Source organism: Papaver somniferum, chromosome 2 (genome assembly GCF_003573695.1).
Source record: "Papaver somniferum cultivar HN1 chromosome 2, ASM357369v1, whole genome shotgun sequence".
Taxonomy (NCBI): Eukaryota; Viridiplantae; Streptophyta; class Magnoliopsida; order Ranunculales; family Papaveraceae; genus Papaver; species Papaver somniferum.
This window is the reverse complement of record NC_039359.1, coordinates 72826882-72898970: the sequence shown is the minus strand read 5'-3', so window position 1 is coordinate 72898970 and position 72089 is coordinate 72826882. Positions and strand designations below refer to the sequence as shown.

The following is a 72089-nucleotide window of genomic DNA, read 5'->3' as shown; positions in this document are numbered from 1 at the left end:
CGGACTGAGTTCGCGGACTTGGCGACAAGGCATTCTTACGGTTTCTCTTGATCAACAAAGTTCGCAAACTTTGGTTCAAGGGATATGACTCATGCATATATGTGTTTCCACAACAATACTTATGTCTATCATTGGTTATGTAATCTAAACTCTCATTCTAACCATTGAAACATTCTTAGAGGACGTTATACAGTTGTTATACCATTTATCGTCAAAGTAATTTTCAAAATGATTGAAATATATCATGACTTTCGTCACTAGGTAAAGATAAAGGTGGTCGAAGTGAAACGCTTACCAACACATATTTCGAGATATAGATAAGCGAGGTATACTCGGCTCGAAATACCAAATGTGTATAATCTAAGTCTATATATAACATACGACTTTTTGTCTCAAGAAGTAGGAGATAGAGTAGATAGACTTTTGAGTGACAGATAAGTTCAAGTCTTCACATACCTTTTTGTCGAGAAGTTCCACCGGTTCCTTGAGTAGTTATTCTTCTTGTATGATGAATCGCCATGATGTCCTTGAGATCAACTACACTTTATATCCTAGTCCGAGACTTAGCTATAGTAGACTAGAAATCAAGACTTATAGTTTTGATCACTAACATTGACAAACATGCTTGAGATAACAATGCATGCGAGTTCGACCGAGCAATGCTCTAACAGCATCATTGTCTTATATTGTATCTAAATTGAGTTATCTGCATCTGTAAGTAGTTCTGTTGATAGATCAGGTTGTAAATGTGCTAGGTATCTGATGTTTTTAGCTTTCATAAAATGCAGTAAAACCATATGTATATCTCCATTAGTTGGTCATAGTCATCTTTTTGCTGCCTGCAACTTAGCCTTAGGTCGTGCTACAACAGTTAACTCTCAGTGCTTGGTGTATTTATCAGATTAATCTGTATCTAATGCCCTTCTGCTGTTTGTAATTCTTTTAGCCTGTGGGTTTTGTTCTGTAGATTCCCTTATCTCCTTATTGTTTCAATAAGTGTGAATACTCTAATATAACTTAGCTCTTGTAGTAAGTTAAACATTTGGGTCTGCAAGCGTAGTTATAGTTCAAAATCACTTGTCCATCCTTGTATTTTGTACTTGTTCCATTGCAACTGTGCAGTTTCTGATAAGCTTAATCTGCCCTGGTTAACAAATTCAGAAGAATAGTTCAAATCACTATTATGTTGTAGATTCTCCACAGCCAGTTTTAATCAATAGTGATACTTTCCTGTCTTTGCTTCTAGCTGCACAATTCTGAGAACTGAAATTCTTTTATGAGCCATCAGGTACCTGAAACTTCTGTTGTGTAAGCCAAAGAAATGAGAAGAAAGAGTACCAAAACAATTTGTGGAAGTGTCTAAACCTGCTTTTATACCGGCGGTATCGTTCTCGAACCCTGTTATACCTGATATTTGTGTGAATGATCCATAATTGTTTGATAAACTAGCTATCTTGATGAGTATTTTGTATCCCCTGCAACATACAACACCGTTGTGCATGAATCTGTGGTACTTGAGTAGTATGTTTACCCACTGATTCTGTTGAGTCATGTGTGTTATCTAATTTCTGAAACACACTGATTCTATATACACAACCCCGACAAGTTGTTATCTTCTGATTTGTATATTTGTTGCTTGTCTGATTAGTACAACATATCAATTCTATGTGCATCTTTCCTAGTACTATCTTGTGGGTTTTGTTTCCCTGAATTGTGAATTTGTTGTAATTCTGGATTTTATAACATGTTTATTGATATCTTGTCTAGGCTATGATTGTTACCTTTAGCAATCAAACAAATAGACTCGTTAGAATTAGCCAAGAGGAGATTGCTGATATCCCTAGTTCTGAGGTAGACAATCCTGACCAATCTGAGACAATAGGTGAAGAGTTAAACCAGGACCGTAGTATGAAGGAGTACATGTACCCAACTAGGACAAGCCAACACTCTTGCATCATTCTACCAGCTGATGCTGGCCAGTTTGAACTAAAAACAAGCACAATTCATATGTTTCCTATGTTTAAATGGGTTGATGCTGAAAACCCTTTCCACCATGTAAGAGATTTTGAAGATATCTGTGGGACTTTGCTTTTTAACCAAATGTCGGAAGAGTCCATCAAACTGAGACTGTTTCCTTTCTCTTTGAAAGAAAAATCCAAATCTCGGATGCATGCCCTACAACCACAGTCTATTAGAACATGGGATGATCTTACAAAAGAATTTTCAAAAAAAAATTCCCTAACCATAAGACTGCAACAATTCGTCAAAGTCTGAATGGTTTTGTGCAATTAGAAGGTGAGATCTTGGCCAAATATATGGAGAGATTCAGTGAATTATTACTCCAATGTCCTCACCATGGTTTTGAAAAATAGAGACTTGTGCAAATTTTGTATGAAGGCCTAGATGTCAGTACCCGACCCACAGTTGAGTCAATGTGCAATGGTGCATTTATTGACAATAGTGTCAATGAGGCTTGAACTTTCTTAATCGAAGTCGCTGAAAAGACTCAGCAGTGGGAGTTCATCCGTGAACCTAAAAAGACTACCCCTGTAGCTTATGTCCATTAAATTGAGTCCGACTTTGAAGAAAAGGCAAATGTTGCATCCCTAACTAGGAGAGTATAAGCGCTAGAGCTACAGAAGAATGTGAAAACTACTGCCCCTACTCTCCGTGACCAAATTGAAATGGCCACTTGTGCCGCATGCCACAGTTCAGACCACCTAGTGGATAGTTGTCCAGACCTACACGCATTTCAATAATCTAAGGTTGAACATTCTAATGCTTTGTATCATAAGCAAGAGAAAAACCCTTATTCTTAGACTTACAACCTAGGGTGGAGGAATCACCCTAATTTTCCATGTGTTAGAGCATTTCTCGGTTGAACCCACCAAGCGTTGGTATGTCAAGTTTGGTTGTCATTTTTTAGTGAATCAAAACTCATGTTAAGAGTCACTTGATTATGTACTAGAGTCAACTTCGTATAGGTTAGCTTGAAAGTATTAGGATATGAGACATTACAAGTATTGTGAAGACTTGAAGATGTGAAGAAGCAAGGATCTACAACGACAACAATCATCCCTCCACTTGAGGTTAGTGATATTTGACTTGAACTGTTTCGTTACCTAACTATCTTTCAAGTCGTGCATATTGAAAACATAGCATATTTGAACTCTAGATAGACATAGTATTAAGGAATACAATACGAGGTTTATTGCTTAACCATAAACTTTGTAGATAAGACATCTCCATAATCATTAGAATGCTATTGTGATTATGTATGGATATGAGGTGAGGATTTCATCCTAGGGAACAATGTTTTACATGTGTTCTAAGGAAGTAAGTTCATAAACTTTTTTGTGAACCGAAAAGGAAATTGCCAGGTGTTATTGGTTTTGTTATTCATTGCATATCTTATGAACAACCAATATGTGTGATTGAGTATAACTGCTAACAACTTGTTTGTGTTCTTGGTAGAACTATTCACAAAGGCCTGACTTATGTATTGGTATGACTTTTATTAGTGAAACCGATCTTAAGTAATCACCTGAGATGGTATGATCGGGTTTGTGTTATGTATGACCAAATTTAGGAAAGGGGAACCGATCCTACTAAGAGGTGCAGTACATTACAAAGGGGAACCGATCCTTGTATGAGGTGCAACAAGGTTTATAGAAGAAAGGGGAACCGATCCTATGGACATCTGCAACACGTTTTTAGGCAAAGGGGAACCGATCCTATGGACATGTTCAACACATATAAGTTAGATACCATATATATGTGGGGAACCGATCCTAGTACCTAGTCAACCGAATTTTTGGAAAGCTAGTGTGATTACGCACAATACTCACATGGAGGTAGAACCGAAACTTTTTTTGGTAGAACTGTTAAACCCATGATTGTGATTGAATGTTTGTTTGATCAATCACATAGTTCTTGGAAGTCAGATGAACCAATTCTAAACTTGTTTGGAAGTGTGTGATAGACACATTTTTCTGTCCGATTTATCTCGATTCTATATATTGTTAGGGCTCATTTTTGTACTTATTATGGTGTTTTATTTATTTGTAGGTATTTTTGGCTAATAAACATTTTTGGAAAAAATTGGCTCGAAAAGTTGTCGGAAAGCACCCAGAGGACATTTGTTATTCGGACTCTCACTTTGGATAAGGGGTAACCTAATTACTAAGGGGCATCCCATTTCCAGGCAGTTGCTAATCGCACCCCTACTATGGATAAGGGCAAACATCTTCAACATTCAAAAACCAGGATTTTGGCGGGGAAAAAGTGCAGTTAAAGAACAGTTTTGGCAATCGTGATTTGGAGGAGTTTGAGGTCGATTAAACCTCTGATTTTCATAGGATAGACTCCTTATGGGTCTAGGAATCTGATATGGGTGTTTAAATCGAATAGACTGGGCTCAATCAACGGATTTTTCTCACAATAGAAAATATGGAAAGTCACGTGTGTGACCTGTATTAGGGAATTTTAAAGAGATTAAAACGTTGTAAACCTTCCCAAAGATTTGTATCTATCTAAGGAAGAGTTTAGAATAGAAAGGAAAGCTCAGAAACACGTAGAAATCCTAAAACAAGAAATTACCGCAACTTCGCCGTGAAGAGAAGGAAAGAGATTTTGGAAGATTTGAGAGAGATTTAATCGGTATTTTTGATATAAATAGATGTCTTGGGTCATATAGAAGAGGTTTCGAGAGTTTGGGAACCTAAGGAGAGCCAGAGAAGAAGAAATCAGAGCTTTACCAAACTCTGTTTCTGCTGTTGTTGCTGCTGCTGAAGAAGAAGAACGCGAAGAACATTGACGCTCGGTAAACAGTCGCAGAACAGTGTCGTTGTTTAACAGTTGAAGAACATTAAGCTGTTCAGGGCAATCTTATTTTAGGGTCTTAAAATCAGCGACAAAGCAACAGTTTTTCTGTAACAGTTCCATTGTAACAGCTGTTTTGCAACACCAATACACTGTTGCAAACAGTCTGTGTTATTACTTTTCACTATTTTAATCATCTTTTGAGCAACAAACACACATTTTGAGATCATGATTAATATGAGGAGCTAAACCCCATTGCTAAGGCGATAGAGGAAGCTATTTTTCCAACAAAAAGTGGTATATTCTATTTTATCTTTTTATTTGCAATAATTATATGATTATTTGCCTTGAACTATTATTGAATGTGATTTTATTTGAGTGATTCTGATCTATTTTGATGGAGTATGCTTAGTTTTAAGGATTTTGATGCTTCATACTTGGTATTTACAATTATTACTTTTGAAAATCTACTTGTTGCAACATTTTAGAATCAAATTAAACAAGAAAATTGCATAAATATAAGTATTGGTTTAATCACTTTGAACTTGGAAAATAGTGGAATCTTAGCCTCAGTGTTTCTTTTAGTATTGATATCATCTTTGATTGAGTTTGCTATAATTTTTAGTGAGTTTTTTATTTTAATATTAGAATTTAAGTCTAATTAATATCCTTCACAAGTCTGAGAATCGAACCACTTTTACCACTATCTACAAATCACATCAGTGTGGAAAATCGGTTTCAAGGTTGTAAGTGTGAAAGAGAACTTACAAAGTAAGGATGTCGACATACTTTGAACACGTGCTGTGAATGTTTATTTCTTTAATTGTTCAAAGTTATTCCTTAATAACTAAAGGAAGAAAATCCCAGGATCGAAACATAAATAAGTTAAGAATATTTTAATTAAGGTTATTAATTTCATTTTGTAGAGAAATACAAGAATTAGTAATGTGCATTTACTAATTAGATTTTCCGATAAATTTCGATCATTATTTTTGGACAGGGCATTTCCAGGAATTATGGAAACCGAATTTGTGTTTTAATGAATATCTTGAGAATATTTTCGGTTTTGGAAATTCCTTGGTGTCCAAACTTCCTTGTCTATAAATACTTGAAGTTTGCTTTTCTAGCAAACTAATCCTTCATAACAACATACTTCCTCTTTTGTTGTTGTTACTGGTGTAGCTACCTATTCAGAGAGGAGAGTAACCTAATTAGGCGAAATCTATTACGTCCTCTCAGTTTAAAGTCTTCTTTGGGATTGAGAAGCTCTAGCGTGTACCGTTGGCGGGAAATTAGATAATTGCGGTATATCTTTTGTTTTCGATTGATTTGATTGACTAACGGTGGTTGAAATCTGATTGCACCTAGTTTGTTTATGCATGAGGATCTTCTCTTCTGATATAAGATTCACTCAAACTAGTTCAGAGTTTCGATAAGGATCTTTAGACTGTTGTTAGTTCTAAAGACAGTCTTGTGATAATCCATTGTTAACAGATCTCTGTGTGTGATTGATCACAAGAGATTCAAGTGATTGTGTGCAGGTTTTTATTGAAGATTTAGGAAGATTTGAAGACAAAGAAGATATTGAAGATCTGACTTGGGTTTATAATCTTTGGTGTGCACAATACTTGTTTTGGTAAAACAGGATCCAATTAATAATCGGTTTATCCTTGTGGTAGATTGGATTGATTAATTGAGTAGATCGACATCAACACAATTCTTTTGATTAAGAGTGTTGTTGGCTTAATCTTAGACGATTACTTCGGTAATTGAACATAAGATAGATCTAAGGACCCGACGAAGGAGTTTATATTAAGATAAACGGAAGATCCTTTGTCCGACTCATATCACTTGGTTGAATAGAGTTGATACCAAACAGATTTATTGTTCCTTTACTGTTTGGAATACGAACCAAAGTAATTGTTCCAAGTACGTGACTTATTTATAATTTGGAGGCGTGGGAATACAGACGGAACTAGGTGAACTATAGGTTTAGTTGCTTGGTCTCAACTATACGAAGTTCGGTGTAATTTTGTGTAGCGGCTTAATCCTGAGAATATTCAATTCTGGACAAGGTCCCTCGGTTTTTCTGCATTTGCGGTTTCCTCATTACCAAAATATTCCTGTGTCATTTACTTTATATTTCCGCATTATAATTGTTTTATTATAATTAAACTAAATCACACAAACGTTAATTCCTATTTACTTGATAAGCAATCCTATTGTGTTTGGTTAAGTATGAACCTTTCTATCAAGTAAACATACTTCGTTGTTGCATTGTCTCGATCTCGTATCCATAGACGATCACACGAAGTGTGAACCTATTAGTTGTATTGTCTCGACTCATTCCATAGACAATCACTTTCGGAGAAAGGACTTATAGGTAGGAAAAGTTTTAGCTTGTGGTATATTTGGGTACCCTCGCCTTTTCACCACGTTCTAAAGGGCCCGTACAAGGGGGTACAACGAGTAATATCCTACATGCATTTCAAGAATCTAGGGTTAATATTCATATCCTAGAAACCCCCAAGTACAATCACACACACAGTACCCTGTTGAGAAAAGGCCAAACTTTGATGATGGTGTAAACCAAATGAATCAAAATATTTTGCAATATTAGAAGTTAAATGGAAAGAGATTTGCAAGTCTAGAACTCAAATTAGGTCAGATATGTGATGCACTAAATGAGAGAAAAAAGGGTAAACTCCCTAGTCAACCTCAACAAATTCAGAAAAGTGCATTTCAGGCAAGTACGTCTACTTGCAATGAGTCCTCACATAACCAAGTGAATGTTGTCACCACTCTCGTAGTGGTAAAGTTGTTGATAATAATGTAAGTGCATCATAGTCTAATGAGTTTAAATCATACTCGCAATTGCACAAAACACCACAGAAAACACCTAGTGTAGAAAATGAATCTGAACAAGAAAGTGACTCTAAGAATTCTACTAATGTTAATGATTCCTTAACATATTCTGTGCATGTTGCTTCATTTCCACAAAGGCTGGTACAACAAAAAGGGGGTAACCAGTACAACGAGATATTGGAAATGTTTAAACTTGTCAACATAAACATTCCATTTCTCGAAGCAATCAGTCAGACACCCACCTATGCTAAGTTTTTGAAAGATCTGTGCACACAAAAGAGAAAGCTCCATGTGCACAAACGTGGTTTTCTCACTGAGCAGGTAAGTTCCATAATTCAAAAAAAGATCCCAACTAAGTTTAGAGACCCAAGTTTTCCAACCATCTCATGCACCATAGGCGACCATGTGGTCGAAAAGGCTTTACTAGACTTAGGAGGAAGTGTAAATCCATTGCCATACTCTGTGTTTGTGTAGTTAGGTCTTGGGGAGATGAAACCCACTCTTGTTACGCTACAATTAGAGGACAGATCTATCAAAATCCCTCGTGGTATTGTTGAAGATATGTTAATCAAGGTTGATAAATTTTTCTTTCCTGTGGACTTCATTGTATTGGATACTCAGCATGTGCAAAACCCATATAATCACGTTCCTGTCATTTTAGGACATTCTTTCTTGGCAACGTCCAATGCTATCATGAACTGTCGACATGGAGTGTTGAAATTATCTTTTGGTAACATGACTGTCGAACTGAATGTTTTTAACATTAGTCAACAACCCATAGATTGTGATGATGGTGAATTGCATGAGATTAACATGATTGAGAGTCTGATTCAAGACTCATTGCCTGACATCTTATCGGTGGACCCTTTGCAAGCATTTTTAGACAATTTTGACTTGGATCTTTTTGATTTTGAGTACATTAGTGAAGTCCACTCTTTGCTTGAATCTGTACCACCCATGGATATTGTTAAATAGCAGAATGCAGTGGAACCACTTCCACATACTGATGCCGAGTCTGACCCATCTCTTGTCGAAGCCCGATACTTTGAAATATGCATTCTTAGGTTCTTCTGATACTTTGCCTGTTATTATTGCATCATGTTTAAACACAAAACAGGAGAGTGAACTTTTAGAAGTACTTAAAGAGCATAAAGAGGCCTTAGGTTGGACCATCTCATACCTTAAAGGTATAAGTCCTACAATTTTCATGCATCATATAAATCTTGAAGAAAACACTAAACCATCTAGGGAAATGCAAAGGAGACTTAAACCCAACATGAGAGATGTTGTTAAGGGTGAAATTTTGATTCAACACGGTAATATCTTTAAACTAAGGATTTATAGTATGTTTCGCAATTTTCGAAACCTTCCAAAACACCGTTAATTGTCTAACAATCTCCACCTTGTCGATGTTTCAACAAATCTCCACCTCGGTAAAGATTCCACTGATCTAAGACGACCTTCAAACCATGACAATCACCTCAGCATTTAAAAGGACCTCAACGACGAGAAAACTGGATCAAGTACCAACTTAACCCTCCAGATGACCGAAGTCAACAAATCTCGTCCAAACTTCTGCACAAGCTTCTTCTTAGCAGAACAAAACTCCTTCATCTCGAAACTCCAAACTCAATTGCTTCTTAAAGCAATAAAACTGAACTTTCTCTTTGCCATGAGCATATCCCCGAAAACGAATAACGAGACAATAAGTTACCAAACATGTCAAGCTTCACAAAATCACTACATTAGTGAACAAACAAAACAGAGGATCCAAAAGCTGATATACCAAACTTCCGAACTAAACCAGCAACCTCAAACCAAACGGGTTGTGACAAATTAATGTCCTCCACCAAATCTCCAAGCAAGAATGCAATTTCGACTTCGTCGACTAAGTCAAACCTACACACTAAAACTAACAGGACTCGGATAGAAATGTGATTAATTACAGAGGAAAACTTCATAACAATCATACTCTGTCTTGTGCATATCCTTTAGTCAAACTTACCCCAAAAATGTGCACCAGTATGGAACTATTCCAAACAATATCTAGTAATCATCCTTCAAAAAAATGTAAAGACCCAAAATACAGCCAACCGTCTTCTTAACCTTAGGCAACTCCAACAGCTCCCAAGCAACTATCCAAAACGTTGTTGTGCTCACCCATTGTCTTCTTACTCTTAAAGAACCATAATAATTTCTTAAGTAACTATCCAAGACAATAGTGCTAACTTCTCACTCTAAGCTGAGAACCAAAGGATGATAAAACTAAATTGTTGCTGAATAGATTTCTCAAAAGAAATCTTTGATCCTATCTTCTAACGCCTCTGTAATTATTGAAACCGAAATCTCAATATTTGTAGTAGATGAGAAAAGGAACACACTGCTCCACCCAAACCAAAAACTCTCAAATCATCATCACTGCTATAACATAAATCTCTCCAGCGAGAGTTCAAAACTGAGCAAGAATTACAAACACAACTTCTGGAATACCAAAGAAAAAACACATTCTTCAACTCTAACACCAAAACTATTTCCTATTACAAGAAATAAACTTGGAAACCAAATCTTGATTACTTTCCATAAGTACTTCGCCAAATAACAATAGATGATAAAAGGTTCACGAGATAGCACACCGAAACTTCAGCTCCAAACTTGTCCAAGAAACTTGAACAACATGCACTGTGCTTTCTCCAAGTAGTATGAGATAAAATCGCTTTCTACACAAAATAGTAGAATTGTACCTAAACTTATAAAAGTTCCCAAACGATCACTTGTTCCTCCCAAACGGGTCTTCACCTCCAAATTGGAACGTATCAACACTAAAAGACCAACTTGTTTCACAAAACGGTCTTGCACTTCAAACTATTTCGATGATTCTAGAATGTACACTACTAAAATCCTCCGCCTAGAAATCACCGAAAACAAGGTCACAATCTACTTAGCATCTCTCTCAGAAACAGTAGGAAAGATGCCCTAAACACCCAAATGGATGTCACTAAACGTATCATGTATACGTAAGATACCCAAACTTATAGCCACGTTACTCTCTAAAGGTACACGCCCTTTGAAGCTACAACGTTCACAGAAACACAACTAAATAACCCTTTATTCAATCATATGCCTAAGATGCATATTCCATAACTTGTGTTAACAAAATTGTTTCTCATTAAATATCAAGAAACTATAGCTCCACCACAATTGAAATCCTCGTATACGAAGTCCAAAACATACCACGTCTCATCCAACGATCATCACACTTCAACTTAGCACTTCTTGGGAGGTAACCCAATCTCATGCAACACGGTAATATCTTTACTTAACACTTTTGCTTCGAGTGGTAACAATTTCTCCTTCAGGCTTTTAATTTTATCTTTAGAACATTGAGGACAATGTTAGATTTAAGTTTGGGGGTGGGGAAGAACTTTTTAGTTGCATTTTTGAAACTTCTAGCGTCACATAGTATCCGGTTAGCTAAGTTTACATAAGGTTTCTCACTGAAAAGATGGAAATTGGAATTGCTAGGGATAACATTCTTCTGAGACATTAAGAAAAAGACATTGAGATATTTGACATTTAGGAGAGAACTTGTTTCTTTTAGATGGTAACCGTGATGGAAATGCAAGTAGGACAGAAGGAAATGCCAGAAAAACAAAGCAACCCCACAATGTAGTCTTAGTTACTGGATTACGACTCTCTCTCAGTAGAAACTTATCATCATCAACAAGCGGAGCGATATAAAAATCTATGAAGAAAGTTGAAGACATTTAAGGTTTAGAAGCAACAATAGAAAAGAATAGCTCAAAAAATCAAAGTTGAAGATTGAGTTACAAGAGCAAAGAAAATCAAACGATATACTTTGTTGAAGTTCATGATACCACGACATTACAATTTCTGAAGATCCAAGTTCTAAAGTCCTTCTCTAATGGCGATGTAAATTGTTGTCTTTGTTTCAAGAAAAAAGTATATTTAAATTTTGTTTAATAAGGCCATAGGGAAGTAGAAATCTATAAGGAAGTTTCAAGAAAGAAATCGAAGAGAAGAATTAATTGTCAGGGTTCTATGAGGTTCGATAGTTTATCATCAACAGTTGAAGCCGGAGAAGACGTTGTTTCTACTGAGCACTATGAGAGAGTCGAAGAGAGATGCATATTGGTTGCTTTGTTCTTCCGCTTTCCATCTGGCACAAAATATTTCTAGCACTGGTTCAACTCATCACACGTAATTAGTCCAGCCGTGTAGCAGATGTCCCTCTCATTTTTATCTCTCTCCTAATCTTATCTAGCTGTAAAGCGGACGCATCTTACAATGTTTATCTAGCTGTGTAGCGGATATCTCTTTATCTAGCAGTGTTGCGAATGTGTCTCCCCTATTCTTTGTTCATCTTTAGAGATGGCACCTTTAATTTCTCTGCCATTCTAGTTACTTGGAGACAGGTTGAGAATATGTATGTCCTCATAGCTCTTTGGATACTTGTGACCAATTAGAAGTCTTGGTTTTGTGGGTACACCTCTGGTAAACCCTCCCGAGACTATATCTCGGTCACTAGGGCCACCTAGTGAGTTAGGCTTTAATTTTTATTAGTTTTGCTCGAGGACTAGCAAATAATAGGTTTGAGGGTATTTGATAGACACATTTTTGTGTCTGAATTGTCCTCAATGTCTCTATTGCTAGTGCTTGATTTTGTACTTATTATGGTCTTTTTATGTTTGTGTAGGTATTTTTGGAGAAATACACTTGTGTGGAAAAAGTTGCTCGAAAAGTGGTTTTTGCACCCCCGGAGGACACTCGCTAAACAGACCCCTACTTTGGATAAGGGGCATCTTAATTACTAAGGGGCACCCACTTTCTATTCACACCCAAGAATTGTTGAGTGTACCCCGGGTTGCTAAAGGGATGCTGGATTTGGATAAGGGGAAGTCATCTTCTTTATTTGAATTTTGGCGGGAAATTGTGTTCAATGGCAGAATTTAGGGTTTGCGATTTGGACGTGTTTTAGGCGGATTCAATCGCTGAAACTTCTTGGGACGACTGTATTGGACTGAACAGAGATGGTATGTTCTCCGGAATCGAAAAAGCTGGGCTAGATAATCCTCTTGAGGCTAAACAGGGGAGGATAGTTGTTCTCGGGTTTTTGAAGATGTTCTGTGGATAATCAATCACCGAAATTGATTGGGATGGACTTATTCAACTTAAAAAGGACTGGTATGATGGGTTAACTCGTCTGAATTGGGATGGATAATCAGATTTAAGGAAAACAGGGTTCACGGGTTTTTGGCCGTTCACCTGCTTATTCCCTGGAAGAGATTTGCTAGAGATTTTGTTTGATTTATTCGCTTATATTATTTGGTAATGACCTGTTTCAGTCAAACAGGGGTGGTACTTGTGTTAGTTTAAGGGGAGATTTCGTGAAACAAGGCAAGCAAGCTATTCTCCGGATATTCCATGCTGTATCCGGCAAGTTTGCGTGAGGCTGCAACGTGCTATTCATCTTCAGGGAGGTGTTTTTACAGATTTGGAGTGATTTTACACATTCAGGCGCGTGAGAAATGGAAGAACAGGAATTATTCCCTTAACAGGCCGTGAAGAATAGTATGAGTTATGACGAGATTATTTGGAGTTATGAGGAATTATTGTTGATCCAAAGGTGTATAAATAGGCTTATGGAGTCACAGAATGGGGGATGGAGAGTTTTGGGAGCAGTTTAGAGCTTCAACAGAGCTGAAAATCAAGTTGCAGGAAAACTGTTTTCTGCTGGTGCACTGAAGAACACGAAGAACTTTAGACGCACAGAGATAGTCGTTTATCAACAGTGACAACGACAGAGGGGTGATGATCGTATGTTACAACATCAGTGACAGTTCACATATATCGTTCTCTGTAACAGCTGGTTTGTAACACTTATAACTGTTACAAACCCGGTTTTTAATTATTTTCTCCCATATTATCATCCTTGTAATCACCTTTTGAGCAATGAATTATCTTTTTGAGTGTGTTTGCATCATGAAAAGCTAAACCCATCACTGGGACGATGGAGGAAGCTGTTTTTCACCCATCTGGTAATTAAATTAATTATAATTTATAACTATGTGCATAAAATTTAATTGTTTTATTATTTCAATTAATTATTTGTTATTTTGTCTGATGTCGCATGCTTAGTTTTGATTACTTTTGATGCGTCATGCTCACAACTTACAATTAATGTTTTATGAAATCTACTTTGGCAAAGAATAGAGTTAATATTTCTTTTATTTTGAGCTATAATTTCCTAGGATTAATTTCTGAACCACTTGAATATGAAAAACAGTGAAATCCGGAGTCCTAGTAAATTCTTCATCCTGTGACATATTTTGTATATCTTTTCTTATTTTTAGTATTTAAGCCTAGAATCAATCTCAACAAAGTCCGAGTGAACGACAACCTTCTTACCACTATATAAAATTCGATCAATATGGAAACTAATTGGGGGATATATCTACATGACAAAATAGGGATCCTAATATCAAATCTGGGTCACCCCTTATGTAATTACTTTTTTAATTCCTAATCTAGCCCTCACTAATCACGTTTAGTGGTTAATAATAATTAGTAAAATCTTAAGTATTTGGGGGATAGATTAGTGTGTATTTTATTTGAATTTGTGTGAGTGAGGTGAGAGTAGAAGGAGAGAAAAATATTTTTGAGTAGAAATTTTTTTGTGAAAATAAAAGATGATTGTGAGGAGAGAATTGCAGCTGCTGAATCTTTAGCTCAACTACAACAACAATCATATATTCAATCTTCGGTTAATGATAACAACTCACAATTGGAATTATATGATGAACCAACACCCTTGGATCATGATTTTCGTGACGATGAATTTTCTTATGAAGAACCAACCCAACAAAGTAAACATGTTCAACATACAAGCAACTCCAACACACAGGTAATGCTGCTAAGAGGTCGAAAATTTGATTATTTTTTTTGAAACCGCCATTTTTTTCTATGAAAAAGCTTGGTGTCGGCATACTCGTAGTATGAGTACCACGCCGGAACCCCCTTTTGAAACAACTTCCGGCGTGGTCTTCAACCAAAAAAACCATGCCGGCACTCAGTTAACTTTTTACCTACCACCAAATATTCCATGGAATATCCAAACCGACATGGTTCCCTCCTAACTTTCCATGCCGGTACCACAAAAAAAACATCCAGAAGTTAAAGAATTTTGAACTTAAATACCGGCGTCTTATACAAATTATTGAGTATGCCGGAAACTAATACCAGCGTGGTATATTAATTACGGACAACGTCGGCGTACCATGCTTGGGTGATTGCTAAATCTTCCTCGGAGTCGAACTATGCCATTTTTTGTATGTGGGATTAGGTACTATACTTAGCTATTTGTAGATGATTATTCTAGGGTTTAGGGTTTCTAAGTTAAGAGGCACAAGGAGATATATAAGAACACACGAGTTTTGGGATTTTGGGTCCAAGTATTAGCTCTCCTTATATAGAGAAAAACCTCAACGACTAGTTTTTTTGAAATCACCCAAACTCCGGCATAGAAGTAAATGTGACATAGGATGCCGGACCCCAGTACCGGTATAGTTTAACGTTAGATGTTAATGTCGTAACTAGTGAATTTCTTCACAGTGAAATATGCAACTATTACCGGCATGGTTGAGCAACATGATTTAGTGCCGGTAAAATATACCGGCATTGAATATATTATTGTGACCATGCCGGTATTTGTGAATTTAAAAAAACAAAATGGCTAGTTTTTTGAAAAATAAGACCGTTGGAGATTCATTTCTATATAGTACCCTCCATTCCTTTCGAAAAATCAACACAAAGCACCCACCAAATAACAAAAATCCTTCTCTCAAGAAATAGATCAATCAAGCACGGTTGAAGTTCACAAGCGGTGGGAGATTCATCATCAATCTCTATTTGCAAAGTAAGTAGATTGAACATTGCTAACAATATATGGACAGTTAAAATCTTCACTACAATGACGTATAACTAATATAATCTTCTCTTACAGAATCATCATTGCAGGTGTCAAATTTGCAAGTAACCTTCTCATCTAGCCATGGACTTTCCTTTTATCTATTCAAAGTGTAGAAGCTATGATGGGACACGCCGGTTTTGGATTGCAAAAACTAATGATGCTACAAATGGAATAATGTTTCTAAGGTGTTTGAATTACCCAAAGTGCGATGTGTTTCAATGGTTTGAAAAATCTGTTCAACTAGCAGAATCAAGAGAAAACCACAAGGGCCAATGCAAGCCTATCGATGGGTGTGATGGGTGTTATATGAAGGGAAAAGAATATGTTGAAAGAGAAGAAAAACCAATGAAGATGGTCCTTGACACCCTCCTTCCGGAGGATGTCTTCGAAGAGATTCGCGAAAGGCTCAAAGGTTCCGCAATTGTTGAAAACGGATGGCTTACTAAATAGGAGATCATCTTAAACCAAAAGTGCTCCATTACCATGTTTTAGCATGTTTTAATTTAAAGTTTGAAATCTAATGTAATAGATTATCTAGGAATGAAATAAATAGAGCATTCGTAACCTATTTATAAACAATTCTGGCATAGTATATTTATCAAAATACAACGCCAGAATTATGCAAAACTATGCGAGAGTAAGAAAATCAGAATTTCGGTGTAGATTCAATAATTTTTTAATACCGGAACTACCCATAATCTACACAGAAACTTGGTCATTTTCATCCATTGTGCCCGGCATGGTTTTGGAGTAAATTGTTCCGTGCCGGTATAAATGGCGGCATAGAATTTAAATTGATTTTTATTCCAGAACCAATACCGGTGCTGTGGAACTTAAAAATTTGAATGCCGACGCTTCTCGTGTAAAGAAAACTTATAGAGACAACCTTTTACTAGAAATCTAAACATGTTCAACATAAACCAAACAATTGAATCGGGCTTAAATGTTCTTCATCAAAGTATCATAAACCAAAAATAAACTAAACAAATAAAGAGTTCAACCAAAAACACAACTATAGAGTTCAACAATGTAAGAAATTGTTTAAAACATAACAACCACCATCCAAATAACGAAACACAACTATAGAGTTCATCACTTGGTGTCTTTTGCTTCTTGGAAACGGGCACCTTCCTTCTTTCCCCAAAGAAAGTTATTTCACTTGGGTATTCAATTTTATCAAGCTTTTCCACGACTTCCTTCATTTCTTCAAGGGATAGCACCTCTCCTTCCTCGTACTTGCAACCTAACATCTTCTTCAACTTCCCAAGCCGAAGCCGCTAGTTTCATACATACAACACATAATTAGTATATATATATGCTAATATAAAATTATGTGTAATTAAACGTTTAAGCAATCAACAATACTTACTAGCAATCCAATGGTCTTATTAAGTTGGGTCATCGTAGGTGGTGCCTCTATAGGAGTTGGAACGGGAGGTTTTTTTTGGGGTGGAACTTCGACGTCTTCCAGGCGCACGAAAAAAGGATGTGATCATTCCAAGTAATTACCAGTGTAGGCGGTATCGTCTTCATCACCGTTGATCGCAAGCTCCCAATTACTAGTATCTACTAGACGACACGGTTCTCTATCCCTCCAATGTGTTGGTTCTGGAATTGGATCATAATCTACCCTCAACCTTGTGGAACTTGTCATGGACACAGAAAGGTCAAGCTGATACCTTTCAGTAGAGGTTGTCATGAAGGAGGGTAATTGCTTGTATCCAAGTTTTCGCATCACACTTCGAGGATCAGACATAACGTATCCCTTTGGGTGGAACAAAGGCCCATTGTAAAATGCAACGTTATAAAACCTCAAATATTATCGGTTTTCTCTGGCCTCCTTGTAAGGGTCGAACACAACATCTTTGGTAGTCATCGCGTACAGAGCTAATCTCATTTTTATCAGTCGATGATCGTTACCGGGCTTCGGATGGATTTTGAACTCGTATCTCTTGGCTCTAGGCTCCTCGGGGTGATCAACGGGATTAAACTTCAAGAAGGGGTTGTCCTTGAAAAATGTTGGTAAATGTTCATAAGCCCACACCTATACAAATGTGAAATGATACATATAAAAATCAGTAAATTCTGTTTCTAAGTTCATGAAAAGGGTAAATGTGAACAATATAAATAAGAACATAAGTTTAAAAACAAAATTACCTGTAGTAGAGTGAAATTCCCAACAAATTGGTTTGTAACCGCCTTAGAGGCCCTTCTCATCTCCGTCATCAAATATTCCATTACCACGGTGCCCCAAGAATAGCTAAAGACCTCTTCCAACGGATCCAAGTATTGAAGGTAGTTTCACTAACCTTGTTGCCACTAGTTTCAGGGAATACCCTAGTCCCCAAGATGAATAACAGGTACGTAGCAGCTGTATAACGAATCTGTGCGGGGTCCCATACATCCTTCAAACTTCTTTCATTTGATTTTTGAAACTTCTCCTTAAGCAGGGTCAGCTTGATGGTCTTTGTCCTACTAATATTAGATACATAGAAGCTTTCCACATAATTATTGTAGTCCCAACCAAGTAACTTTTTAGTAAGATCGTGCAACTTCGTCCATTCTAGCTCAAAAGAATGATTATATCCTTCTGCAATTGATTTTCCGGTAACACTCAAGCCTAGAATGTTCTGGGCATCATCGGGGATCAAGGTCATCTCACCAAACGGGAAGTGCATGGTATCTGATTCACCATGATACCTTTCTACGAAGCAATTAACTGTCACAATATCTGGCTTCACATAATTTTCAACCAAAGAATATAGACCAGAATCCTTAACTATTGCTTGAACCTCTTCATGCTCCTTAGACAAATCCCAATGAGTTGCGGATTGGTTTCGGCAAACACGCACAGCCTTCGTATGATCCTACAATTAGGAGATAATACGATTAAGAGATTTTGTATAAATACAAAACAATACATCTGCGTACGAGCCCACGAGTCCTTGTCGCCAAATAGATACCCCGGATCATGAGAAGATGCACTCCGAATTTTACCACGATCAAGGTCGGGTATCATGTCATCAACATGAGGAATGTGCGAACCTTTAACTTTAACTTTTCCTTTTCCTTTCCCCTTGCCTTGTGTGGGTTGTTGACTTGGACCACCTTCTTCCACTACTCCTTGGCTTTGGTTTTATAATTGAGTTGGATCAATCTCATTATCTTCCTCCTCACTTTCCTCTTCATCTTTCTCATCTTGCTCATCTTCCTGCTTAACATTTCCGGTGGATTCACGGATTATGATTTTACTACGATCACGCCACTCTTCCAAATTGCCCCTCTTGTATCAGCACCCAAATGCTTTTTGTTTTTCCCTCGAGGAGGCAGAGACTGCGGAGTATCAAGACCATCTTTCCTTCTTTTCTTAGTGACAAAATCTTTAGCTTTTCCTTTGTTAGCCTCCTTTTTTTATATCTATTTCAAAAGAAGCACGAAATAAATATAAGACAACTAACTTTCATTTCTAATACCGGCATAGATACACCACATTACGGCATAAAATCATCACTACCGGCATCCTGGAAAAAATATCAAACATGCCAGGAGCTAATACCGGCATTGTAAATTCAAACGATTACATGCCGGGAGTATCTACCGGCATTGACAAATAAATTTTTAGGATGCCGGTACACTATAAGAAATTCCTGGATAAGAAAACACCAGTACCGGTAGTTACGTGAAATAAAAAGAAATGCCGGAACACAATACTGACATTGAAAAAAAAATTGTCGAGGATGCCAGTAGTAGTTCTAAAGTTTTTGGATACCAAAACTCAAGTACCGGCATGGAATCTAACCTAAAATGTACGTCGGTACAAATAACAAAATCCTTGGGTTTTCTGTTTATTAGAATCTTACTACCGGCGTACTCGTAAAAGTTCAAATCAATGCCGGTACTAGGTTCAGAAGTGGTGTTCATCCTAAATACAATGCCGAAACTAAGTTCCGGTGCGGTCTTCAACCTAAATTAAATGTCGGAACTGACTACCGGTGTGGTCTTCATCCTAGATTGAATGTCGATACTGATTTCCGGTATGGTATTCATACGAAATTGAGTGTCGGAACTATTGAAACTCAATTGTTTCAGTTAGGGTTTCGCGATTTTGACCTAAACCCATAGCTACAAATCGATTGAAACATTAATTAAACAGTTTTTAATGACTTACCTTCTCACAGAAGCCATATTTCTGAGCAATCAAAGCAAGCCTTTTCTCTAATTTCTGTCGAGAAATCGATTTTGATTTCGATTGGGCATCTGATTTCTTTCGTGGAGGCATTATTATGGGTTCGTTTTAATCGACGAAGAAATTTTTGAATTAATGATTAATCAACGATGAAGAACGATGGTGTGAACGATGAAGAAGATGAAGAATTTTTTTTTTTGAAACCTAACCTAACTGAGAATGTCGGAACTGATAGTGTAGAAATGGGGGATATTTGATTTGGTTTTGGATTTTAGGTTTTAGTTGAAAGGGTATAACAACCTTTTCATAATGTTTTTTAATTAATATAAGGGTGTTTTAGTATTTTCGGCCCCAAAACACCCCTTAGCAGACACCTTTGGTTGAGAGAAGTAATTCATATCCCCCAATTAGTTTTGATATCCCCCAATCGCGCGTTCAATATTAAAAGTTGTTTGGTTTTTCATTTTAACTTTTGACGTTTCACTTTAACTTATACTTTTTGGGCTATGGTTAATAAATGTGTGGGCTATATTTAAGAGAAGCCTTATTTACTCCATGCTTATGGGTATGCAATAAATATGAAGACACACACATTAATTTCAAAGAAGAGACAACATGCATGTGCAACGAATTTTAGAAGAATGTTCCAAAAAAAAAGAAAAATACCTCCTTTAATGATTGTGTAGAGAACAAAATTTCCTACCTTGATTGATTAAACAAAGCCTCAATTAGTTACAGCAAGGTGCTGATAACGTGATAAAGTAAAATGGTAAGACAAAAGAGGGAATATAGTATTAAAGAGAAGAGAAGAAGGAAATCAGTACTTCTTATTACTTGTCTACTTCCTCTTTTATATACATAAAGAGTACATGCACTAATGGGAGTTATGTGGTACACTTGTTGGTTAACAAAGACTAAACCTTGCATGTGTAAGTAGAAAGAGTGAAGTTTCCTACAACATATATTATATATTGTAATACCAACAACAAGCTGGCTTTGTTCATTGTTCCTCATGAAGTCTTTGTTCATTGTTCCTCATGAAGATAATGTACTGGGAACAGCAAAATATTCAAACGAATTGATGGAGAACAACAAAAAAAACTTTGCATTTTGTAAGTTTAAAATTGATAGAAAATGTGAAAAATTGACTCGCCCAGTCCAAATTACATTGGCGGAATTGTGGATTGGATTTGTCCAAAAAAAATAGACGTAATTTCAATTTCGAGGTGGTTTTTCATGTATATATCCTTGTTTATGTATAAAATAATAGGCAGGTTTGTGTGTAAATTTACACACAAACCTGCCTATTATTTTGTAACGGTGGTAGTATGATATAAAGGTATCATCAAAATAATTTAACAAGTCTAGTTACGGGAAGTAGGTTTACGAAGAAAAAAACTTATAAGACCCCGTTTTTTTTTCCTAATCCAGGATATTTAAATATTCTGCAAATATTATTATCTATATTATAAGGGACAATAGTGTTTTCCTATATAGACGGTGATCTACAGTTTGAACATATAAAGAACGGCCACGATTAAACTACCAGTATGTATCTACAGTTTGGACATATAAAGGACGGCCACGATTAAGCTACCAGTTTGTGTCTACAGTTTGGACATATAATAAACGTCTAAGATGGAACCACATATTGTAACGCTCTAATAACACCGGCTTAAACTCTTTCCACGTCTATTATTGTTACCATTGTCCACATTCAACTCCATGCGTTTCGAGTTTTCTCCCCATCAATGTGAAGCATTAAAATTCAGAAACCAATGTAAAACTAAATCTTCGAATCGAAAAACAAAGACGAGAATGATTCAGTCTATTATTTTGGGTTTTTTCGTTCTCCATGGTATATGCATTCTCTTCTTCTAAATTAGGTTCTTTCTACTTGGTCTATTTCATCTACTTCTTCTTGATTAGAGTTTGTTTTAACAATCTTTTTTGGTTATGTTGTTCAGTTAGGTTGATGGATTTGGTGGAAATTATGCTTAGAACGATGCCCCAGTAACATGTTGTTTAAGGTTTGGATTTCTCTTATTTTGGTGATTCAGGGTTAGGGTTCCTATTTCGCCTAGAAGATCATTGGATTCATACAGGTAGGGTATTCAGAAATTTAGCAATAACCAAATCGTCTCTTTGATAATTAGTTGGGATTTTTAAAAATCTGTCTTTTTGTGTTTCTTAATATTTCTAATTATTCTTAAAATTTCGCAGGTCGCAAGAGTTTGACTGCCATAACAGTTAATTTTATATATTTATTCCAGTAATTTGTTATTTGCATTTTTTTTTTAAATTTTCAATGGTATCTCGAACTCCAATTAGATTTTCTGCATTAGGATCTTGACCAATTGAATGGTTGCTTTTTATACTTTTCTGTTATTTGGGTACCAATTCTGATGTTGTTCTTTGATTTTTACAGCAAAAGCTACCAGATAAGCTGGACTTGGAATCATCATTTATCTTATGATAATACTTCGTTATTCGAGGGAAAATGCCACTGTTGCTTTGAGGCTTGGTCTGAAATAGCGTCCAGAAAGAAAAGCCAAGTAGCATGGAATGAGTTTTTTCATTGAATCTTTGATTATTGAGTTTTTTTTTTTTTTCGTTGCCAAGTATCTTCATCATTCTCAGTTCCTCATATTTTTTTTTAACTCTCCCGATCATAGATTCATAATGGTAACTTTTTCAGCCTATAACCCAAGTCCTTAATTTTGAGATTGTTGAGAAAGCATTAAAAATGGTTATTCATAGTTAATACAATATTCAGGAACACGAATCCTTCTAAAGGTGGCAAGGATCATCATTGTTATCGTAAAAAAGGCATGGGAATACAGATCGTAATAATGAAATATTTAGGAAGAGATTAGTCATTCGTTTTCAGAAGTATTAGGAGACAATGGTTATGTGATTTTACCAGGAAATATTAGAATAAAAAAAGTGAGTATTTTGAACTCATTGTCAAACTTGCAGATATATTGGCTTACCATAGAAAGAGAGTGGATCACATGAAAATGATGCACATGCACTCTGAAGTTTTCCAGTGCCAGAATTTTTTATTGATTCATAATGGTAACTTTTCATCCTATAACCCAAGTATCTTCATCATTGTTAGATTGTAATTTTGAGATCTCTGAAGACAATTTTGATTAGAACTCATAGGATGATTTGCATGAATTAGGTTATAATCCAAGAACAATAGGTAATATCTTTCAGGCTAAGGATGCGTGTGACGAGATGTTTTTTTCGACTATATGGGATTTTTAGGTTTGGCAAATGTTGTGTATGGATCAGCTTAAAAAAATCCGCTAGCATTTATTCCGACTAAAACTCACTTAGAGAAAATAAGCACAATAATGTTATATTCTTATTAATTTGAATTCCTTTTGCCAAGGAGGTATGTTTTTCAAGGGACAAATATTTGAACTGCAGCAGTACCTAAATGTCATAGTTACAGGAGACATGCACCACAATAACCTGTATAGGAAATTACTTTTAAGTTGCTTATTGACTAAAGTCAGAGGCTCAATTGGTGGAAATGACGCTTTTAGAAATGGGTTTCCAAGAGTGCCACCCCTAACCCCAACCTACCAAAAATGTCACTATATAACATTTATGTCCCTAATAGTATATGACCCTTAGTTGTTTGACATTATTTCCAACTTTCAAAAGTTAAAATAATTATTTTTTATGTGGTTTTTAGTGCCAGGGTACTATACAAAGGGTCCGGACTCTTTACCGAACCCTAGGCGTATATTAAAAAAATATTAGAAATCGTTTTTTTAATGTACTTAAGTATGAAGGGTCCCTTCAAGAAGGTCGGGACTCTGTACAGGACCATCTGGACCTTAGTTTGAGGACCTTTTAACTTGACCACCTAAGCGCCATGTAGGTGCCATGTAGATGACAAGTAGAACGAACAAGGTGAGGACCTTTTGCACCAGGGTCAGGACCTTTAAATAAGAAGTCGGGACCCTTAGCTAAGGACCTTTCTCAAGTCGACCACGTAGGTGCAATGTAGGTGACAACGGGGATGAACGAAGTGATAACATTTTTACTAGGGTCAAGACTCTCTATGTCGGGACCCTACCGTTTGACGGGACCCTAACGCTTCACCTTCCTTACACCCCCGTTACACCCCTCTTTTCCTTACATAACCCACCTTCATTCTTTTTTTGAGCGATTCATCTTCTTCTTCTTCCTTCTTTCATCTTTTTTTTCCTTTTTCATGACAGCTGCTACACCAGGAAAGCTAATCATCCAACTGAGATAGAGAAGGAAGGATTTATAGGTGAGCTTAACTTTTAGCTCTTTCAAATTCGATATTAAATTTGGGTTAATTTCAAACTCAAAGTTAGGGCTCTTGAATATGTATTGGGGATTCGAATCCAATACAGTGAAATAAGGTATTGCGGTTCTTGAATATGTACAGTGAAATAAGGTATGGGTTATCTTTAATTTTGTGGTTTGGTTACTTAATTTATGTAGGGTTCATGATACATGATGATCTTATAACTGATAGTATGTTATGTTTTGTGAAATGCAGTTGCTAATTTGTCGTCGCCATAATGATAAGCAAAGTTGTTCTCATCCACAGCGATGGAGAATGGGTGCACAAAGAAGGTAATGATAACTACAAAGGTATGACACATCTTGCAGGGGTACCTGATAAGTACACTTTTGAGGATGTAAAGAAGGCAGCAATGGATGTTCTAGGTTTCTTGCACCAACCTTGTTTTGATGTGTATAGCCTCATAGATGTCCCGGAAACCGCATTTAAGCAAAGGATTAAGATTGTTAGCGAAGAAATTTTGATTTTTTATGTTGGCCAGACATGTGGAGTCCCAAGCTTTTACACAATCAAATATGGAGAAGAAGTAAAAGTAGATATTTCTCCCGTAACTCCAAAACAACTACTGGAGATGACAGCGGATCCAAGATGCTTCCCCACACTCCCTTGACCCCTCTTAACAATCTGACGTCGAGTTACAGTGAGGATTATCAGTCCAAGAATGAAACCGCCAAGGGAGATGGTGGTGTTAAAGGCACTTTAATTTGTCCCTCTTAGTATTGTATTTTTGTACCATGTTTGTCCTGACCAAATTGTCACACTAATGTTGAATGTTTTGTTTTATCAGCGCGTATTAGTGGTCCAAAGGCTAGGAGATGTCTTGAACCAGTAATGACTTTATCATCCAAGAAACTCCGCTGTCTTCATGATGCGCCATCAAATCCAGCGCCAATACTAGATATTCATGAACTCCCAAAGGAAATGAAGTATAATGATCTACGTGTGGGTAACACTTTCAAAAGAAAGGAGGTGCTGAAACTTATTTTTGCAATAGCCAAAGTAGAAAGAAATTTTGAGTACAAAGCTTCTAAATCCGACAGCCAAAGGTTTATTGCCAAATGCAAAAACAAGACATGCCAGTGGCGTCTTCGAGCAGTTCCCTTAGATTCTTGTGGGTGGTGGAAACTCACAGTTGCGAACGATGTGCATACTTGTGAAAGCAACAAAAGGACTGACCCTGAATTGAGAACCAAAGCGGCCGCTGCTGGAATTGCAGAGCTTTTCAAGCACAAATTCAAAGAACTAGATGCGGCCTATACACTAAAACAACTGATTAAGGACTTAAAAAGGGAACATGGAGTGGTTATCAATTACCGGCAGGCATACAGCGCTTGCAAGCGCGGTATGGAGCTGATCAAAGGTAGCCCCGATGAATAGTACCAACACCTCGTTGGTTATAGTCACATGCTTGGTTTTCGTAACAAGGGTACTGTTACCGAGATTGTAACTGATTCGGATGATTCTTTTCTATATTATTTCTTTGCTTTTGGAGTATGTATTGAAGGATTCAAAAACTGTTTCAGACCCGCTTTTGCGGTTGATGGTACACATCTTACAGGGCCACGCCAAGGTGTTTTACTGTCAGTCGTTGGAATGGATCCCGACGAGTCGATCTATCCTATGGATTTTGTTGTTGTTGATTCAGAGAATAATGAATCATGGGAATGGTTTATGAGAAAGTTAGCCGAAGTACTTGGCGATAAGTATGCTATGAATGAAGATGTTGTTGTGGCAACAGACAGGCATCAATCGATCGGTAGAGCCATAAGGTTGGCATTTCCTTGTGCTAATCAAGTATACTGCATCCACCACCTTTCAGGTATTTAACAAGACTTTATATACTATAAATTCACCAGTTTTTTGTTTAAATAGATTTGGTGTTAGTTATCTGAATGGATATAACGTTAACTTTGATTTGTATTTAGTGTTGCTTATCAGACTGTAACTCTTTATATGTACGTATCTAGACAGAGTTATGAAGTTAGTTAGTTCCTTGTATCATTAGATACGTAGTTCAGATCAATAAAAATAGCATCTGGTCCCTTGTATCATTAGATACGTAGTTCAGATCAATGAAAATAGCATCATATTGCATATAATGTACTAGAGTAGTACCATATAGGATATATGCACACAATAGTGGTCACATATATATGTACAGTCCAAACAAGTTTTGTTGTCCAACCTTCTGTATGATACATTTCAGACATATATATATATATATATATATATATATATATATATATATATATATGCATGCTTCATGTTGTACTTATAGGTCAGTCCTGTAATGTTTGACCTTGCAGAAAACATCAAACAAACTTACCACAGCGCCGCGGCTTCGGTGGCATTTACAAGAGCTGCAAAAGCATTTAGCAATGATGAGTATGAACTTGCTATGAGAGACCTAGGTTTAGCCAGCCCCGCTGCTTTAAAATCTGTAGTGGATCTTGGACCGGAAATGTGGGCCAGGGTAAAGGCTAGAACAGGTCGTTTTACTCTCATGACCACAAACGCCTGTGAAACTTTCAATTCAAGAATAGCTGATGTTAAAGGTCTTCCAATCTGCTATTTAGTCTATTACATTCGAAGGCTCCTTATGGAATGGTTCTGCCAACGTAGACAACTAGCTCTTGATTGGCAAGATCCTTTGAGTAAACATGCACGGGATATAATCAAAGAACGGTGGGCTGTGGCAAAAAGTTTTGTGGCTTGCCATGTCGATGGGGACGAATATGAAGTGGACGAGGGTGACTATGAAGAGAAGCACACCGTGTATCTTGACCGAAGGTCTTACACGTGCAAAGTGTTTGACTATCAGCATCTTCCGTGTCCCCACGTACTTGCAGTGTGTGAGACATATAAAATAAAAGAAGAAGGCCTTTGTGGGAATTATTATAAAACATTTGTTTGGAGATATATGTATGAACCTAAAATCTATGGTGTGCTGAGCCCAGAAACTTGGGATGTCCCAACGGAGGTGGCAGAGCGGGTGGTGCTTCCTCCAAAAATTACACCGGAAGTTGGTCGTCGGAGCATCAAGAGGAAAAGGGCTGCCATTGAAAAACCTAGAAAGAAAAGAGGTTGTTCAAGGTGTCACCATACGGGGCATTATGCTAACATCAAACTTTGTCTCAAGGCTTAGAAATGTAGTGATTTTGGTTGCTAACATTGCGTACCTTGTTATGTTTGTTTGAAATAGTTTAGGCGGCATCATTAGTTTAGTGGTTTTAGTCATGTTTTCGTCCTCAGGATAAAAAAACACTTCTATCATACCTAATGGAAAAACACTTTCAATATAAAATAATAAACTAGTCAGACATTTGCTTAGACCATTCTTCATCACTTCCCTTTTCAAGTTTTGCGTTCTTGTGCCTTCGGATATCGTCCCTCATTGCACCATTCATCAGCTCAACAAGGGAGAGTGCTTCAAACAAACTCTGTCCAAAATTCTCTTCCTTGATCCATACGCCGCTTCCATGGAAAGGAATGACACATGATACCGGGGTTGAGATCCCTAAGCTCTTGCATTCTTCGTGTAACCGGCGATCCTCTTTTACTAACTCAAACCACTCGTTTACAAAATTGGCTGCCATTTTTTGTTATGTAGAAATTAGTTACTACACGCTTAGCAAATGGTTTTTTACGGCCAACAAACTCAACACCATCCGCCTTAACACCATTCCTCCCATATATGGTAGTATATTGATTTCTTGTTCGGTCAGTTGGGTTAAGTAAAGTTACGTCGGACTGTTGAGATGATCCTGCCATTTTTTCGGATGGTTTGAGATATTTATTAACCAAAAGTACCTAATAACAGTGATTTTCTTTACCCTAAGCACAAACGAAGATGAAAATGTTGTCTATTTATACTTATGTTGGCAAACATATATAGAATTTAATGCCAACTAAATATAGTTGGCGCCTCCCATGTTCACCTCTCATCTCATGTTTAACCGAAAACAAAAAAGAATTCATTTTCCTGCTTTTGACTAATTGTAATTAGTCAAAAAGTCTTCTTTTCCTATTCTTGGGAATTACCCTCTGCATAGGAGTTTTCATATTTTCCAATTAATAGTAATTTTCTTGCCGCTGCTTTCGACTAATTGTAATTAGTCAAAAAGTATTCTTTTCCTAATATTCTTGGGAATTACCCTTTGCAAAGGAATCCCTTATTACTGGCATGTTTCCATGTTTACACACATTGACCACATTCCCTTCAAATCCTCTCATCTGTACCTGGAAAGTGAAAACCAATTTCTTTATAAGGGGACAAACCAAGCCTCTCTCACTATTAAAAATTGTGCAGAAAAATGATCCAATAAGGGACAAATTATTGCCTCTCTGACTAAAATAGAGTGCAGAAAAAGATCCAATAAGGGAAAAATTGTTGCCTCTTTTGGGAAGTAAATACTTATTCAAAATTCAAAGCAAATGGGTGAGTAGTTTATCAAAACAAAGAAAAAGAAAATTATAAACAAATTCAAAATCAAAGCAAATGAGTGGGGTAAGAAGATGCTTAACCCAGTCTACAATTCCATATATATATATAGAAACCAATGAACCTACCAAAATCAGCTAATGAGGATTCTTCAAGTATGTCTTTAACAAATATGGATACTTCTGCCAATGGAGTTTCGGAAAAATGTTTTTCTAAAATGGACAAATGAAAAGAAAAAAGACCTACATTTTTGGAATGTATAAAATGGTTATATAACTCTAACTGAAGAGGACTCAACTTGCAACAGACAACTTCAACTATCTGCAGACAAATTCAATGCAATAAACTTCAGGTGTAGTACAAGTTCAGATGAAGCAATTTATACATTATGGCTACTAGTATCAAGCAGATCAAGGAATTACTGTGTTATCAAACAAATGCCACTCTTGAGAATTTGAGATGATTAAGATAAGGGACTAACTGACCAAGTGACCAATTTCTAGTGATGATTAAGATAAGGGATAAAGTATCATATGTGAACGTTCACATTCCAGTGATGTTCCCGGAACAGATAGCGTAGCCTTTAATAATCAAAGAAACACTGATATCTCAATGATGTTGCTTGGTACAATCCACGAAGCGTGTATTTGTACCTTATTTCTGATTCGCTGGGGTCATGCAGGTGGTTATTTACTCTTATAGTGTCCCTAAGTCTAACCTACACTGACTCCACCTACGTAATGTTAAGGACAAACTCATAAAGGTGAAGATGGGGTGCAAACTGTATCGAAAATATCTTGTAACATCGCAAAACTGAAAACTATCAAAGGCGAAATGGCATTGCATAACACATCAAGTAGACTGAAATTGCTGAATTACCTTTGGTGGTAGATAATTTGATAGCAAAGCATTGGTCCTCCTCAAAATAAACTGAAATGAAAATCCACAAGAGTAGAAAAGACGAGGTTAACTGCTGCTTATTCGAAAACCACAATAGTAGAAACAGACAAATAAAAACAGAATATCACAAGCTCGGGGGATGTTTAACTGTTTCACACACTGAAACAAGATTACCTGATTTACTTTTGTGCTTAATTCAGCAGACCGCTCAACGCTAAGATTTCTCTCTTCTTCTGTTGTTGTAGGTTCTCTTCCAGAAATGATTGGTGACTTCATTTGATGAGTTCAAAAATAGATGAAACGTTACATTGCCAGCATCTATCAGCTAGATTATTAATAACAATGAATACAAAAAAAAGGCAATACACTCACCTCATAGTATCGTCGAAAATATGCAGCATCCCCCAAGATTCCTGGATTGGTAAAATTAACCATCGCAAAGAACTCTTCCAGATCATTCTGCCATTAATAAACAAATCAACATAGGTAAAACTATGTTATCAGAGAGACATAAATTCAAGTACAACAAGAAGCTAGATTAAGGACTATTACCTGCATCGGGGTCCCTGACAATAATATGCGTCGGTTGCATGAAAGACCATCTAATGCCTGAATTCAAAACAACCATCTTCGAGTTAAGGATAGACAAACAGTATTTTATACATACCATGATAATACAAGGAAAGATATATGATAATTGTACCCGATTTGTTAGTGTCTAGACTGTGCGGTCACACACCCTCTCCGGATTCTTCAGATTGCCATAACACCAAAGGCTCTATTCCTTCAGGCAGAGTCACACTTGGCTCCGGAGTGTCTTTCTCAGCACTTGGGGTATCCGTATGGTTGCTTATTCCAATTACCACTGGTCTTGATGAACCCCATGGTACAAATATTTTGCTAGACTGTGTTATGTATTCCGGATTAAGAAAAGAAAGACAAATTGCAATCATTTGAATATTGGTCACAATTTCCTTCTTAGCATCAACTTGGTATTTTTTCTCTGACCTACAAAATCAAAAAACCCAAGAAATCAAATTACAAAATGAAGAAGAAAAATTGAAATTGAAACTACAAATTGAATATAGTTTGTTACCAGATACCAAAATCACCAGTAGCAAAGAGTTTAATCCAAACCCCCAATGATCTTGTGATGAAACTAAAGGGAAATTAGAATTAATTGAGATTTAAATCAGAAGTTGCAAATGGACAGAAAAATGCCCTAGAAAACATTGAAAATTATACCAACATAAACACGAACTAAAACCCACAGAGAATGTTCAAAAACTAAAGATTAGATGTAACGTTATCACCAAGAACAACACAAGATCTCCATAGTCATCAATCTTACAAAAACCCCTTAAAAATCTTGTTTCAGAACTCTAAAACTATTGAGAAAATAAAGATAGAAAGAATACATGAACCCTATGCAAAAGAAACGATTGTAATAACGGAAATACATGAGAAGAAAGAGCAAGGAAAATCAGCCTTCAACTCAAGAATCACTATCACAGTTGAAGGCTTCAATGAAACATAACACCCAATTGAACAGATCGAACTCCACTGATTATACCTAATTGAACAGATATAGCTCCAACTGATTAGATCGTCTTCTTCTTGTTCAGAAGAATTTGCAGCTTAGGGTTTTAATTGGAGGCGGAGCTGGAGAGAAGAACCGACCGAGAAAAAGAAAGAGAAAAAGGGAAGTGAGGGGAGAAAACATCTTTAGGTTTTTGTATAAAAAAAATTGAACGGTACAGATTTAGTTAAGAAAACTAATACGGATTAGGGATATCTTTGGACGGTAGGGGTTTGATTAAAGATTGTCATGTGGATCAAGGCAAATGTGTTTTCTTTGTGTTCTCTTTGTGATTTCTCTTTGTGTTTCCGGTTTAAATTTCGACTAGTCACATAAGTCATAAAGTAATTTTAACAAGTCATACAAGTCATGAAGTAGCTTTAGTTCACACTAGTAGACTCAAGAAGCATAAAACTTATGAAGATCAGTGTCGATTCGAAATTCAAATATGAACCAAGAAGCATAAAAACTTTGCATGATACATCATCAAAATCGATAAAAATGAAGCTCAGTGTCGATTCAAACTTCAAATGTGGTATAACATCATACAAACTATGAACCAAGAAGCTTCGGGAGAGTTCTGACTTCAAACTAAGCATGATACATCATCAAAATCGACAAATATGAAGCTCAGTGTTGATTCAAAATTCAAATGTGGTATAACGGCATACAAACTATGAACCAAGAAGCTTCGGGAGGGTTCTGACTTCAAACTTAGCATGATACATCATCAAAATCGATAAATATGAAGCTCAGTGTCGATTCGAAATTCAAATATGAACCAAGAAGCATAAAAACTTTGCATGATACATCATCAAAATCGATAAAAATGAAGCTCAGTGTCGATTCGAACTTCAAATGTGGTATAACATCATACAAACTATGAACTGAGAAGCTTCGGGAGGGTTCTGACTTCAAACTTAGCATGATACATCATCAAAATCGATAAATATGAAGCTCAGTGTCGATTCTAAATTCAAATATGAACCAAGAAGCATAAAAACTTTGCATGATACATCATCAAAATCGATAAAAATGAAGCTCAGTGTCGATTCGAACTTCAAATGTGGTATAACATCATACAAACTATGAACCAAGAAGCTTCGGGAGGGTTCTGACTTCAAACTTAGCATGATACATCATCAAAATCGATAAAAATGAATCTCGGGGTCGATTCGAACTTCAAATGTGGTATAGCATCATACAAACTATGAACTACGAAGCTCTGAGAGGGTTCTAACTTCAAACTTAGCATGATACATCATCAAAATCGATAAATATGAAGCTCGAGGTCGATTCGAACTTCAAATATGGTATAACGACCCGAGTCTCTCACTCGGATGAACTGGAGATGGATTATATATGTTCTTATCATCTCGGGTTCGTATATTGCACGAGTTAGACCCGAGTCTCTCACTCGGATGAATTGGAGATGAATTATATGAGTTCTTATTATCATGGGTTCGTATATTACACGAAAATTTTAACACATAGATTAAATTCTTTGCTTCCCAAAATAATTTCTCAAAATCAATATGCTTTTATTCATGGAAGTAATAAAATCCAAGAGTTGTTTGGCAGGTGAATAATGGAGAAGATATAAATATATGGTCTGATTCAGAAATCTAGCATTTATTCCAATGTTGTTGACTATCCTTGTTCTGCATCAGTCTCTCACTCGGATGAACCGAGGATAGATTATATGAGTGCTTATCGTCCTGGGTTCGTATATTACACGAGATAAAACCTTTATTGTAGCCTTTATTCTGTTGTATATTTTTACAACAAAGACGTAGATAAAATATCTAAGCTTCTAACTCCTTTCAAAGAACATGAAGTAGATAAAATATCTAAGCATCAATGTTTAGAAACAGAGACGTTTGAAAGCAAAGACAAGCCGCTATACATACATAACTTAGATTTAGAACTACAACTGACATCTTTTTCCATCATACACATCCAGAAAAACAGGGACCAACATGCTGGCCAGGAATTATACTATAAAATCATATGATTACAGGTTACTCTTCATCACTTGTACCATTCACCTCTATGAATTGTTTCTTGAATAGCTGCACCGCAAGTTCGAATCGTTAACGAGTCGCGAAAGCAGGTTTGACTTTACAAACAGGTTTCTTCCTAACCATATGCTCGATAAACTTGAAGGCAAGCACCCCACAAGAGTTACTTCATAAATAGTATATGGATCAATTATCCAAATATAAGGTTAAAAATTCAAGGTTTAAAATAGATTTCAAGTAAGACTCACGTATCATTTTGCATAGGGGTTTTTAAGTCAAAACTACACCACCATGGACCGCGGTTGTATGCTTTCTCCAAATAATCACGAATTTGACCGACTTCCGGGTGAGTTTTGCTTGAGCGATTATTACGATTTGGTCTAAGAGAATCATAAATTATAATTGTCTTCTCCTTTACTTGAATGGAGACTGCGACCCAGTGACTCTCTTTAATACAAACTACACTATATACGAAATAAACCTTATCCCAAGAGGGTAAATGCTCACTAGGTGGGCAACCACGGCGTCCTGCTAACCCAGTTCTCAATCTGTCGACTTTGGCAAAATCACCAGCCGCACAAAGTTGCTGTTTCACGAGCAAGGAAGCTCAGTCACAATGTATTCATGCAATAATATAAAGAAGTAGAAGATATCCAACCTATTCTGCACAAAAACTTACCGGTAAGTGAGTTAGAAAGTATGACCAGGTACCAGTCGATTTGTCAGAAGGAAAAGACTTGTGCAAAAGCACCAATGCACTGTCAATAATATGTAGGCAGACCATAAACATGTAACTTCTCACATGTTTTCTGCCTACATATCCAACACAGTCAAAAATTCATACCTCGATAGTTTTCTGAAAAATGTACAAAAGATATACGTGCAAATGTAGAAACAAAACTAAAGATGAAACAAATACTTACAACAGCTTGGCTCACATCAACTTCCTTATTTGGAGGATTGTACGGATATCCTGAACTTAACTCAATACTGTTGGATGCATTTCCAGGAAAAACATCTGGCTTCTTCATTGCCGCACCATCGAAATCTTCTTCTTCATTATGTCCTTCAGGCGAATTCCCCTGTTCAAACAACATAAATATCAGTTCAATAAAACTTCAATATCAGAATATATGTGAATCTTAATACAATGAATTTCCAATTAACTCACAGTTTTTGTCTTTGACAATGCATTGTACGTCTGGGTTCCACCAATCTTATCCTTTATTGATTTGATCTCAGCAGTTAAACACTCCAAATTATTCAACATTGTTTTATGGCTATTACTTACCTGGACGCTTAACTCCTCCAACTGACCCTTCACTGCACTTCTAAATACCTCCAATTCACCAATCACTGTACTTTTCAAATCCTCTTTATAACCAATCATTGCATTTTTCACAAAAGACTCGAAAGAAGCAATGACTGAAGTTGATGTCCCAGGACAAAGAACATCAGGCTGGTAGCTAGGATGTGCTACACGTGCTTCTTCCTCATCCTTCTCAAACAGATCTTCTTCTTTCACCACATTTTCATTCCCTAACAGATCTTCTTCGTCATCTTCATCATCCATGCTGCTCTCATCTGGAACCTGTTCATCCACAAAAATATTTTCAGACTCTGACATATTTTCTTCCTCACCCTTCTCAAATAGATCTTCTTTCTCCACCACATTTTCATTCTTTAACGAATCTTCTTCGTCATCTACCAAGGGACCTTCACATAACCCCAACATTACCAAACGGTTTGCATCTTCTTTATGCCACATAATGTCATCACACACTTCATCCTGTAATTTTATAAAGTCACTCAACCAAATTAATAATACAGCAAACAAAAAAATAAAGTAACTACTAAGGTAGTTATTACTTCATACCTTTGACTCCTTCAAAATCTCAAGTAGAGGGTCATGGTTTATTACTAAATCGCATGTAACACTATGCATACGGGGGAGCCAATTTGCAAAAGTAGTATTGCTTCCAAACTTACGCCGCACTTTCAGCAACACTCCAGACCCCAAACCTTGGTGAAAAAAGGAAAACCTTTAAAACAACAATTACAAAAAATTATACAACTAGAAAATATCAACCCAACTGATTCTTACCACCAGGACATGAGCCATTCCTTGACACTTGTAAGTCACATCAGTGCCAACAGGCCTGTTAGCCTTAATCTGATAATCTAAGGCAGCATTGCTATTAACAATAGTTCTGCTGAATGCTATTTCAGCCCAAGGATAAGAGTTGAAATCGACGAGGTTATCCACCAGGTACCAGTGATCATACTCAACTACTTTGTCATCTGTCTTTCCCAGGACATACCTGTGGACAACATATAGTAACGACAATTTCACCATGTCATCAGATTCCAGTGGGACTTTGACAATTTCACATTCAACATTAGAGCTGCATGATTGGTGACATTCAGGTGATTTTTTTTCCTCCTCCTCCTTTTTGCTACATTTCTTCGATTTTTTTCGTCCTCGTCCTCCTCCACTTTGCCAAAAAGTAATAATTTCAAACGTTTTGCAGTTACTGGTTTTCCTTCATTGGGGAAATACTTCATCTTAAGGCAGGGCTTCGTGTCGGGACGAGAAAAATTATGGTTCGACTTCCTAAAACTAAGCCCCGAAATCAATGCGAACTCTTTCTTTCCGAAGGAGGGTTCCTTTACACAAACCATTACGCGCATTTCTTCACGGTTACCCTTATCACCTTCATCACCCGTGGAGATCTGACAAGCCAATAAGAAGTGAAATAAGGCACTAGACCAGGTTTGCACGGGCAGGTGCAGTAAGGAGCCAATTGCAGTTGACATAAATTTCTCTTGCTCAGTAGGAGACAGCAGGTTACGCACCCACTTCAAAACCTTCGGGCTTGAGTATGTTGTTACTTTGCAGGTATAAGCCCGGTACCTGGCAGGGTGAATAAATATCCTACATATAGAAATAAATAGTTACACCAATAACAACATACAAGTTCTTAGAATTAAGTATTCGAGATAGGCAAGCACAGGCATTAAAAAAAGATAAATAGTTGTACATTCCAACTAATCCAATAACCACCAGTATTCAAGTTGTAAAAGTGACCCAAGGAATGACCGGTCTAGTTTCCGTTTACAAGTGGCTCATACCAAATACACCTAGACAGAAAAATGCAGCAACATGGAAAAAATAGGATTCACATAGAGGCATCTAACTTTCTTTTATATATAAATAACTAAACTATTTTTATTGTTCAGATTTAACTTCTTAAAATAGTGCACAGATGGGCAGTAGCTTGGGTTCTAGGCTATTTCTATTAATGCATACATTTCAGCATTTGACAGGGAATGCTCAACGTTGGCACAATTACACTATACCTGATGAGTCCTAAAAAGTGCATATTTCTATATATTTTTCTTGGCATTTAACTCATCTTTTGTGCATTAATTCTACATTTTATCCCATATTCTGTATTTTCATTGTTTTCAAGAATAAATATTTTTATTAATTAATTTTGTATTTCTAGGTTGTAAATAAAGACTAGATGAGTTGCGGAGGAGAAAAGTGGTGAAAAGCCGGGAGGAATTACACAAGGAAGCCGCGAAGAATGTTGTGCACAAGACCAAAAGGCTAGAAGTGGGCTTGAAGAGGAAAAATTGTTCTTAAAGAAGAAATGGGCTCAGAATTATCCCAAGCCCAACTTATCTCCCAAACCAAAACCCAAATCCATAACCCACTTCTCATGTAGTCGTTAGATTGGATCCATATCATCATCCAACGGTCGCCTCCTCTTCGTGTATCAAAGTCTGAAATTCCTGACCAACACTACAGCACCTAACTCCATCTCACGCCGTTAGTTTCGTTGTATCTCTTCATCCGACGGTCGCTGAAGGCTATGTTCCATCTTATCGTTGGATGCATTTCAGATGTATCGATCAAACGCCTATCACTCGCCTAACATCGAAATCTGATGAGCCCGCCTCACACTCGAACAACCTAACCCTATACCCATCGCCAAACACTCCCCTCCTTCTTTCCATCGACTCCATCTTCTCCATTCCGTCTGCAGAGAAAAACTCTGCCACCACCATCACCTCCACTGCCCCGCTCAACCACCACCAAAACCACCACCGAGTTCTCATATCAGCCAACAACTACACCCCATCATTCTCCTATCCCCTAGCCACTCATTACATCAACCCCTCAACCTATTCTTCCCACTGAAACCCTAGTTTTAGGGGTTGATGAAATTAGTGAGCTAGAAAGGCAATTGAAGGCATGGGAAGACACAGAAGACGCAATAGAAGAATGGGTCGACGTTATTGAGTGTTTTCAGAAAGTAGGTATGATTTAATTTTGATTTCTTTGAAACCCTAATTCTGATATTTTGGGGATTCGAGGGTTGGACGTGTGCAACTATAAATTGAGACCTTGGGTTGTTGTATAACGCATGCTGGAATAGCCAGTGTCATTTGGTTTGATTTTGGGAGAACTGGATTAGCCAGTCTCTCCAATTTTTGTGCTGTTCCATTTATGTTCACTGTGATGTTTTATGTTTAATACTATGTGATGTTAATGTTTAGTTCCTCAATTGTTCTAAGTTTATCCACTGTTATGTGCTTCCCATGTTATGTTATTGTGTTTAAATTCATGTTTTGTTTCACTGTCAACTGTTAATGTATGTTTATCTTCATGTCTATCATGTCCTGAACCTCAAATGCTAGGATTAGATGAAGCTATGAACCAGTAAGGAGTCAAATCAAATTATGACATTCATGTTGTGTTTGGAATGCTGAGATAGTCTTCATCATGTGCAGCTCATGCCCAATGTTGCTAAGCCCTTAGACTAGTTGTACTTTAATCAGACAATTAGTACTTTGGTAAGTATTTTAGCTGTGATTAGAATATCCCTTAGGTTAATGGTGGATTCAACGTCCTAGTGATCATCCTCTTGTCTTCATTGTTTTCTTATTTCTACTTCACTGTTTTCTTCACATCACTGCCCTTGGCTTAGGCCTTGGTTTATTACACTGTCATTTTATTGTCTTTGCTTCACTGTTTATCTCCATTGTTGTTTGCTGTTTTGTGCCTTTCTTATCACTTGCTGTTCACTGTTACTTTGTTAGTTCATTCTTTTTCTTACTTGTTTCCACTTGTTCACTTGTTTCCACTGTTACTCTTGTCTGTCACTCTTTGTTGCACCATCTCTTTTTCACTCTTTGTCACTTCTCTTCTTCTTTAGTCCACTGTTAGGGTAAAAGGCCAAGAGCCTAGCTAATCTAAAGGCCCAGCCAACTGAGCCCAAGGCTCAGTTCATTCCAAAAATCAAAGGTCAAGTCCACTGTGGACTTAATCAAAGCCCAGGTGAAAAGCTAAGGCCCAGTTCACTGTTACCAAGCCCAGTTCAGTCCATCAAAGGCCCAAACTGCTTCACAGTTAATCAAAGCCCATCTTGCTCTTATTGTGAAAGCAAAAGCTTCAAAGTTATTCAAAGCCCATTGATATTCAAAACCCTTTGGTACTCAAAGCCCATTAGCAATTTAGAAACCCAAAATAGTTAGAAACTCCAAACACACCCAGTCTCTGTGGATCGACCCGTACTTGCACGAGCTACAACTGACGACCGTGCACTAGCGGTATAACCGTAGGCCCGTTTCATTTCGCTTCAATTTTATACGCTTTCCCGGGCCCACCAAGTTTTTGGCGCCGCTTCCGGGGACTCGGGTTTGTTTCTCTAGTAGTTTTATTAGCTATTTTTGCATTTCACTGCATAGCATTTGCATCTGCATCTGCTTCACTTCATTTGTTGTTGGACCTGCTGTTCTGAACCAGTTTTTCCTCTGCTGGGACGCCACCAAGGAAAAGAACCAAAGACCAACTGGGTTTTTGCAACAATATCAGAGCAGCTGGGCTGTGCTTAAAAGGTAACCCATTTAAGAGAACCCGAATTGTGGGCTTCCAATTTTTAATTGTGGGCTTGTAATATTAAAGCCAATTTTTGGGCTTTTTATTTTCTGTTGGGTTTGTAATTGCTTGTTTGTTTAATTTGTGGGCTTGTATTTAATTTTTGTGAGTTTGTTTAATTTGGACTGGTATTTTGTACTCTGGGTTTTTAAACCCAGCTGAGCTTGTAACCGATCACGCTAGGTTAACTCGTTAGTGGGCCGAGTACCCAAATTCTAGGCCGAGATTTTGGACTCAGTTTCACCAAACGTTTTCAAACCAGCTGAGCCAAAGCAAACACAAAACCAACAGTGGGCTTGCTCCCATTCAAAAACCAAATTTTATTATCTTTTAAAATAAATAAATAAATAAATAAATAAATATTTTCTCTCCCATTCAAAAACCAAAATTTTTACTTGCTCCCAAATTTTAAAACCAAATTTTATTTTGCTCCCACATTAACAACCAAATTTTTTTTTTCTTTTATCCCACCAAAACCAAATTTTTCCCAAAAATCCAAACCCTTTAAAAACCAAATTCTGAGCTTTGTACATTCTTTACTTAGCTTTTGAGCCAATCATGAATAGATTTTTTTCTACAGTTGGGGAGTACAACAAATCCCTTAGAGAACTTGCATATGGACAAACTTCACGTTATGAACCTTCCACGGACCATGATGTCAATAGTCATAGGAATTATTATGGACATTTTCAAAGTCCCGAGCCGCAATACATGAACCCTAATGACTATTCATACATGCATCATTCATCGCAACGTGAAAATGAACATTCTTCTAGAGCCTCACTCACACAATCATCACTTATGGATCAATTAGAAGCTCGAGTCGCAGCTTTAGAAAAGCAAGCACATGAGGAATCTGTCACATCTAACTTTCCTAGGCAACCTGAAATCTATCCTTGTCCCGCATGTGATGGCTTAGACCACACTATTGCGAATTGCTATATTTTCCATGAACCTTTTCAAGGTTGCGATCAACCATTTATAGACCCTAACAACCATGCACCCATGTATCAATCACCACAAGGGGAGGACGAACAATTTCACATGAGCCCTTGTATGCAATCTATAATGGAAAACATCAATCTCCTCAAACAAAACACTGCTAGTTTAGAAATGCATACATTGAATGATCATAGCAGCATTGTTATCCCTAATGAAATTAATTATCAAAATAGTGTTTTTAACCCTACTCATGATAGTCATATTGAACATGAACCTAATCTAGAGGTAAATGAGTGGAATAGAAACACTATAGTTTTTAGGGAAGGACACTCTTGTTTTGTTGAGGATGATAATAATTATGATGTTATATTAGAAGAACATGTCTATACTGATGATGTTATGGAACCTTTGGGTTCAAATACATTAGGCTTCTCTGCCCAGACCTTAATGAATGATATCTCTTCTAGTATTCCATATGATGTTTCCATTGAATTGCCGATGCATGAGGAAAAATCTGTTGATGATGTTGATGATTCTGATTGTGAACTTGCTAATTTGATTGATGATTGTGAGCATGATGTGACATGTGTAGATGATTTAGGAGATTTTGATTTGATTGATAATGACGTGCCTATTCTCCTACATGAGTCACAATCTGATGGCCTTCCACCCAACCTAGATTTGGTTTGTACCAATATTGTAAAACCAATTTTTCTGAGAATGCCTAATCTAGGTTTGGAACTGTGTGCTTCCCAAGTCCTCTTGGACCATTTTGCATCTAAATATAATATCTTTGAGAAACCACAGTTGGAAATGGCATGTTTGACCGTCCATAGCAAAGTACACTTTGAGTTAGATTTTGTGCATGAGGAACCCCCAAAACTGCGCGATTTTGTTTTCAAAATTATATCTTCTGTAAAATCCAGGTTTGGGGGTAGCTCATTTGGTTTCACAGCTTCACGTGCTTTTCTTTCATGTGTGAAGTTGTTGAAACCGCTACACTTTGTCTTTTGGGTTGATCCTCAACTCTTTAGACTTTTGGTGTATGGTGAATTTTTTATATAAAATCCAGTAGATAAAAATTTTAAAAATCCTTTTGTTCCTTTTGTATATATGTTGCTAATCCAATATGATCTCGGCTGACATATGTTGGATTCTTTCCTTGAATAACGGAGTTCTAATATTGCTTTCGCCGAAATCGGGTATTCTCTTTCCTTTTTCTCTACTCAACATGATCCTCTTCATATGTTGTATTATAATTTTGTTCATATTTTGAAACATTGAGGACAATGTTTAGTTTAGGTTTGGGGGTATAGAGTAGATACCACGATAATATGCCATAATTGAAAACAAAACTCCATCTTTTTGAAAAAATTGAAAAATTCCAAAAAAATTGAAAATTTGAAAAAAAAAAAAAAAAAAAACATAAAAATGGAGCTCATTTACCTTGAAATGTTGACTCTTGTGCAAATATGTAATTATTAGGAGTCTTAGTCTAGATATTTAGGCACCCTGATTCTAGCACAATTCACATAGTGATAAGAAACTAGCACGCGCACGATCTACCAATACATGTATAGCCTCGACCTTCAAGGTGTTTGATAGGAAGTTAGATTGCCAATCACTTTAGAATACTGAATGAGACTTGACTAGCTTTTTCTTTGGTTGGCTGGGATAGAAGTTGGAGGATACGTTAAGAAAAGCAACCATAGAATTTGACCGGATGCATTCGATAAGGGCCACCTCTTGCTAAGAGTCATGTAATTATGTTTTTCTTTTTGTTCATGTATCAAAAGTGTCATTATGTTGTAAAGATCAAAGTAATTTTCTTCAAAAAAAAAAAAAAAAAAAATCAAGTATTTATTTATTCCATGTTTTGTCATGTTAAAGACAATATTCTCTCTTGTTCCAAAAAAAAAGAGAGTAATCAATGTAAATAAGAGTCATGTAAAGAGTCATCTTTTTGTTGTAAATAGTCTTGTAATAAGCAAGGAGGGTGCAGCCATCGATGTATAACGCGGGTAAACTGAAATATCACCAACTCATTGGGTGAACATTCACAATTCTCGTAAAGCCGGACAGCTAGCTTGGCTTAGAATTCGGTTCTTAGCCTAAAAACTATCTCTTGGTGGTTAGTAGTCATAACTTCAGGTCATTCTAGAAACATGTGTAGATACACTTTACACTCTTATCACATGTCTTTATTTGTTATCAGTGCTAGGATTGTGCCTTTGATAGCTAGATTGACATCTCCATTTTGCTGTGAGCTTAAACTGTCTTGCACATGTCACATTTGATGGAATCTGAGCTTATATTTTGACCTAGAACTTTGTAGGTACGTTCTAAGCAAACCTTCACGAGACTTCACTCGTCCACTAGGGACACTTAGTGGTTTAAAAGGCTTAGTGCATACGCTAAATGCATTCGAGAGACCAGCGACAGTGGTATAGTTAGGATTTCCTTAGTTTTGTTTTACTTGAGGACAAGTAAAATTCAGGTTTGGGGGTATTTGATGAGTCCTAAAAAGTGCATATTTCTATATATTTTTCTTGGCATTTAACTCATCTTTTGTGCATTAATTCTACATTTTATCCCATATTCTGTATTTTCATTGTTTTCAAGAATAAATATTTTTATTAATTAATTTTGTATTTCTAGGTTGTAAATAAAGACTAGATGAGTTGCGGAGCAGAAAAGTGGTGAAAAGCCGGGAGGAATTACACAAGGAAGCCGCGAAGAATGTTGTGCACAAGACCAAAAGGCTAGAAGTGGGCTTGAAGAGGAAGAAATTGTTCTTAAAGAAGAAATGGGCTCAGAATTATCCCAAGCCCAACTTATCTCCCAAACCAAAACCTAAATCCATAACCCACTTCTCATGTAGCCGTCAGATTGGATCCATATCATCATCCAACGGTCGCCTCCTCTTCGTGCATCAAAGTCTGAAATTCCTGACCAACACTACAGCACCTAACTCCATCTCACGCCGTTAGTTTCGTTGTATCTCTTCATCCGACGGTCGCTGAAGGCTATGTTCCATCTTATCGTTGGATGCATTTTAGATGTATCGATCAAACGCCTATCACTCGCCTAACATCGAAATCTGATGAGCCCGCCTCACACTCGAACAACCTAACCCTATACCCATCGCCAAACACTCCCCTCCTTCTTTCTATCGACTCCATCTTCTCCATTCCGTCTGCAGAGAAAAACTCTGCCACCACCATCACCTCCACTGCCCCGCTCAACCACCACCACAACCACCACCGAGTTCTCATATCAGCCAACAACTACACCCCATCATTCTCCTATCCCCTAGCCACTCATTACATCAACCCCTCAACCTATTCTTCCCACTGAAACCCTAGTTTTAGGGGTTGATGAAATTAGTGAGCTAGAAAGGCAATTGAAGGCATGGGAAGACACATAAGACGCAATAGAAGAATGGGTCGACGTTATTGAGTGTTTTCAGAAAGTAGGTATGATTTAATTTTGATTTCTTTGAAACCCTAATTCTGATATTTTGGGGATTCGAGGGTTGGACGTGTGCAACTATAAATTGAGACCTTGTGTTGTTGTATAACGCATGCTGGAATAGCCAGTGTCATTTGGTTTGATTTTGGGAGAACTGGATTAGCCAGTCTCTCCAATTTTTGTGCTGTTCCATTTATGTTCACTGTGATGTTTTATGTTTAATACTATGTGATGTTAATGTTTAGTTCCTCAATTGTTCTAAGTTTATCCACTGTTATGTGCTTCCCATGTTATGTTATTGTGTTTAAATTCATGTTTTGTTTCACTGTCAACTGTTAATGTATGTTTATCTTCATGTCTATCATGTCCTGAACCTCAAATGCTAGGATTAGATGAAGCTATGAACCAGTAAGGAGTCAGATCAAATTATGACATTCATGTTGTGTTTGGAATGCTGAGATAGTCTTCATCATGTGCAGCTCATGCCCAATGTTGCTAAGCCCTTAGACTAGTTGTACTTTAATCAGACAATTAGTACTTTGGTAAGTATTTTAGATGTGATTAGAATATCCCTTAGGTTAATGGTGGATTCAACGTCCTAGTGATCATCCTCTTGTCTTCATTGTTTTCTTATTTCTACTTCACTGTTTTCTTCACATCACTGCCCTTGGCTTAGGCCTTGGTTTATTACACTGTCATTTTATTGTCTTTGCTTCACTGTTTATCTCCATTGTTGTTTGCTGTTTTGTGCCTTTCTTATCACTTGCTGTTCACTGTTACTTTGTTAGTTCATTCTTTTTCTTACTTGTTTCCACTTGTTCACTTGTTTCCACTGTTACTCTTGTCTGTCACTCTTTGTTGCACCATCTCTTTTTCACTCTTTGTCACTTCTCTTCTTCTTTAGTCCACTGTTAGGGTAAAAGGCCAAGAGCCTAGCTAATCTAAAGGCCCAGCCAACTGAGCCCAAGGCTCAGTTCATTCCAAAAATCAAAGGTCCAGTCCACTGTGGACTTAATCAAAGCCCAGGTGAAAAGCTAAGGCCCAAACTGCTTCACAGTTAATCAAAGCCCATCTTGCTCTTATTGTGAAAGCAAAAGCTTCAAAGTTATTCAAAGCCCATTGATATTCAAAACCCTTTGGTACTCAAAGCCCATTAGAAATTTAGAAACCCAAAATAGTTAGAAACTCCAAACACACCCAGTCTCTGTGGATCGACCCGTACTTGCACGAGCTACAACTGACGACCGTGCACTTGCGGTATAACCGTAGGCCCGTTTCATTTCGCTTCAATTTTATACGCTTTCCCGGGCCCACCAATACCATACAATCATATATTAGTACAAGTAAATTCAAAACTATATCTAAAAGTAAGTATTCAGCAAATATCTTATGTGAATCTCCAGCAATAAAAGAAGAAGAAGAAGTGACCAGAAACAACACATAAAATGAATAGTTAGCCTTAACAGGCTAAATGTCACCTATCTACCTTTCAACACCATCTGTAGATACCACTCTTTTGTCCTCAACAGTGGCATTCAACACTGTTTCATCCACACCAACAACAAATTTCACTTTTCGAGAATACTTCTTCTTCTTCTTCGCTCCTACACCCATAACTTGGAACCTACAAAAATAATAAAGTCGAGATTAGTAATAACATATTAGTAATTCATATTCTTTAATTACTCAAATTACACTATGCACACAAAGCTATAGTGATTAAGAAAAACTAAGTTCTTGTCTACCTAAAACTACGTTCAACACACACATACCATCACCAGCATAAATAATCCGAAAGGTCTATTAACCAAAACAAGCTAACAAAGAAACAAGACTAAAAGTTGATGAAATGCATTATATATGTGAGATGTAGTTATTAGAAAAAACATGACTGAATTAAACACGTTATTTGTGGATACCACATCCCTAAGGTTAACTGGCCGCTACCAATTTAAAAATCAACTAGGTTTTACTGTGAGCATCATTGGTATACACCAGTGGAAGGATAGATCCTTCACACTCAACAAGCCAAATAAATGCAATCTTAAATTACAACAATAACAACAACTTAAAATAGGTACATGCCAGTGTTTTAAGTTGCAAAAGAATCATAGTTTATGGCCATACATCAGAGGAAAAAAGATATTATGACTAGGCTGTTCATGGTCGGTTTTGGTTCGGTTTCTAGCCAAACCAAAACCGAAACCAATACTATTGGTTTCTAAAAATCTAAACCAATATTATTGATTTCTAAAAATCTAAACCAAACCAATCCATTAACCATTGGTTCGGTTTCCAAATGGTTCCAGTTGGTTTCGGTTTGTCCCAGTGGTTTTTGGTTAACCAATAATTTTGTAAAACAAAAAAAAAAAAACACAAATTTACAGATATAAAAATCATAGTTGCCGATAGTACTGGTTTACACAAATTTACTGATAAAAAAAATTAAAAAAATATCAAGAATAGTTAAAGCTTACTCCAATTCTAGAGAACAAAAGAAGATATATAATATATCTTAATTTAGTTATTGACAAATAAAAAAGAAGGAAAACGGGAAGAAAAAATTCGAGTAGCATCGGCTGTAGTTGGGGGTGGAGAAGGGAGGCGACTGAGAGAAGGAGAAAAAGGGAGAGTATCATAATGAAATATTAGATTTAGGATTTCTATTTATCCTCTAAATCAATGGGTAGAATCTAATACTTGTAAATCAACGGTAGAAATTAAGTTTAAAAATTAATCGGTTTTCCAATGGTTTTTGGTTCGGTTTTAGAGGTCAAACCAAACCAAAACCAACACTATCGGTTTTCCACTTTCTACACCGTAACCAATCCATTAGGAAATGGTTCGGTTTGGTTTCTGTCTAATTGGTCTGGTTTGGTCCGGTTCCAGCGGAAAACCGAAACCATGTTCAGCCCTAATTATGACAGCTCTTAATCCTACCACCAAGAGCCAATGTCATAAGCAGCATACACATTTAGTCATATAGTGCCCTGATTATTTAATCTAATCATGATATGAACCCAAATTCCCCAGAGTCTATTGTAAATTCTAAAATTTAACCCCCACATACCCATTGATTTGTAAAGATTAAACCACAAGAAGAAATATCCTACAATAAGCACAACTGGAGCATCATTTACACATCTTATCACAAAACCCGAAAATGATAATTTTAAGAATGTTGTAGCACCAGAATAACAAAATGATAATTTATGGTAATACCAGAAACTAACATAAAAATAAACAAACTAAGATTCAGTTTCACAAACCCCAAAAATCTAAAGATAAAATCTCATCTTCAATTAACCAAATAAAATTTCAGAAAACCACTAATCATTCAGAATCTTAAACACCTAACCAAAAATTGCCGACTTTCATTTCATATCTAAAAAAATTGAATCCTAATTTCAGATTGATGACAGATAATTTCAAACCTTAAATCATACCTTTTTTTTTTCTTCTTCTGGTTTTGAAGTTGGGGTTATATCTTTTTATCCTGCACTCTCTTGGCTCTCCCTTTATCCAAATCTTCTTCCCTAATCTCTTCTTTCAGATACCTACTTTTTGTCCGTATTTATTAGTTCTTCATAGATGGAAAATTGGGTATGTAAAATATATAGTTTTTCTGTTATAGGGTGTTGGTGTTTTGCTGTGAATCGTCCATGTTTGTCCTGCATATCAATGCAATGTTCAATCTTGCAGCGGATTGAATAAACTGAGAGAAAAGTAAGATAAAATTAGGGAAGGGTTGGAGAGCTAGGGTTAGGGATGGAATCAATGAAATTCGATCTTTCAGAGGATTTTATCTTCTGAGAGAGAACTGAAGAGGAATAATGAGGGAAGAGTTGGATAGGGAAGCAGATGAAAGGAGAGAACTGAAAAATGACGGAAATAACAAGAGGACGGAAAGAACGAGAGATTTGTGTCGGTCAAATCTATGCTGAGGTGTATCTGACTCAGTCAAAATTTTTTTCTGAGGTGGTAGCTGACTCAATCAAGAGGGTCCAGACCTTTTCTAAATAAGGGTATAAATGTCTATAAAATCCAAAAGGAATGTTATATGTATATTTTCATTTAAAGGTGACAGTTTTGGAAGCTTGTTTCCATAAGGGGCTATTTTTACACATTAAAGTCAGAGGGGAGTCGTGGATTCGCAACAAATGCAATATGACCATATAAGGTAGTCTTTTGGCTTTGGTATTAACACAATGATTGCGTGACTAATGCTTTTATTTGAAAAGAGGTCACCTAGAAATTATAATAGTTAGGAGTTTAAGATGTATTAGTGGTTATATTGTTACAGTTCAGTACGTTTGATTCTACTGGGATGTTACATGTGAACCAAGCTTATATTTTACACGTTAGAGGACAAAACCTTACCTTTTTGTCTTTCTTTTTCTTAATGTGATTCAATTTGTCATCATCTTCAATGGCTTCAGATGGTACACGTTCTGTAATTTTCATATAAAAAGTTCAGGTATGGGCTTAAACTTCGATTTGATTTGATGTCAATATTATGGGCGTTGTGGTTTTTGTCGTCAAATTCATTTTTATTATCTTTTTTATGGTATATTTATGGCGTTATGATAGAGAAAGAATTAGTGAAAATAACTTAAACAATTTTTTTATGAGAAACTCAATCTGTATAGTGTTTCCAACATCTCAAACTATGGCCAATCACCAGAGCTATTTAAAATAAAAATGTAACCATGCCAACCAACATATCAAACTATGGTTGCACAATCACTTCTCTTTGACCCGTTTAAAAATGCACAAAATTGATCAAAAAGGTCAAAACAAACATTTCCTGGATGAAACGGACTGCTATATTTAGATATTGTTTATATGGACATTAAACAGAAAAATATTGTTCATTCAGCCAAAAAGGATATTTGACCCAGGAAAATAAAAACCAAAAAATACCAATCACCTAAAATACCCCTTAACTGCCAAACGTGACCATTGAACCATGGAAAAGCGCCAATTCCTTTGCCTGACTGATTACATAAAAACTTGACCAAAATCTAGTTTTCTAGCTTGTCTTTCAAACTGAACTTGGTCTCTTGTAAACAACATCTTCACACACGACTGCATTCCTTGTAATCAACAGCATCATAACCATTTAATCTTCAATCCCATGTAACTCCAGCTGCCACAACTCCACTAGACACCAAGAATAAGAAGAAAATCCTTGTTCTGCACCACCTTATATCACCGGTTCTCAGACTCGAACCATTATCCATCTGCAGCTGTACTGAAACCTTCTCATTCTGCGACAACATCATCACAACTGCCAATTCCAGAGACCCATTTGTAGCTTCTTGCCTGCTATCTCAGTATCACCAGCTTCTTTATTATAGCTACCAGGTGCATTTCATTTACACATTTCCTTCAATTGCCTCAGTTCAGCTTCACAGTAAACACCATCATCTTCTCTGGCCAACAACTGCAATCTCAGTCCATGCATTATCATAACAACCTGCCATTGCCTGTACCTGCATCTTCTTGTCAATCTCTGCTCAAATCTCTGCAATATCTCCTAACATTCATCTTTCATGCTCCAGCTCCAATGCTTGGCCTGCAATTCATACGCAATCTTCATCCATCAACACAGAGAATCTCATTTACTCCATTTCTGTCCAAATCTCACACAGCTCTAGACACTGCATTCGATAGCACATTCATTTACAGCCTCAACTTCATAATCAGCCATTACAACTCCGTTCAGACCATTAGCTGCAGAACATTTCTTGTTCACCTGCAACATCACATTTCCATTGCAGACTCAAAACCCATTTTAACCACCACTGAAACTTCACAAAACTGCAGCCACTACTCCTCCTTGTTCTTGACATCACTACCAACAAACTCAGTTCAAATCCCACCTGAACCTCAATACCACTAGTTTACAACCCAAGCCAACCTGCATCAACTCCATCACCATCTTCACTGTGTTCAAGAGCCAGCCACATCAATACAAATTCTTAAAAATCCAGACCTGTAGTTCAATAGCAACATCAAGACAACAAATTTCAGAAACCCATCTTCATTAAATCTGAACCAAACATGTTCTTAATTCATCATCATAATCTTCCAGCAACAACAACTCAACCTCGAATTCATCTGTTTATCAGCAAGAACAACATCTTCTTAGTCTCAGTTTCAACTGCAACCAAGCTCGGTCCAATCCTGCAGCCGCACCTTCAAAACGAGATGAAACTGATTTCATCCAGCATATTCCGATGAAAATACAATTATATCATAGTCTATAACTAGATGAAATTAGTTTTCATCCTGCATATTTTGACAAAAAAACAATTATATTATAGTTTACAACTAGATGAAATTGGTTTCATCCTTAGTATTCTTACGAAATTAAGGTATATCAATATGTAAGTTATATGAAACTGGTTTCATCCTGCACATTTGGCGAAAATACAGCTATATGAAAGTTTACATCTAGATGAAATTGGTTTCTAGTTGAGTATTCTGACGAAAATGGTATATCAATGAATAAATTATATGAAACTAGTTTTCATCCTGAGTATTTTGACGAAAACATAATTATATCACAGACTATAACTAGATGAAACCAGTTTCATCCTAGTATAACATGGATGAAAATAATTTTAGGTCAATCCAAAACAGGATGATACTGGTTTCATCCTAGTATAACATGGATGAAAATAATTTCAGGCCAATCCAAAACATGATGATACTGGTTTCATCCTAGTATAAAATGGATAAAAGCAATTTCAGGTCAATCCAGATTTTACACAAGCTTAACCCAGATGAAACTAATTACATACAAACAAAATTCAATGAATTTTAAAATGGATTTTACAAAAGTTAAACCAATAGGATCAAGAAACTTACCAGTGAAATTGATGGAAGAAAAATTTTAATGCTCAGCACCACCATTGCATTCAATCGGAAGCAGCTTCAAACCCCCGTTTCCTCTGTTGAGTCAAACCCTGAATTTCAAGTTCATAACCTCACTGTAAGCCATCACAGATCCAACCTCAAAACCATTACAATTTCGTTTCAGATTCAACAACAGCATCTGCTGCTCCTCCTTCTATCCCATCTGCTTCTCAATTTTCCATTGTTGTAACTAAGTTCAGTCTCATATCAATTTATACAACTTCATCTTCTTGAACTCAATAGGCCATTAAACCCATCAAATACACAGTCTCGAATTAATTTAATTGTGGAAGCTCTCAGATCACGGATTCACAGATCGAACCCATCTTAATTTCATCCTCTCTATCTACGGAAACCCTTATCAATTCACAATTTCTTCATCTGATTTACCCGAAGAAGCAAACCCTAACTTCATTCATTCACTGCAACTCTCAATTTCATAATCCAAATTCGAGTCAACCCATTACTGATTCTCGATCTTAGCCATCATACCCATCACGTCGACCACCATCTTCTCTGCCCATCAAATCTCTCAATTCTCGATCTCACAGAAGTAACAGCAACCATGACTGAAACGGTGGTGGTGGAGAAACAAAAGATCGAGAGCATAAGAAGAAAGAATCGAAATGGTGGAGATCTAGAGAGGGGTAATTGGGTCAGTTTCAACTAAAAAAAATTCTCTGTCCATTTGACCCAGGCTGAATCCTAACTGTCCATTTAGCCCAGGAAACACACAATTTTGGCTATATAGCCCATTTTCTGTTAAAAATGGCTCTAGTTTTTTTTTTCCTTCTTCCTCTTACCGTATTAAAGATTAGAAGAATTCATCTAATTCAATTTCTCTCTTAATCTCTTCTGGGAAACCTTGCTGATGTTGTACTCAGATCTGATTCCCTTGAACAGTGTTGTCATATTCGGTGAGTTATGGATCCACTTCGTTGTTGTTCGGGTTGAACCTTCAAAGTACGTTATTACATTAGCCGGTAGTTATTCAAGAAACTTGTTGAGATTCAAACGAGCAACCAATACAGTTCGAGCATTCTGCAAGTTTTGTTGACAGATTAACTATTTTCCTTCAGTATGTTAACAAGTTAATCTTTTCAAGGGAATTGGGTATAAAATGGTGAACCTTTAGAAAAAATTTCGGTAACATCTTACATTAAATTGTTGAGCATACTGTTTTACATAGTTTTGATATAAGATTAACTAGGGTATCACCCAGGCCTTCGGCCTGGGCTCAACCTCTCGTGCGCCTTCGGCGCTTTGGACTTAATGAGTCGATCACGTTTTGTCATATCCAATTCCATTTGGCTGGTGGGATATTAAACAATACTAAAAATTATATGTATCATACTATGAAATATTTAAGAAGTAGGAAGTAATTTGATATTACAATAAAATTTAGGGATACACTACATTTTTGGTTTCCAGATTAAAACACTCATTCGAGTCATTTGGCATCAATAAAGTTATTCTACTAGCAGCAGTACACCTAGACAATGCCACATAAAGTTGACCATGGCTAAATACTGGAGTGCGTAAATTGATGCCCACATACTTCACCGATTGTCCCTGTGATTTGTTAATCGTCATTGCATATGCAACACGTACGGGAAATTGGCGTCTTTCCATTTGTATGTCTAGCTCCAAAGGTGAAGGTTGAAAAGTTATTCTTGGGATGAATACTATCTCACCAGCCTTTTACCCTGTTATGATTTTAGCTTCAATCACATATCGTCAACACCTCGTGACCACCAGTCTAGTACCATTACACAGACCTTCTTTTGGTGCAAGATTTCTCAATAACATAACCGGACATCCAACTTTAATGTCTAGCTTAAATGGAGGTGATCCTGGTGGATTCAAATTGTTGAGAAATTCGGTTGTGAACCTTGAATCCCTTCCGTGGCCATCCCGAATCATCTTGTCAGCAGCAAGATATGTATAAGCCTCACCCTGCAAATTTCCTAATGCCCCCAGATTAATCTTATGGACATCTTCATTACGTGGAGATAAAATAATTTTATAGGTTAAGTGTTCTGTTGACATTGGTCCATCCTTTCCCAGGAGCGGGTACACTGAAGATATCATCTCATGCATGTTTTGACATTTGTTCATTGTCGATGGTAGGTTAACAACTTCTTTAGGGTTCGTCCCGATCTACCATATGAACGAAACAAAATTGAAATTATTACACCTACGATATGTATATTTTTACTTTGTATAAACGTTAAAAAGATATAGTTGGTTTATTACCTCTAGTAAGAAGTTAACAAATTCCAAATTTTCTGGTTGTTGTTCCAATCGCATATTTTGGTTTAGTTTCAAGACATTAATATAATCCCAAAGAAATGAACTTCTTATAGATGCTCCAACAGTTTGTTCACGACCTGCGTTCGAGACCACCAGTAAAGTCTATCGAAAATCTCCACCCAAAACAACTGTTACACCTCCAAAATGTCTGTCATCACTACGAATATATCATAGTAGACGGTCAACCTCCTCCATACAAAATCTATGTTGCATTGAAACTTCATCCCATATGACCAATCTGACTTCTTAAATAGTTGGGCGTACTCGGAGTCCTTACTAATCCCAATATTACTATCTTCTTGGACATTAAATGGTATCTTAAAGTCGAATGGGCTGTGCGACCTCCATCAAGAAGTAATGAAGCAATACCCGATGAAGCAATAGTTAAAACTATGTTTCCATCTCTACGAAAACTTCTTGCTATTGTGTTGTACAAAAAAAATTTCCCCGTACCCGCACTTCCATTCAGAAAAAAACATTCGACCATCGCGGTTATTCACAAAATCCACTATTGTATTGTACGTCGTCCGTTGTTCGACATTCAATCTCTCAATATCCATATTGAGCACAGATTCCCTTACTGCAAATTGAAGTTTTCGATGGTACCAAATATATCTGTTACCCACTATTTGACCCCAATCATGTCTTTGTCGTGGCATTGACTTATAGTTCTCTAGTTTTTTTCCAGATTGTCGAAGCAGTTGATCCAACAGGTATAATCCGTAATCCATAGCATGTTCATCAGTTGGATTTAGGATATTAAACATCGATCGTAATCTATGTTGAAGATCATCACATATGTTCATTCGATATTTCGCCCATAAAAGCTCCGGTTTTGTTGGATTGCATTCTGATAGGATAATGCAGAACAGTTTCCTCAGCTGATTTCCGGTTTGCATAACCACCGCTTCTTGAAGGCATTTTTACGATTCTCCATCATTTGCTAATATTCCCAGTGCAATGCATGCCTCTTTTAACGTATCATGGACCGTGCACGCTTCTCCATTAGTTACAGTCCTTAACCCGTCAAAAGACTGGGCACCTCTTACATTTGTGAGTAACATATGTAAGTAGTACAACTCGCCAGCATTAGGGCTAACAAAATACATTCTTCCAATTGAAAAACCTTGTTGTCTGATTTTCCACTCTTTAGTTTCTTTTTTCCATACAAAGTGTTGCGGGAACTCTTGATAAGTATAGGCCGGAGCTGTTGGAGTTTTAGCATAATACTCAAAGTAACCCATCAAAGTGGTCTTATGTTCCTGTGTTGTTTGTATAACAGAGCTCATTGATCGCTTTGAATTATACACAACTCGTTGCTTATTTTGTAGATGCACGGATAACCGCTGTACACTCGGATTCTCTTCATGTAACTGGTACTCCAATAAACGCCATACTGCCTCGGCAAGTCCAATGTACCTCGCATCAATGTACTGTTGAATCTCGTCATGTTCTCCCAATACCATCGTAGTTCGATCACCACCTTTGAAAATATATTTGTTAATATATTTAACCGCTCTTATGCCCGCACATATTTCCACATTGATGTGGCAATTGAACATTCTTGATAGATGTGGATTATATGGAACAACATCAATATTATATGCCTTTTTGTTATTTCTGACCGTTAATTCTCTTCCATACCGACGCCGACAATAACTTGGATACCCACCCTCATCCAAAGTTGTTGTGTTTGTGTAATTCTTTGGATATCCTTTGGTACATTTTTCTTTTGCCATACACGGTGCACCCGGATCTCGATCTCCACATGGACCGTGAACCATACACTTGCTGACCGTGTCAAATAGTATGGGGTCATTTTTCTCATCCGGAAATTCAGCGGAAACAAATTTATCAACCATGTCTGACGTACGAATTTTTTCGGAATCTTTTAAAAATATAAGACAATGCATGTGCGGTAATCCTCGTTTCTGAAACTCGATGGTATAAACATGGGCAACAACTGTACCGAAAACCTTTTTTTCCTTTATTTCTTTCATCGGAGCTTTTCTTTTAATCTCAAAAACGCGAGCCACCAGATCAGGACGATCAAGTGAAGTTTGACGTGGGAAAAGTGCATTTCTTATTTCTGGCCAATTAGGATTAGATGTCATTGTAAGAAAACTATCGAGATGGTGATGAAAACGTGTAATGTCCATTGAATCCTGATATATCTCATGCATATGCCTTCCGCTCCCAGTATGTGAAGATGGTAAAATAAAAGGATTACCTCTATCCCCCGGATTCAAATCATCATTTGTCATATCTGCGATGCAACTGTAACAATCCGAACGCAAAGTCGGTTGGTGGAATCTGATCCATGCAAGTTTACTCTGTTCTGTAGCGGCCCATGCATCAACCAAAAATTGTTGAAATAGTTTTCCGGCTCTTAATATGGTGGAATATTCTGAACGACGTTCAAATATGCGGTAATTATAACACTCCATTTGAGTTAATTTGGTATTCGTATAGGTATTCGCGGCCGCATCCCAGTGCCTTAATGTTGGTGACCATCCCAGCTCTCCAAAAGGAAAGAACAAAACATAATGTAAAGGCAAGTATGCTGGATGACACTCCGAAATTTGTTGTAGCCCGTTATTTTCTCTCAAATGCAATATAATATCTCGCGGCCCAGTCTGTTTATAAGTTTTTTCTGGTACGATAACCACAATCTCTTCCGCTACCGGTAGATTATAATGTCTTACATCAGTTGATTTGTTGTACTGAAGGGAAACACGGAAATTCGGGTCTGCATGACTCATTTGATCCAATATTGTATATGCTTGGCGATACTTGGTATAGAAAACATTAAATTGGAGCATAGTATCCTGAATTGTTTGAAGGACATCCACATTTAAATTAGGATTTCGTTCGCCACGAACAAACAATGCAAAAGCAGGATCATAGATGTATAGTTGTGAGTAAACCGCATGTCTCTCATTCCCAGGCAGTGGCAGAATTCCTCCTGTCAAATGTCTTAGTTCCCCATGTATTGCAAAAGGTCTTGGACCTCTTCCTTTCAAAATTCTTTCATCCAATTTGCATCCAAGGCTGGTATATGCGTTTGCTGCATTATACTCTCTGATATAATTACGGAAAGAAGTTGATCTTGCGTCATTGCCTTCAAATAATTCTCTTAAGGGTCTTAGAGGTTCACGCAGTAAAGGAAGCCGAACTTTTCCTTGAAGACAGCACATACCAAATTTCGGGTTTATCAAAGATGAACTTGTTAGTTTTTCCGCCATCCAGTGCAATGCCCCGCAATGGCGACACTCAACATCCATTTGTCCCAGAAAATGACGTATATTGGTGTGAAGAGTCGGGATCTGGTTCATGGTTGTATTTTGGGAATGTATGTCGTCGTCGCCGTAATCTACTTCATCACTATCATAATCAACATTTTCTTCTTCAACAGTAACTGAGGGCCTGCACATGCGTTACATTATGTAAAACAATATACCTATACTCATGTTCCCAGGTGAAAATTGTTAGAGAAGATTTAGATTCTTACATTGGAATGTTTTGAGCTGAGAATGTGGTACCAACTAAAGGTGTCCGTTGTAAGGTCATGTCGGGCATAATATCACTTCTTCTAGGTAAAAATGTTGACTGCATATGAAATTTATAAGCATTTACGGACTTATTTGAAACCTAGAAATGTAGTTTCATATAAGCTAAAAAAATTGAAGTCTTTTATGATCTATTACATATACCTATTTATATGCTTCAAACAAAAAAAATAAAAAATAAAAAAACATATACCTCTTCGTCAGAATCAGTATCATGAGGCGCATATGATCCTTCCTCCCTCTCTCTAATAATGATATTTCCAGGACGCATCCGTTTCGAATTATGATTCTAAATTTCCGACAATTTAATCAGGAGATGTAAAAAATGTAGCTTTCAATTTGAGAATAATTTCCACATATTATGGTGCATGTACCCACCTCGACATAAATAGCTTTTCCTTTACCCTTTAGTAAACGTTGTCATGCTTCTCTTTCCGTATCATTTTGCAACTGTTTTGATTCCGTGAAACAGTGTTGTGGTTGTTGAGTTTGTATATGAAGTGCTACTTGTGGTGGTAATCTATCGCTATGTTGTTGTACCTCAGTGCGATGAGAATCTTCATTAACCATTTGTGTATCATTTTGAAATTCTCTCCTGCGACGCCTCTGTTGGCCAACTGACCTTCGTGTAGGAGTAATTCTATCCTGATAATTTTCCATTTTGTGTGTGTCATGTATGCGACGGTGGGAAAAAAAAGTATATCGACGATTTATATTGGAAGAGATGCATGTAGAATCTTCAGGTTAACTGGGTTATTAGTTTATTGATTAGCTCTCAGTTCACTGAAGCAAGTTTTGAAATTGGATCGGCAGTTGATTGAAATATTGACCAATATTTCGGGCACGTAATCATAATAAATATCCGGGTAAAGTCTTAATGAAAAGGTGGACCAAAAAAATTGTTGGACAAATACTAAATATCATTAAGACCAAGCTCACTAAAACACGTACATCTACAACGATGGTGGCTCTCGCTGCATTTTCTGCTCGTTCTCTTGCACGCCTTTGCCGCTGTGCTAACGACGCTCTCTGTCGATATATAATATCAGTAAAATTTTAAACTTTAACTGGAAAAATTAAAAATGTATAGATTATGCATACATTTACTTGGGAAGCTATGTGAATTTCCTGGGGATTTTCATTAACCGTTGCCGCTTGATCGTTCCTGCATGAAATATCCGGTCAGTGTTGCTAACTTCATACTTCAAATAAGACCAAAGATATGCATCCGACCCTAATTCACTGGATAGCTTATAAAAGCAATCATAAGTGCTTGGTTATTGGTTAAACTGAAACGATTATGTGCGAAGTTCACAATTGTCCACGGTATTCTTCCATTTGATCATTCTCCCATTTGATCAAAATGTATAGCATCGCACCATTTGATCAAAATAAGGCCCTTTTGTGCGAAGTTCTTCAAAGTTTCGTAAATAACAGTGACCCACAAAATAAAATTTAAGTTTTCCCAAGCACACAAAACTATGATGTTGTTTTTTTGGATTAGTAATGTTTCCAATTTTGAACCTAAAAAACTATTTTGAACGAAGAAAACAAATCATACTATAACCTGTGCAAAGAAAATTAATTGCACAGATATGGTTATGAGCAGACATAAGAAAACATTGAATAAGTTCATTATACAAAGAAAATAAAAGAGAATCAAAACTGTTGCAGCATAAAATGAACAGATGGACCACGGAAGGATCCGATAGCTAAGTTATCTTCTGCTCACATGTTATATCTTCTTTGGCTATCTTCTGTATTCTTGAATTAATTTTTGAGTGCGATAAACCAATCCATTTATAGAAGATCAGTGTAAGTTAGCCCCACTAAGTAACTGTTGCATAGTGGGGAAAGCATAGTGGGGAAAGAAAGTAAAAAAACGACAACGTAATGGGTGACCATAGTTATGGTTTGGATTTCAAATAATAACCGTTTATTTATATGTTGGAACCACCTTTACTAAAAACCATTATGTATTTTGGCAAACAAACACCTACCAGTTTTCTGTAGTTTGGCAAACAAACAACTACCAATATTATAAATTATTAATTTTGAGGGAATCTCCTTAATCTGCAATTGTGTTGCTTCATTTTTTATAAACATGTTCATTGCAATTCCAAATCAATATTATCGTGACTATGGACATCTAAACCTGAGTATTTTTCCCTACTAATTTAATTTAGATCTTCCGTTATGAGTGAAACCTTGGAGCCGCATTTTTTCATAGTATTTTCTTTAGTACTAAGTATACGTGTTACCGGGATTTTTTGGATCCCAAGCCCGATTAAGTTAAGTTCAAGTGACTGCGACGGAATGTATGTAAAAAGAAATATTGAGAATAAATTATATGTTAAAAAAAAGTCAACATTGTACTAAAATTTATTTACAAAGTAGAGTTACAACAATCAAATTCAAATGCTTCCACAACAGCTTTTACAGGTAAATTTCTCAATATTGCATTAAAAATTAGAAAGCTCAATGTTGACTTGGTGCACATTTCTCAGGCTTTTAAGTGTACATTTTCTTCACCATGTTTGCGAATATGGAAGTGTTTATAAGCAGCATGTGTATCCAATGAGGGGCACGAACAACAATCTGAGAATACCATACACTGAATTAGCAAATTTGCTTCACATATGCAGAAAATAATAATGATATGAGTTACCTTGTGTTTTTGTTTCCATTCAGGCCCATAGTGCAAACTAAGATAAATGTGGTCTGTCATTTGCCGGCCTTTCTACAAAAATTAATATATGAGTAGTAGCTTATGTTTTTGTTTCCACTCAGGCCCATAGTGCAAACTAAGATAAATTCTCCCATTTGCCAATAAGAATGTTTGAACCAGTAAGAATGTTTGAAAATGTGATATCGTTTACCTATGGAGTAGCAACATATTTTTTCTTCCCCAATCAGTCACAATCAGACGATCCTCAATCGGCTGTTACCGTCAAATCATGGAAAGTAGATTACATTTCATGGAAAATAAAACAAAATAAACCGATAGAAAAAATAAAATGAACAAACCTTCATATCATGGAAGTCAATCAGAACACCATTCATTGCTAAATGTTTAATCTTGTGAAATCGAGAGTTTCCGTTAATATGATAGTCAGAAAGCTAAGCGCAAGACGTCTAAAAATATGATTATTGGATTTTCTTACCGAGTAATCCAAGTCCCGATCCATCTGTTACAACAATTAAAAAGTGTGAGACACTAAGAATTAGGTATTGTTGAACTAACTGTGTGCCAATGAATTAGCATACCTCGCCATATATAGATAAACATGGATAATTTGTGTCCAAGAACAAACCATTAGTTGTTGTTCGCCGCACTCCGTTTTTTTTTGTCTGAAAAATCATCCATAGACTTTCAAATTTCAATAGCCTAAACCAAAGTAAGATATGGTCAGAAACAACAATACAATCTTTAAAAACTACCTTTGATGTATTCTTCCTTGTTTTTGCATTTTCTCTTTGTTTAACTAAATTAGCTTTGTTACAAACTCAGTTGTAGTTGAGTCTGAAGGTATTCCAAATTCTGGTCCGGTCACACTATTTCGTACAATCTTCCTGTGATTGCTGGTTTGATAGATGTAGTTGTGCCTAAATGTAACCGGGGCTGTCGATTGCCATTTGCAGGGAACAGTTCTCATCACTTTCTTTGTGCGATTAGGGGTGTTAAAGATGCAACTGTGGACATATCTCACTGCATCCATGAATCTAGCAAAACTGAAAAAACAAAATTACACCCAACAGAAATGAAACCGAAAATTACAGCACACAACAAAGTTCAAATAAATTCCATAGTGATGAGAACAAAAGATTCTGATGTTTTTGAAACAGGTAATGAAACTGGGTAAAAGAAAAGTGGGGAGAAGTCATATAACCTGGAGAGTTGGAGTTGGTTTTCACTGTTTTGTAAGTTAAAAACCGAACAGTGGGATTAGTACGGCATATAAGTACTCCACGTATACATCATAAACTGAAGAGTGGGACCTGGGTTAGACACGTTTTGGAAGAAAAAAAACTGTGTTTTAAACCACCCACTACAATAAAGTAGAAGAGATACACATTTAGTTGTGAAGGTAGGTGAATAAAACTACGCCCAGATCTGTCCCATGGACAACTGACGGTGGATGGCCTAAAAAGCCACTCCGCTATAAATTAGTGATAGTATAACGGAGGAAAGGTGCTTTGGATGTTAGGAAAGATTTTGAGACAAATAAGAGGTTTTGTTGCACCCTAATTCTGATATGAAGTTTTGACATCCTGTAGCTATTGACACGGGATATGAAATGCTGATTTCCTTCTTGGATCTTCATAGAATGTAATGAGATATTAATTTCTCATCAGACTGGTGTTGCACCTTACTGCCGTTGCATTATGGGTCGGGTCAACAAAATGAAGGATGAGAAGTTTACTCCACGGAATTGAGTTTACCCGCACAGTTTATGGATTCTAATATTTTCCAATTTAGATGTCCTAATTTTTCGTAGCAACCCATCGCATTTTAAAAAATGATGTCTTTGGAAATTCAAGCACAATGAAATCTTAATCTTTTTACAATCTTAAGAATGCACTTTTCTCATAGATCTTTGTGTTACATGCAATACCAAATTTACTTCTAATCGATCAAAGCAATCTCATTTTACCGTTAATACCAAAACAAATAGAATTTGTTTTGCCATATTTTTACACTTGCAGGTGTCACAAAGACACTTGACTTAGCGCATGTGTGTTGTAATTTTTGTTCTCAACACCATTGCAAATCTTCCTAAAGACTGAGCAATCAGATACCGAACTTATAACCTCTCAGAAACATACGTCTCCTAAACAGCGGTTTGTGCTCTGAAACCAGAGTAAAGGCAACAATAAATTATGGTTAGCAAAAATAAGATAAGACAGGGAAAATCATGGTTTTGTGATCAACTTCGACAACCTTTTTTACCCGAGAAAGTTAGTAGTTAGATATGCTTATATCTTGACTAAAAGATTGTCAACCACTACCAAAACAAAAATAAAAGCAACTCCATCCATATCACAGGAGGAAAGTCCAATAAGTTCGTATAGGGTCATATGGTAACCAGTAACAACCACAACAACAACAAACTAAAGCCCGTGCCGTAACTTAGAACACACAAATTAACAACAATGGTGTAGTAACTATCCCAACTCAACTTTATAACAAGAAAATAATAAAATTATACTAACGATTTAGTTTCTCTTTAAAATAAGGAGTCTTAAAATAATTGGAGCCTTTGAATCTTTTACTGTAGGTATATAATTGGCCGACTGTTCAAGAAAATGAGGGATTGAAGATTCTTCTGAAATATTGGTCCAGGCATCCAATCTCTTAAATTCTGAAGAACTGGGAATCAAAGTTGGATCATAGTTAAAAACCCCATGAACCAGACGACGAATAACCTTTATTTATACAAAAAGATATAAAACATATAAGTTGAGAAAACAGAGAGGATTTAGAAATACTATCATTTTATAATTGTCAACCCAACTACTAAGAGATAGATGCTAGAAGTTCCTCATGACGTTCAACTCAGACAAGTCTTTTTTACTCAAGCTTACCCATGCTTCAATTCCGCGTCCTGAACTTAATATCCATTAACAAAGCCATATTCTTCATATACTAAATTACTAGAACAAAAACCAGAATAGAGATACACCCATTGATCTGAACTAAACTGGATCTAACACCCGGGTAGAAAATTGGATAATTGAATAATTTAGAAAACTGCAAACCAACTTCCATATCATTCATGGTTGTGAGCTTGTTCCGGGGCAGAGTACTTTTCAACCTCTTGGCACTCTCTTGAAAGTCCTATACCTGTACAACAAAATAAAGCAGTGGCATTCAACTTTGACAGGCAAACTAGTTTTTTTGGTGAAAATTATTGTTCTGCGGGGTGATAAAGTGAGTAACCTAATAGCACACACAAACATCTAAAGGTTGAGTGAATCCAATTATTTGGCTAGCGAACCAAGTTTAGATCACATTGCCAAATTGGTGCCTTGTTGTAATTATTGGATCGATTATGAAGCCATGAAGGGCACAATACAGGCAACAAAAATGTAGGGCTGTCCTGCCCAAGTATCTAAGTGAGTGCTTACGACTGATTATACACTAAATATTGATTACAAGTCACTTTAGAATGTAAAGAAGATATATTTTTGGATGTTATATCCTGATCCTAAAAACGTGTGCATTTCAAGAACCTGTTTTTAGTTTGTTCTGGCTAATACCACATAAACCAGATTCAAATTTATAGCAGTTCTAATATGATTCCTTTTTTCACCCAAAAAATAAACAAACGAACAATTTGTTTGTATTTGTGAGCCTTTTTGGTTATTAAGCTATTCTGGAGAAGTTTGATTTTGTGGTTGCATAGTGATTTTTACAGTTTGTAAGTCGAAACAATTATCTATAAAAGGATGCAGACAAAGTTGTTTCGAGTTGCAGGAACTCACCTTAACTAGAGCTATAAGAGCCACTCCAATGCTTGAACTTGCAAATTCCACGACGGTCTTGCTCAAAAGAGTCCCGAATAGATTCAACCATAGAGCGCACAACATCCAACATAGCTAATTCTCTAGTTTTCTCCTGTGATATAATCAAATGATGCAGGGATATAAATCTTCTTCTGTATTATTGGTGTTCATTTAATGGATGTAACTAAATTTTTATTGACTCATTCAGTTAAGATTCGGCTTAGAACATTTTTATAAGTGTTTTAATTCAAACATTAGCAGTTTTCTTTCTATTGCCGTTGCCATAATAAAATAACTATGAGGAATTAAACATGTCGTAAAACACGTTACACTGGTTAAACCAAGAAAAGAAGATTACCACTTCAGCGAGACGATCTTCAATACCCCCTAACTTTCCATCTACTGGCATGAACATTTTTTGATACGCCCTCCTCATGCCTGTAACCTTAATTTTTTTTTGCCATAAAAGAAAAATTAGCAGTATGCTATAAAGCTCGAGAAACAACAGAAAAAGATCCAAGCATAAGAAGAAGATAGATTAAAGGCAGATACAGAAAAAAGTGATCAGGATATGAAAGTGAGTTAATAAAAACCAAACTATATTCATATGGAATAAGGCCAACCTCTTCACTGGAGAATCCACGGCGCCGCAGACCCTCCAAATTTAATCCCCGAAGGTTGGCTCTATCACCAGTAACCATCATGTACTTTGGAACATCTTGTGAAACCTAGAAAAATAAGCAACATTTCAGACTTGCGAAAATTGCAAACGCCAAAATGATCGGGCTAATTAACTCGATTATCTCTGTATAACCCAATTGAAATACTTTGTTCAGCAGAAACTCTAATGTGTTGAGGATAGTTTTGCATATATTTAGAGGCAAAATAAAAGCATACCACAGAACCACCACCGATGAAAGAATGTGAACCCAGATGACAGAATTGATGGACAACAGCACCGCCTGCAGAGTGAGCATAGTCCTACATTACAGAACCTGAATTAAATTACTACAAGTACAAACAAAGATTTTCATGACTGAGAACTAATAATGGATGTATCGAACTGTCAAACAGAGACTTACTCCGACCACAACATGCCCAGCTAAGAGAGTATTGTTTGCAAGTATAATGTTGTTACCAAGTTTGCAGTCATGCGCAATATGACAACATCCCATAATAAGATTGTTGTCACCAATAACCTAAAAATATTGGAAGCCAATCAATATATGAAATCTAATTAATAGAAAGGATTAGTATCTATTAAACATCAACTAGCTACAGCATCTCCATACCGTTCTGTCACTTGGTTTTGAAGATCGGTGAATTGATGTATACTCTCTGATCTCGTTGTTGTCGCCAACATCGAGGAAACAATCGCTCCCTGGCTAACCAGAAAAGTAATATACGACAAATCAAATATCTTATTCCTTTGAAAATGACCACTAAAGCACCGACAAGAGCTGCTACATTATTATAGTTTCATATGTCAATTTTGAGCCGGAGTAATTATTTGCACATGCCAAAAAAAGGGGAAAGAGGGCCCTCATTGAGTTTGCCACCCTTGAAGTCTTGAGGAGTCAGTTGAGATTTTAGTTGTACGCCTATGCGGCATGGAAGCTTAGGACTCTTGCTTTAAGATACTCTCTTTTATTTAAATCAGTCCTACACTGTTCGGTACCTATCAGTGTAGAAAGAAACTAACCTTGTATTTCATATCTTGGCACTTCACTCCAACCACTGCATGATGCCCGATAATGTTATTGCATCCAATGGTTGTACGCCCTGGAATATCTTCTCCAACAATAGCACCACTGCCTGACACAGTTTGAAAGCAAACAATTACTCCAGGCAAACAACTACCACAAGAACACAGTAAAAAAAGTAACTTCCAAATACCATGTGAAACTTTTCCTTGAGTAAAAGAAGAACAATGATTGAAACCAGAATATAGGTCATAGAAATGGCAAAATTGTAAAGCTTACGTCATTAAAGTGCACCGTTCCCCTATCTCCGTATCTCCAAAAATATGACTCCCAGGATATAATTTACAAGCTTTACCAATCCTCACCATTGAACCAACTGTACAGAATGGACCAATAGTAACATCCTATATATAAAAACCAAAAACATATGATGAAACGCACATAAAAACACAAAATTTCCCTATTTTTGCACGATTATACGAGCAGTACCCCCAAACTAATAGCCAAAAAGATGATCCATAACTTGTATATACGTCAACGGATCAATGGACGAATACCAACTTAAACCATTTCGGAAATTTAGTCCATTGCATCGTTAACTTAAATGAAGGCAACCTGTTTGTAATTATGTCTACAAGAACAAAATGAAAAATTACATTGAGAAGAAATATTGTGATTGTAACTAAGATGCATACTCTAGTAATAGAAGCATTGAAAAAACAGGAGTATTATTACCTGATCAATAACAGCCTTAGGATGAATAATAGCAGTTGGGTGTATAAAACTAGAGTTGGTTTCAGATGAAACTTCTTCAGAGCTTCTTCTCTCCCCAGAAACATCTGCAATATCGAAAAATCAAACATATCAATAAGGAGGGATTGAGATTGGGAGAGAGGGAAGAATGGGTTGTCGTTAGTTCTTACAGCTGAGTGTTCTAGTTAGGCGCTGGAGAGTGAGTGTTTGAAGAGAAGAGAAAAAGGGTTTCTTCAGGAGTGAAACCATAGTTTTAGCCTTCTAGGGGTTTCTCAAGGAAGGAAAAGACAGTCCATTTGGTCTGAACTTTGTCCTCTTCGTAATAGTATAGTCTCATTGGTTTTATCTCCTGCTATCCGCACCCGATTTAGGATTCTGGGTCAACAAGAAAGTTTATAGCCTGTTTGGATGCGTATGCAGAAGTAACTTTTCGTTTTTTTGAAAGTCAAGAGAAGTTAATTTGAGTATAAAATCGCACAACGATTTTTAGAAGTAAAAAACTCAAATTTTTGTGACGCAAACTAATTTTTTTCTTTTTTCTGATATCCTAAAGTAATGGTCGCTAGACTACTTCAAACTTTTTAAATTGGAGTGAGTTCTAGCAATTACAAGGTTTGAACCACAAATATAATAATTTAACTTTTGATTTATGCTCAATTGTGCGTTCTCTTTAGGAGTATCCACAAGTATGGCTATAAAACTCATATATACAAAACAAAACAAAACAAAGCAAAACAAAACAAAACAAAACAAAAAAACACGTCGTAACATGGGTTATTCATAAAAATAATAAGTTAAAAGAGAGAAATTTTCATGCCAAATTTGGCAACCTAATTTAACGGGGAAAGAGTGTAACTGCGACCGGCCTCGAGCAAGAATGAATGCCCAAGATTAAATGATATCAATATTTCATATTACACCCGATGAGCAAAAAAGAAGCGAAAGTATTAAAGAGCAAAAAAAAAAACACGAAAGTAGTAAAGAAACACAGGAAAAGCAAGAATGAATGCCCCATATTAAATGTTGGAAAAATTATTGAAAAACAACAAACTTTCAATGCTCATTCCAAAAAAAATCACAACTGAAGATCGGTGCAAGAGCTAAAAATAAATCTGGAAAGGGGCAAGAGAAGCAAGATTTGATGCAAAAAGATGATGAAAACAAGAAGAATTCTGCAAAATTATAATGCATGTCTCTCAATATGATGACCAAAACCACTACATGCAACTATGAGAGGACGAGATAATACTGAACCGTAAAACCAATGTGGTTGGGCTCCTTAAATATTATCAGTTTAATCATTTCTATTTTCAGTTTATTATTCAGAGTTTTAGTTTTAAATCAAATATTTATTTTGTTGCTTATATTTCAAATCATATTGTTAACTTAATTCATTCAATGTTAACAAATTTGCATCAGCATAATGTTTTTAAATTGTTAGGATCGTGCGAAAATAACACAATTTGTCTATGTAATGACCCGTCCCTCCACCGATATTGCCCCCACTTAGCCACTGCGGTCATCCGACAGTGTGGAGTTTTCAACGGGCATCCATGCGGTAATTCAGCAGAAACTTCCCGGATGGTCACCCATCCCTGGATTATTTCCGCCCGATCACGCTTAACTGTAGAGTTTTCTGCCAACTCTGGAGCCAATTGTGTTGAAAAGGCCTCGGTATTAGGAAAGTAAAAATCATTACTCATATTTCATTCGGCCAACCACTGCCGAATATCGAGGTATTACATTCTAAGTATCATAATAACAAGAATCTTTCATTAACATACTAAAAACAAATTCGTATTACTAGTATTATCTATAAATAACTCACATCATTAAGTAGACTTTTTCATTCAGATTTCCTAAAGATTTCCGGAGTGGAGAGACAATAGACAATTATTTAGAGCAACATTTGCGTCGAAAAGATATAACAGCAACATCTGATAACTGTTAGAGAACTGCTCGGTCGAACTCGTAACCGTTGCTATCTGATGATATTTTTACAGTGGTTGTAGAAGTGGTAAGTAATGGTTCGTTCAAGACTTGTGAAAGCAGATTTTTTAGACTTAAATTTTATAAATGATAATAACAAACTGAAATAAAAAGGTGATGTGAATATTGTGGAGAGACTGGGGCTAGGATTCCACCATTGGTCGATATTAGTGATTTAATAAAATAATAATTTCGCAACTCAACATTCAAATTGATTCTAATAGTATTGCCTAGACATGTAGATTTTTAATAAAATAGATGTTAATCCAAGCATAGAATATCAAAACTCTAAAGCAAGCGTATTCTATCAAGAGAAAATACACCTAACTAATCAAAATCATATAATCCATTTTTAGTTCAATGCAAAAATCATAATAGAATTTCTATAATTAATTTAAAATAAAGATATATCACTTTTACCGAAACAACAGCTTCCTCCATCGCCCAAAGGATTGGGTTTAGCTCTTCATCATGATGCAAACACACTCAAAAAGATAATTTATTGCTCAAAAGGTGCTTACAAGGATGATAATATGGGAGAAAATAATTAAAAACGGGTTTGTAACACTTATTTCTGTTATAAACCAGCTATTACAAAGAACGATAAATGAGTATTGTCGCTTTACTATATCAAAAAAGACTGTCGCGCAACAGTCGCTGAGACTGTAGCTTCTAAGACCCACGGATGTGTGTCGTTATCACTGTTGATAAACGACTATCTTGATTGGTCTGTTCTTCGTGTTCTTCATCTATGCAGCAGCAGAAATGGCGTTTCCTGCAACTTTGATTTCTCGACTCTCTGTTCGTTCTCACTGCTCCCCAAACTCTCCATCCCATTCTCTATGCTACCCTAGAGTCGTATTTATACTCAACAGGGCCAAGAATAACTCCTCATTACTCCACGAAATCTCCCATTATACGGCAGTGAAGAAAAATGTTCTCGAGAATATTTTCTTCCCTGATTTGCCTTCTCATGTCTGCGGATATGTAACACACTCCAAAAAGATACTACATGCACCAAATAACATCAAACATGCCTCTACCACAAGATAACTTCCCAAAATAATGAGAAGTCCCGAGAATATTTCACAAAGAATATATGGGCCCTGTTTTCTTCAAATGAGAGAATCGACCTTGCTTTTCTGAATCAAATGCAGTGATCACCCTTGTTTTAGCGTAACAGATCAATACAAATCTAGTTCAAACCAAGAATCTCGCTAAATATCTTCATCAATCTTCACAGATTAAATGCAGGAAAACACGAGTTTTTCCTCACTCCCTGTTTTGCTTCCAAATGATTATCCAGCCCAACTAGATTGATTCCAGCGACCCTACCACTCCTGTCTAGTCCAGAGTAAAATACCCAACGATTTTCATCCTTTTAATCTACCTAAAACACGCTCACATCGCAAACCCTAATCTCTGGCCAGTGGCTGCAAAAGTTCCCGCCAAAACTGGAATTTGAATGAAGAAGATGACCTCCCCCTAACAGACATGGGGGTGTGAATAGCGGATGCCTTGAGTGGTGCATGGGGGTTCCCTTATCCAAAATGAGGGTGCATTTAGTACTTTTCTCCGGGGGTCCAAATAGCACTTTTCGAGCAACTTTTTCCACACAAGTGTATTTCTCCAAAAACACCTACACAAACATAAAAACACCATAATAAGTACAAAATCAAGCACTAACAATAGAGACACTGAAGACAATTCAGAACAAAAATATATCTATCAAATGCCCCCAAACTTATTATTTGCTAGTCTTCGAGCAAATCTAATATAGAAAAATAAAAATGACTACACTTAGCATGTGCAGCAAGCCGTTAAACCGCTAGGTGGCCCTAACGGCGGAGTGTTGTCTCCGGAGGGTTTACCAGAGGTGTACCCACAAAACCTTTACTCCAGACCCTAGCTATCTACGCAGAACCTTGGAAGGCACTAAAGAATCTCCTTGGTTGGAATACAATCATTGACTACAGGAGGAAGTACCCTGATGCGAAATTCCAATTGATGTACACGAGTTTGCACTCAAGCATACTAAAATTCATATAAGTGACAGAGCTCTACTCAGATAGTTTCTGTACATCATAACCGGAGTCAACCAATCACATGGAAAGATTAAGAAGATGGATGAAGAGAAAAATAGATGGTTTAAAGTGAACGGTGTTTCCCATATCTGTCTGAAGGCCTCTGCCAAGATGAACCTATCCTAATGGACTGAGATAACGATCTGACTAATATCAACACAACCGGCAAATACAAGGGAACCAGTGGTCGATAAACCTAACTCTAGGTCAACACAACTGGCATATACAAGGGCACCAGTGGTCGACTTTATTGAATTTATTCTGGTTGGTGTGATGGTCTGGTTTCAGTTTTTTTTTTTTTTTTTTGTGGGATCTCAATCACTCTATTTCACCATAGCAAAGGTAACAACTTGAATCGTGTTCCCCACCAAGTCACTTAAAAAAACAGAAGGATTATGATTCAACGAGATATGGTGAAACTACCATGTTTTTATTTTTAATTCTAACACCTGAGCTCTGTGCTTTTATGAATAGACTCTTTAGATGTTTCCATCTAATCAGATTGGTTCCTCAACTCCTACAACCAAGATGTTCCCGTCCACTTAGATTGGTTAGTGTCATCCTTAATAAACATAAATTTCTAGGTTGTGGAGTTTATTTATTGCAACTAAAAAGTTTTTCTCATACCCCCAAACTTAAATCTAACATTGTCCTCAATGTTCTAAAGATAAAACTAAAAGCATGAACAAGGAGAAACTGTTACCACTTGAAGCAAAAGAGTTAAGAAAAGATATTACCGTGTTGCATGAGCATGGGTTACCTCCCAAGAAGTGATAAATTTAAAGTCTTTAGATGGAAATCAAATACCTCAAAAAGGATTGTCACCTTCCAAAGTCATATACCAATAGCCGAAATAGTTGCGGGTCCTCAGAACCAAATAGAGCAGACACAAAAGAAAGACTACCATCTTGGATTAAAAAAATGAGGTGACGGAGCATAACTTGACCTAGGGCTTTCATCAAGGCAACTATATTTATCTGGGTGTCTCTTTGGGCTCTATATAAGTGTCTAGGAAAACAGGTTCAACTGAATGACATGTCTCTAAGAATTGGGTTTCTTCATGGACAGTATCTGGAGGATCGGGTAGCAGAGTTTGAAGAAACTCAAGTAGTATCTTAGACGCACAAATCTCGAGTCCCAAGTTAGGGACTTCAATTAGGGATACATTAAGATCACTAGAATCATCATTACCCCCAAACTTAGGGTGAACAATATCCTCAAATGGACTAAAATCTATGGGATGGGTTCTAGGTTCCATAAAGTCAGCACAAATACTAGCTTCTTTTGGGGACTGTTCATCTAGACGAACAACATCCTCATATACTGGATTATCAAATAAATCTCTAGCATATGCTCATCAACTAAGGTGTTCGCCATGGTTACATCCTCCGAAGCACTGAAAGGTTCATCAAATAATGGATTATCAAACATAGTGCAGGCTAAAGGATCAGGAACTAGAGTGCTAATCATATTCACCACTTCTAAATCATCTATCTCAGAAGACTTAAGGACATTAAAGACATTTAGCTCAGTAGTCATATTACCAAAAGATATGTTCATAAGTCGGTTCTACAATTGATGACAGCATTAGATGTGGCTAAGAATGGGCGACCTAAAATCATCAGTATTTGAGCACTTGGGTCCTGAACAGGCTGGGTATATAGAACAACAAAATCCACTGGGTATATGAACCTATCAACCTCAATAAGAACATCTTCTATGACACCACGAGGCACTTTGACAGACCTATCAGCTAATTGAAGTGTTATTTTGGTCGGTTTCAACTTACCAAGTCCTAGATGGGTATACACATGGTATGGGAGCAAGTTAACACTAGCTCTTAAGTCAAGAAATGCCTTATCAACTACATGATTACCAATCACACAAGATATGGTGGGGCATCCAGGGTACTTATACTTAGGGGGTGTTTGGTTACGAAGAATTGAACTTACTTGACTAGCTAAGAATTGAACTTATGGACATTCAGCTTACGCTTTCGTGTACAAAGATCTTTAAGGAACTTGGCATAAGCGGGTATCTGCCTAATTGCTTCTAATAATGGAATGTTGATGTTCACCTTCTTAAATGTTTCCATTATATCGCTGAAAGTCGACTCCTTCTTTGTTGGGGATAACAAATGTGGATATGGGGCTCTAGGCACATAGGTAGTCCTATCAGGAATTTCTTGGGACTCCTTAGAAATTGTTTCAGTTTCCTCAGCTATGGGCTCCTCTTCGGAAGTAGAAGGTGGAACTACAGTATGTCCACTAGGCACGGCTACCTTATTGTCTACCGTTTTACCGCTCCTAAGGGTTGTTATTGCATTAACATGATCGGATGGTCTGTCACCTATTTCATTAATTTCTCTAGGGTTGGATTGAGTTTGACTAGGAAACTTACCTCTTTCTCTTAAAGATTCATTTATCTGACTAACCTGGGTTTTGAACTCGGAAACAGCCTGAGACTTAGCTTGAACTATTCTCTTATTTTCTTTTAAACCTTGAGCAACAGATTGCTGAAACTGCATAGTGTTACGAGTTAACACAACAAGAGACTCTTCTAAACTCATAATCTTCTTATCGGAATGGTTCTGAGACTGTGCCGGAGCTGAAGGATTATTAGTATAGCCAAAACCTGGGGGAACCTGAGAGTTACTAGACTGACCTTGATTCTGGCCCTTAGACCAAGAAAGGTTGGGATGGTTTCTCCATCCAGGGTTATAGGTTTCTG

The 72089-nt window shown here is 36.7% G+C and overlaps 5 protein-coding genes across 9 annotated transcripts; 2 read left to right on the top strand and 3 right to left on the bottom strand.

Annotated features, from left to right (window-relative positions):
* The first annotated feature begins 1770 nt into the window (after window positions 1–1770).
* Window positions 1771–8661, top strand: LOC113351376. The gene is made up of 4 exons (XM_026595373.1): window positions 1771–2055; window positions 7442–7567; window positions 7669–8007; window positions 8161–8661. The coding sequence occupies exons 1-4, from the start codon at window positions 1771–1773 to the stop codon at window positions 8659–8661; spliced, it is 1251 nt and encodes a 416-aa protein (XP_026451158.1).
* Window positions 8662–21591: 12930 nt separating this feature from the next.
* LOC113353520 lies at window positions 21592–27477 on the top strand. 4 transcript variants are annotated; one of them, XM_026597090.1, is made up of 7 exons: window positions 21592–21717; window positions 21827–21964; window positions 22288–22937; window positions 24101–24156; window positions 24412–24488; window positions 25004–26035; window positions 26523–27477. In XM_026597090.1, exons 6-7 carry the CDS (start codon window positions 25621–25623, stop codon window positions 27359–27361), a joined length of 1254 nt encoding a protein of 417 aa, XP_026452875.1. In that variant the 5' UTR covers window positions 21592–21717; window positions 21827–21964; window positions 22288–22937; window positions 24101–24156; window positions 24412–24488; window positions 25004–25620; the 3' UTR covers window positions 27362–27477. The 4 variants fall into 4 exon arrangements, with proteins under 4 accessions (XP_026452875.1, XP_026452876.1, XP_026452877.1 ...); XM_026597091.1 differs by adding an exon at window positions 22083–22108 and having other exon boundaries at window positions 24101–24306; window positions 24412–26035; XM_026597092.1 differs by having other exon boundaries at window positions 21827–21889; window positions 24101–24306; window positions 24412–26035.
* A 670-nt stretch (window positions 27478–28147) lies between these two features.
* LOC113353519 (protein CHROMATIN REMODELING 25-like) lies at window positions 28148–31192 on the bottom strand. 2 transcript variants are annotated; one of them, XM_026597087.1, is made up of 9 exons: window positions 31131–31192; window positions 30654–30716; window positions 30261–30565; window positions 30110–30166; window positions 29930–30016; window positions 29732–29827; window positions 29537–29587; window positions 28786–28978; window positions 28148–28455 (listed from the first exon to the last, which is right to left on the bottom strand). In XM_026597087.1, exons 4-9 carry the CDS (start codon window positions 30113–30115, stop codon window positions 28436–28438), a joined length of 453 nt encoding a protein of 150 aa, XP_026452872.1. In that variant the 5' UTR covers window positions 30116–30166; window positions 30261–30565; window positions 30654–30716; window positions 31131–31192; the 3' UTR covers window positions 28148–28435. The 2 variants fall into 2 exon arrangements, with proteins under 2 accessions (XP_026452872.1, XP_026452873.1); XM_026597088.1 differs by lacking the exons at window positions 28786–28978; window positions 30654–30716 and having other exon boundaries at window positions 31131–31183.
* A 22485-nt stretch (window positions 31193–53677) lies between these two features.
* Window positions 53678–56983, bottom strand: LOC113351374. The gene is made up of 4 exons (XM_026595372.1): window positions 56864–56983; window positions 56517–56612; window positions 56266–56363; window positions 53678–56180 (listed from the first exon to the last, which is right to left on the bottom strand). Exons 1-4 carry the CDS (start codon window positions 56981–56983, stop codon window positions 53678–53680), a joined length of 2817 nt encoding a protein of 938 aa, XP_026451157.1.
* Window positions 56984–61730: 4747 nt separating this feature from the next.
* On the bottom strand, window positions 61731–65587 carry LOC113353518 (probable acyl-[acyl-carrier-protein]--UDP-N-acetylglucosamine O-acyltransferase, mitochondrial). The gene is made up of 11 exons (XM_026597086.1): window positions 65457–65587; window positions 65269–65372; window positions 64813–64937; window positions 64533–64641; window positions 64123–64215; window positions 63913–64029; window positions 63728–63811; window positions 63454–63558; window positions 63189–63275; window positions 62810–62942; window positions 61731–62168 (listed from the first exon to the last, which is right to left on the bottom strand). Exons 1-10 carry the CDS (start codon window positions 65533–65535, stop codon window positions 62811–62813), a joined length of 1035 nt encoding a protein of 344 aa, XP_026452871.1. The 5' UTR covers window positions 65536–65587; the 3' UTR covers window positions 61731–62168; window position 62810.
* Between the last annotated feature and the right edge of the window lie 6502 nt (window positions 65588–72089).

Excerpts from the sequence above, each read along its gene's own strand:
- LOC113353519 (XM_026597087.1), bottom strand. Across the intron at positions 29,828-29,929 it reads ATTTTCGACGATACTATGAG|TCACCAATCATTTCTGGAAG; the intron begins GTGAGTGTATTG and ends CATCAAATGAAG. Across the intron at positions 28,456-28,785 it reads ATCCTCATTAGCTGATTTTG|GTACAGATGAGAGGATTTGA; the intron begins GTAGGTTCATTG and ends TTCACTTTCCAG.
- LOC113351376 (XM_026595373.1), top strand. The coding sequence starts at position 1,771 with ATGATTGTTACCTTTAGCAATCAAACAAATAGACTCGTTAGAATTAGC. Across the intron at positions 7,568-7,668 it reads TTCAGAAAAGTGCATTTCAG|TCTAATGAGTTTAAATCATA; the intron begins GCAAGTACGTCT and ends AGTGCATCATAG. Across the intron at positions 8,008-8,160 it reads GTGGTTTTCTCACTGAGCAG|TTAGGTCTTGGGGAGATGAA; the intron begins GTAAGTTCCATA and ends GTGTTTGTGTAG.
- LOC113353520 (XM_026597092.1), top strand. The coding sequence starts at position 25,621 with ATGCTTGGTTTTCGTAACAAGGGTACTGTTACCGAGATTGTAACTGAT. Across the intron at positions 26,036-26,522 it reads CTGCATCCACCACCTTTCAG|AAAACATCAAACAAACTTAC; the intron begins GTATTTAACAAG and ends TTGACCTTGCAG.
- LOC113351374 (XM_026595372.1), bottom strand. The coding sequence starts at position 56,983 with ATGGAAAATTATCAGGATAGAATTACTCCTACACGAAGGTCAGTTGGC. Across the intron at positions 56,364-56,516 it reads ATACTGATTCTGACGAAGAG|TCAACATTTTTACCTAGAAG; the intron begins GTATATGTTTTT and ends TTTCATATGCAG. Across the intron at positions 56,181-56,265 it reads TCAGCTCAAAACATTCCAAT|GCCCTCAGTTACTGTTGAAG; the intron begins GTAAGAATCTAA and ends ACGCATGTGCAG.
- LOC113353518 (XM_026597086.1), bottom strand. The coding sequence starts at position 65,535 with ATGGTTTCACTCCTGAAGAAACCCTTTTTCTCTTCTCTTCAAACACTC. Across the intron at positions 64,642-64,812 it reads GAACGGTGCACTTTAATGAC|TGGTGCTATTGTTGGAGAAG; the intron begins GTAAGCTTTACA and ends TGTGTCAGGCAG. Across the intron at positions 63,559-63,727 it reads TCATCGGTGGTGGTTCTGTG|GTTTCACAAGATGTTCCAAA; the intron begins GTATGCTTTTAT and ends TTATTTTTCTAG.